The 60,948-nt window shown below is 39.3% G+C and overlaps 1 protein-coding gene across 1 annotated transcript; it reads left to right on the plus strand.

Annotated features, from left to right (window-relative positions):
* Window positions 1-13,627: 13,627 nt before the first annotated feature.
* On the plus strand, window positions 13,628-59,698 carry pdlim4 (PDZ and LIM domain 4). The gene is made up of 7 exons (XM_017705318.2): window positions 13,628-13,898; window positions 22,377-22,528; window positions 34,307-34,391; window positions 51,719-51,921; window positions 52,586-52,743; window positions 56,703-56,835; window positions 58,043-59,698. The coding sequence occupies exons 1-7, from the start codon at window positions 13,806-13,808 to the stop codon at window positions 58,245-58,247; spliced, it is 1,029 nt and encodes a 342-aa protein (XP_017560807.1). The 5' UTR covers window positions 13,628-13,805; the 3' UTR covers window positions 58,248-59,698.
* Window positions 59,699-60,948: the final 1,250 nt, after the last annotated feature.

Consider the following 60,948-nt stretch of genomic DNA (forward strand, 5'->3'; position numbering starts at 1 on the left):
TGTTGGCATCAAATTTAAAATGGGCATATATTTTTCAAAAACAATATCATTTCTCAATTTCAACATTGAAAAACTTATGTTTTTTAATGATTATTATTGCACTGTTTTTTTATTTACATTCTGCCCAGCATCCTATCTTTTTAGAAATGGGGTTATAGGACATGGGTGTCCTACCTTATCCACAAAGGGTCAACGTGCCTACAAGTTTTCATTCCAAATGAACTGGAGCACACCTGATACACTTGTTTACTCAGTTATTTTTTAGGGTTAATTTGGTGAAAGTCTAATCGTGTGGAGCGTTTTCCATTTACGGGGTAAATTTTGATTTTAGGCAGTTTAGTAATTATGCTGTCAAGTCCCACAAGCTACTCACACAGATTAGTTCTCAACTACAAGCACAAAAATATCTTTTCATTGAAACCACATGCTGATGAGAGCAGCTAAGAGACAACCAGATGTAACTTCACACACTCAGATGCAACTTTTTCTTATTAGGCCTAAGTGAGGGAGAGTTTTCATTTTCCTACCTAAATTGCTCATTATGTTTTATACACATTGTGGTCTGTGAGAGTTCCTTTGGCCCCCAGGGGTCCTGCTAACACATCTGCTACTAAAATGCTATTCAGCATGATACTAACCACATGAATTAAACAGTGTAATTTCAATAAATGTTTTTATTCCCTTGAGGGCTTTGGAAAGGTATTATGTAGTGCCAGCACTGTTTCCATCCATGTGCCACATTGTCATATTAGTAATGTGAAACCCCATCATTTACGCTGTAGTCACCAAAATGTCATCCATTGTGCATCTGTGGCTGATACATGATGCCATAAAGCACAGCGCCAAACAATTATTACTTGGTGACCCTTGCCAAATAAAGGTTTGCATGATGTTGTCAGCACTGACTAGAAGGCTATTAACATCTGCATTTGTGATATCGTCTTTGAACTACCAAAGGGGAATTTCACAGATTTTTCTAAATTTCTTATAATTCAGTTATTGAGAGTGAAGTCATACAAAGTGTTCTGATGAAAAATCATCTATTGTAGTGAAACTTTCCGACTTAGATATAGATTGGGGTAGCAATGACTACAGTGCAGACATAGCCATATTATTTACTATCCAAATTGATCAGTGAACCTACATATGTCTTCTGAGTTTTTATATGAAATACTGATAGATGTAAAATAAAGGCAAATCCAAAAAAGTAAGCTTTCATTGAGCACTTGGCTTCACATCACCAAGGGCTATATTTTGACAAAAAAAAATAGGTTTAAGTAAAAACCTTATCTCAGAACTATCATAAAACTATATGTCAGACAATAGACAGTGTGCCTGTTTCATGTAATAGCTTTGCGAGGCAGTAGCTTTGGCAGAGATATGTTTTTGGGCAGGCCTATAAAAGTGGTTGGCTTTGGTTGCAATGTCTTCAATGCAAATATAGCTAATTTATTTACTGTCCAAAATGATAAGTGGCCCTACACAAGTTTTTTTACTATGTTGATAATGGTAAAACACAACAACCTGGTAGATACAATTTCCAAGCGCACTCATGGGCCAATCGTGGATCTGGCTGCAGCAGATAATGAAAGTGATCTCTCTGACTAGACCTGCTGTCAGACCAAACACTTTTTAACCAGTAAAGAGGAAAGCGGTTCCAACACTGTATACAGTGGGGTTGGGGGGCTGCTGACTTTGACTGGGGATGTCATTGGATGGTGGAAGGAATACTTCAAAGATCTTCTCAATCCCACCAATGATCCTTCCCCAGAGGAGGCAGAGCTTGGAGATCCGAGCAAGGGTCTGTCCATCACTCGGGCTGAGGTGGCCAAGGTGGTTGGAAAACTCCTTAGTGTTAGAGCACCGGGGATGGATGAGATCTGCCTGGAATTCCTGAGGGCTCTGGATGTTGTAGGGCTGTCTTGACTGACACACCTCTGCAACATCGCGTGGACATCTGAGGTGGTCTCCCTGGAATGGCAGACTGGGTTGGTGGTCCCACTTTTTAAGAAAGGGGACCGGAGGATATGTTCCACCTACTGGGGGATCACACTTCTCAGCCTACCCGGTAAGGTCTATGCAGGGGTACTGGAGAAGAGAGTCCAACCAATAGTTGAATCTCAGCTACAAGAGGAACAATGCGGGTTTCGCCCAGGTCGTGGAAAACTGGATCAGCTTTTTATCCTCACCAGGGTCCTGGAGGGTGTGTGGGAGTTCGCCCAACCAGTCCACATGTGTTTCATGGATTTGGAGAAGGCATTCAACCACGTCCCTCAGGGGATCCTGTGGGGAGTGCTCCAGGAGTACGGGGTGGCTCGTTGTTACGGGCCATTCAATCCCTGTACCAATGGAGCAGGAGCTTGGTTCGTATAGCCGGCAGTAAGTCGGATTGGTTTCCAGTCAGGGTTGGACTCCGCCAGGGATGTCCATTGTCACCGATTCTGTTCATTACTTTCATGGACAGAATTTCTTGGAACAGCCAAACGGCGGAGGGTGTCCAGTATGGCGGCCTCAGGATTTCACGTCTGCTTGTTGCAGGTGATGTGGTCCTGTTAGCATCATCAGGCCGGGAACTCCAGCTTTCTCTGGACCAGTTTGCAGCCGAGTGTGAAGCGGCTGGGATGAAAATCAGCACCTCTAAATCTGTGACCATGGTCCTCAGTCGGAAAAGGGTGGAATGCTCTGTCCAGGTCGGGAGTGAATTCTTGCCCCAAGTGGAGGAGTTTAAATATCTTGGGATTTTGTTCATGAGTGAAGGAAGAATGGAGCGAGAGGTTGACAGGTGGATTGGTGCGGCGTCTGCAGTAATGAGGACCCTATACTGGTCCGTCATGGTGAAGAGAGAGCTGAGCCAGAAGGCGAAGCTGTCAATTTACCGGTCAATCTACGTTCCAACTCTCACCTATGGTCACGAGCTTTGGGTAATGACCAAAAGAATGAGATCATGGATACAAGCAGCTGAAATAAGCTTTCTCCGCAGGGTCGCCGGGCTCTCCCTTAGAAATAGGGTGAGAAGATCGGTGATTTGGGAGAGGCTCGGAGTAGAGCTGCTTCTCCTCCACGTTGAGAGAAGCCAGTTGAGGTGGTTCGGGCATCTGGCAAGGATGGCCTCTGGATGCCTCCCTAGGGAGGTGTTCCAGACATGTCTGATGGGGAGGAGACCCCGGGGAAGACACAGGACATGTTGGAGGGATTATATCTCTCGACTGTCCTGGGAACGCCTCGGTATCCCTCCGGAGGAGCTGGAGGAGGTGGTGGGGGAGAGAGAGGCCTGGGCCTCTTTGCTTAGGCTGCTACCCCCGCGACCCGGACCCGGATAAGCGGTTGAGGATGGATGGATGGATGGATGGATGGATATTCATATTGTGCCAGAGAAATTACATATCACACACAGTTTCTCACTGTAAGGAAAATCTTATTTTAGCCTGCTCCAAAATGATGATGTAGTGCAATAATGCACACACATGCTTAATAAAAAGCTTAAGTTCTACAGGAATGTTAAAGGCCTGATTTATGTCAGACCATGTCATAGAGAAATCAACAAGGGAGAACAGTTCCCCCTGTACAAAATATCAAACATCTCCAAAATTCTTTGCCCAATATATCCATTATTCCTCCTCAACACATGTCCAAACCATCTCAACCTGGCCTCTCTGGCTTTATCTCCAAACTGCTCCACCTTCACTGTCCCTCTGATCTGCTCATTTCTAATCTTGTCCAGCCTTGTCACACCCAACGAAAATCTCAGCATCTTCATCTCTGCCACCTTCAGCTCAGCCTCCTGTCTTTTAGACAGAGCCACAGTCTCCAAACCATACATCATAGCAGGACGCACTACTGTCTTGTAAACCTTCCCTTTCACTCTTGCTGCTATCCTTCTGTCACACATCAGCCCTGACATCTGTCTCCACCCACTCCATCCTGCCTGCACCCTCTTCTTCACCTCTTTTCTACACTGTCCATTGCTCTGGATGGTTGACCCAAGATATTTGAAGTCATCCACCTTTATGACCTCTACTCCTTGCATCTTCACCTTTCCACCTGCCTCCCTCTCATTCACACACATGTATTCCGTCTTATCTCTACTGACCTTCATTCCTCTCCTCTCCAGTGCAAACGTCCACCTCTCCAGATTCTCTTCCACCTGCTCTCTACTCTCACCACAGATTACAATGTCATCTGCAAACATCATGGTCCATGGAGCCTCCAGCCTGACCTCCTCTGTCAACCTGTCCATCACCATTGCAAACAAGAAGGGGCTCAAAGCTGATCCCTGATGTAACCCTACCTTCACCTAGAAACCATTTGTCACTCCAACTGCACACCTCACCACTGTTTCACTATCTTCATACATGTCCTGCACCACCCTAACATACTTTTCAGCTACACCTGACTTCCTCATACAGTACCACAGTTCCTGTCTTGGCACCCTATCATATGCCTTCTCTAGATCCACAAAGACATAATGTAGCTCCTTCTGACCTTCTCTGTACTTCTCCACCAGCACTCTCAACGCAAAAATTGCATCTGTGGTACTCTTTCTGGGCATGAAACCAAACTGCTGCTCACTGATCTGGACCTCTCGCCTTAGCCTTGCTTCAACAACTCTTTCCCATACTTTTATGGTGTGGCTCATCAACTTTATACCTCTGTAGTTACTGCAGCTCTGCACATCACCCTTGTTCTTAAAAATGGGGACCAGTACACTGCTTCTCTACTCATCAGGCATCCTCTCACTCTCCAGGATTTTGTTAAACAACCTGGTTAAAAAGTCCACTGCCTTCTCTCCTAAACATCTCCATACCTCCACAGGTGTGTCATCTGAACCAACTGCCTTTCTGTTCTTCATCCTTTTTAAAGCTGCCCTCACTTCCACCTTACTAATTCTCTGCCCTTCCTGATGCATTATCTCTCCCCCCATTGTCCTCCTCTCTCTCACATTTTCCTCATTCATTAGTTCCTCAAAGTACTCCTTCCATCTATTCAACACTCTCTGTTCACTCACTAGTACATTTCCCTCTCTATCCTTTATCAGCCTAACCTGCTGTACATCCTTTCCATCTCTATCTCTCTGTTTAACCAAACGATACAAGTCCTTTACTCCGTCTTTACTGTCCAGCCTCTCATACAGCTCATCATAGGCCTGAGCCTTTGCCTTTGCCACCATTCTTTTCGCTATGTGACTAGCCTCACAGTACTCCTGCCTACTTTCTTCATCTCTCTGGTTATCCCACTTTTTCTTAGCTGCCTTCTTCTTTCCTTGTCTTCAAGGATGAAACACCCAACACATTCTTGCCAGTTTCTCTCACCACCTTAGCTGTAGTTTCCCAGTCCTCAGGTAGTTCCTCACTGCCCCCAAGGGCCTGTTGCAATTTTTCCCAGAACTGCCTGCAACCATCCTCCTCCATCAGCTTCCACCATCTAATCTTTGGCTCTGTCTTCACTCTCTTCCTCTTCTTTGTTTCTAATCTCATTCTACAGACAACCACCCTATGCTGCCTTGCTACACTTTCCCCTGGCACCACTTTACAATCTCCAATCTCATTTAGGTGGCATCTCCTGCTAAGGATATAATCCACATGTGTGCACCTCCCTCCACTCTTGTATGTCACCCTGTGTTCTTCCCTCTTCTGAAAATACATGTTCACCACAGCCATTTCCATTGTCTTTGCAAAATCTACAACCATCTGACCTTCCGCATTTCTGTCTTTCACACCATACATACCCAGCACCTCTTCATCCCCTCTGTTCCCTTTACCAACATGTCCATTGAAGTCTGCACCAATCACTAATCTCTCCTCTCTAGGGACACCATCTACCACTTCATCCATCTTACTCCAAAATTCCTCTTTCTCCTTTAACTGACAACCAACCTGTGGTGCCATCTAACCCGCCTTCCTCCTCTCCTCTCTGATGGTCTTTGACCTACAGTAGTCCAATTTCCACCGGCACCCTGCTGGTCAACAGCACCAGAGGTATGGCAATCATATTTGTGATCCGCATGATAGTTTTGGCACAAGTTTTACGCCGGATGCCCTTCCTGACGCAACCCTCACCATTTATCCGGGCTTGGGACCGACACCAGAAGTACACAAAGTACACCCCTAATGGCTGGTTTTGTCACACTATCCCAGCATTGTGCACAAATCGTTGGGCATACCTAGTAAAAATCTAATAAAATATTCAAGCAACATAAACTTATAAGACAGTCACCACATTCACAGTTTTTTTTAATAAGCTTAACACTATTTTGTAGACCTCACAAAGAAGCAGGAACTTTTGACTAAATTATTTTGAGCATACAGCTGTGCAGAATTGTAACATGGAGCAAGGAGACAGACGCACGTGCTGAGATAAGCGAAATTTATTAAGGGCAAATCCAGGTTCAAATAGCCAATACGGAGAGCAGGAGAGACAGACATGACAAAATGAACACAGGCATAAACATCAAAACAACACAGACAGAGATTCAAGAAAAGACCAGTAACCAGACAGGGGAAAACACAGGGTTTAAATACATAAGGGTAATGAGGGACAGGTGCAAACACAGGTGGAGACAATCAGGGGTGGAGTCTTGAAACGAGGGGGCAGGACTAGAAAACCAAAACAAATGCACATGGAAGATCAAAATAAAGGGGCACATGGAGTAGTGGGAGGAGCCAACTGTGACAAGAATGTTGACTTACATTCTTACCTAAAAAGTTTACATAACCTTGAAATTTTTACAATACAGAGCATTTTACATTAGGAAAGTTATTTTATGTACTGTACTAATGTGGCTACCAGATGGACCTCCAGGGTGAAACAGACAACATAGTCTATTTAAAGTTACTTCCAGCTACCTGCAAGTTTTACTTGACAGAAATAAATGTAGACAGTTGTGATATGTTTTGGGAACTGCTATGAAAAAGAATACTGGTATGAATGCATGTGATCAACCTGAAAATGTCATAACCTCTCAATAACGTAAAAATATATAATAAGATATAATGTAAGATATAATATAAACATCATTCAATTATTGGTCAAGATAATTTATTATTAGAGAGTTCATACTGTGAGATGTACTGTATTTTTATTTACATTGTAAATTTAAATTACATTCTGAATTATTCTGAATCGCTGATGGCATTGTGTGACGAAGTTGAATCTGGGTTGCAAGATCAACCAGAGAAGGAGAATAAATTATGACCAAATAATCAACAAAATCTAGAGGAAATGTTTTCATTATTAGATGATACTTTCACAGCTTCACAAAGATTCATATTCACAGCTCTTTACTTAAAAAAGAAAGTTTGCTTACTCAAATGCACAAAGGCTGGCCTAACTGGATGGCGTTGGAGAATGTTCTTTGCACAACCAAAGGTGGTGCTTTCACTTCGCTATGCAGCTCTTCAGTGCCATCAAAAAAATGCCACTCGTCGTCTTAATGAAGACGATGAAAGCAAATAAAATGAATCTTATTGCTGAGATAGTACGTCATTTCTGCAGGCTGGTAACTTTATAAATTGAAAAGGAAATGTGAGCCAAAACTAATCATAAAGAACTCAACTTCATTTTAATTTTAAAATAAAATAAAACTGACCTCTCTCCTAGGACTGTAATTGATGATGGCAATGACATTGGATGAAGCTCAGATGGCAAAGGTCCTGATGTAGTTGTTGCCATGGTGATTACCAATAAACATGGCACACCATGAATGAAACATCTAGAATGTGTTGTTCTCACACCCTTACACTGCTCCTTCTTGTTGCTACAATAGATTAATAGATTTGTAATGACATATTAATTATTAATGTGATATAAATGACATTTATGAATTCAGTAAAAAATATATTAGAGCTACTGTTAGCATTAGAATTATCACGGTAATACATAACTGCAGCAATAGTACAAAAATCTCTCTTTTTCCGCCTATATACTGTTTGGGAATCTTCTGCCCAGGAATCAATTGAACACTGCAGTGCTGTGAAATCATTGCATCTATGGATAAAGAATGCTAAATGTTAATTTAATCAATAACATTGGAAACGTTTACACATTTTACACTATGGTTAATAATTCCACATACTTTTTTATGTGTTACAATAGTTGCATTTTAAAAGAGCCTTTACTGTACACACAAAAAAATTGTTTTAGTTTTTAGGAATGATTTATATGTAAAAATATTAAGCAATTACAGAATAAAATTCAGTATTCTTACGAAACTTCAAGTAGATTTGGCGTTCTTCTCAGTGATGGCAATGGACAGCTCTGAGAAGAGCAGGTTATCTCCCAGTGTGTTGCCTGGAGGTAATCGAGATGGCATGATATGAAATCTTCTTCTGAGCCAAAGTAATCCCAGTATTTCTTTCCTTGAAATCTTGGAAAGTTAGCCACAAAATCTTCCCCTCTGTCCACTGCCTGTTAGTGAAATGGCAATCCAGTGGTCTTTATTCTTTAGAGATTCTAGTTCTTCTATAATTTTGGGAAATTTCTTCATCGACAAGTGGATGGTATATAAGAGCTTATCCACAGTGCATGTATTGGTCAACTGAATTGTCTGATTCTCAAATCTACCTCTCTCTGAACAAGGAGGGCGATTTTTATTTGTCTCAAATGCAGTTTTTGACAGTGGAGCAGTAAAGTATTTTGGCTTTTTCTGGGCAATCTCTTTTGCCATTTTTCTTCTTGAATGAAAGGCTCTTGGTGGGAGTGATCTTCAGTCAATCTTGGTGTCCTTCAGTCCTTTCATTTCTGATCTGATTTTCTTTTGTCTTTTAAGACTCATCAGACCCAGGACACAACACCATTGACCTACCAGAGATCCAAATCAAACCTGAATACTGATTCCTGACAGCTGTGTAGTATGGTCATGTGATAGTTTTGGATAGATATAAGCCCAAGCTTTAGTTCAGATCTTTGCAAAGTATTGTTTTCTTTGGAGACTTACTGAGCATTCTTTCCTGTGTTTATTATCTTTGTGTATGACTTCCTGCCTGTTATTTCTCTTGACCCTGTTTTTGGACTCTCCTTTTTGGTACCTACACTTGGTTTGTTTGCTACATTGGTTTTTTGACTCTCTGCCTGTTTTGTGGATTTTCCCTTGCCTTGCCCTATCTTCATCTGTCATATTGCCATGAGATATTCTGTCTTCATCAGCATTTGTTATTTTCTTGGTGTGCAAATGCATTGGTGTAAATTGGTAAAAGTTGCGCTTTTAACATGTCCCTGTCCTGATTTTTGCAGTGTCTCCGATGGAATTCCTCTAGAGAGTGTTGAATACTTTCTGTTACCTCTACCCTTACAACTACTTCACTTTGGTTCTTCTGTGGCTTTTCAGTTATCAAAAGCTTGTAAGTAGTGCAGCCACTGAATTTGCACTCTGCTCTTCCTTGCCAGTATGGACAATTTTTCTTTCGGGTAAACATTCTTTCACACGGTTATACTTAAAAGCCAAAACACAAAATTTATTGACCTCTGAAAATTTTCTTGCCATAATGTCTGTCCATTGACCCTTCAGAACCTACCCTCCTCCTGGTTTTGTGTACCACTGTGATCTGGACAGGGCAGCCGTAAAAGTGAGGGACAGGTTGGTAAGGTCTTTCTCAAGCTCACTTGTTCAGTGACAATTTTTTCTTCATCCTCTTCCTCATCTTGACTTTCAGCAAATGCAACTTCTTTTTTATCTAACTGTGTCACGATTGGCCCCTCCCAGTCCTGTCCATATGTTCGTGTGTTTTGGTTTAGCCCATGTACGTTTGTTTTGGTTTCCTAGTCCAGCCCCCTCGTTTCATGACTCCACCCATGATTGTCTCCACCTGTCCCTCGTTTACCCTTATGTGTTTAAAGCCTGTGTTTTCCCCTGTCTGGTTGCTGGTCTTTGTGTTGGTCTTAGTACTGTTGTTTGTACTGTTCTGCTTGTTTGATTCTGGTTACTTTCATGTCTGTCCCCCAATTAATCCATGTTGGCTCTATGACCCTGGACCATTTGGACTGTGACCCTGGATTTGCCCATAATAAACGTTGCTTATCTCCGCATATGTGTCCTCGGGCAGTACATTCTGGGCAGTGCCATGGAGAAATCACATGGATGTCCTATATACATATATATATATATAGGGTGAAACCAATCTTTGCAGGCCTCACATTGCGCGTATGGCTCTTTCGGGTCATTTATTGTTTTAATTGTTGTAGTAGCTTGTTGAGTTTCACCTGAAATACTCTCCTTGGAATCAGCATTTTTAACTAGACAGACTGCTGCCTTTGCTCTGGACTTTAAACGTCGCCTGTCCTCCTGCCACATTTGATAGAGCCATTTCTAATGCGTAACTGGTTATTCCAAACATCAGTAGCAATTCTACCCCACACAGAGTCAGGGTCTCTGTGGCCTTCATGATCTAAAGCAATGAGATTTCTTTGAAACAGGCTGATAATTTTCTCCTCGGTTTCATTTTGATTTCTGAAAAATTTCCACACCATGCTAAAGAGAAAAAATATAGAACGTACTTGATAGCCGAGGCACCACAACCATCATCGAACTCCGTGCTCTGTTTGCGGTTTTTGCTGCAGTTTTAATGTGATTCTAATGTAACAAACTGTTAGTAATGACGAAGATAGATGGCTGTCATATATTCTCAAATCAACGTTTTGTCTGGGGGAAAACGAGGTTTAGTAACGCAAAGGAAAAAAAATGAACAGCAACACCCTTTGGTTTCGTGTTTTCACAACATAGTTGTCGCGCATAGTATAAGTGCACATATATAAGTCCCGGGAGGTTTTCAGTTGTACCATAGTTTATTGTTTGAAAGGTTGCATATGCTACAAGTTGTGTTGTTATGGTATGCATATCATCGAAAGGCCGTTTTTTTTTTCATGCTGGTGTAATTCACTTTGTATAAAAATTGTCTGCCAGATGATAAACTGTAGAATATGAGTAAAAATGAGTCATTTGTAGTTTATGGCTCTGAAACAACTGAAAAAGTAAAGAACTTGGTGCTAAATGGGTGCTAAAGCCTTTTGTGGCTTTTTAAAAAAAGGAAGAAAAGTAAATATTTTATGAGTAGAAAAGGAATACGAAAAAACAAAATTACTCTTATTAACAGCATTGGTTTAGGATGCTTTCTGTGATGTGGAGGAAGAATTTCTTGTGTGCTTGTATCGTTATGTTTCTATTTTAAGAGAAAAAGTCAATAAAGTGAAACGATCGCCAAAGACAGAGTTGGCTCTAGCTTATTATCATCAATCATCAAAGTCCATCTAGTTTTTTTCTTTTACTAATCTGCATAGACTGTAGCTCAAGATACTAGCATTTTCTGGCCCCATAGCCATTCAAACTAACAAAGCCTATATAGAATTTCAGCTTCCTATTTATTTTCCTGTGTGGAATATTACTCAGGAAACAAATTACCAGGTATTTTAATGTATTAAATCAGCTTGGGCCAGGGTAAAACCAGGTTTTCCTTACAGGAGGAGACTGGTTCTCTATATTCAATTCAATTCAACCTTATTGTCATTATACAATACAGGGTAGTACAGTATAACAAAACACTATCAGGCTACTTTTCCAGTGCAGTAATAAAAGATGCATAGTAAACAGTGCAAAGACAAAAGACAGTAAAAGACAGATAAAATGTGCACAGTCAGTAGGTACAGGTGTCGAACATAGACAAGATGTGCATAGGCAAGTGTTATAGATGTATTGGACATATAGACAATTAGTGCATAGTCAGATATTCAAGTTTATCAGGTATATAGACAGAAATGTGCATGGTGAATTGCAGTACAGTACAGTAAATGCAGAAGTACTATTGATAAAAAAGATGTAAACAGTGATCTGTATATAAAGTGTAAATAGTAATAAACAGTAACAGTATAAATATACTAGAAATAAGGCTTAGCCAGAGATGAAGTGCACAGCATACAGTCCTGAGCTAGTGGAGCTCAGTGTGTAGTGTGCTGGGTGATCAGGCTGATCAGTAACAGACTGTAATGTTGTTAAGCTCAGGTCGATGCTGCTGGTGTGACCAGTTTGACAGCATGGGGATAGAAACTGTTCTTGAACCTGGTGGTTCTGGCTCGGATGTTCCGGTACCTCTTTCCAGATGGCAGAGGATGGAACACACTCCTCTGAAATGTCTTGCTTCTTGTCTATTTCCTTTTATGGACATTTACTGACTGTGACATGTTGCCAGGTACATCTGTGATTGAAGAAGAACAAAAAACCTATCCAATTTGATCACATTAAATTTAGATTTGGACTAGCTTTCAATCTAATTCATGAACTCACCCTTATGTTCTCTTCAGTCTCATTCTTTAAACTTGCAATGAAAAAAACATTGGAAATGAATTGAAGGAACATCGTATATTTACAGAATTAAATATGTTATTTCTTTCTAGTCATAATCTTCATGTTCACAATGGGAAGATAAACACAGCACACAGCACACAATAATTCCTTCATTAGCATGTCTCCATCATTAGTCTCTCCGAGTCTGTTAAAATAGGGGAACTGCGCAGCACATCGCATTTGTGAACAGTCACTTTGTTCTGCCGTCATTTGCTAAAAGAGAAACCGCGAATAAGCAACTACCTTCAGCCTCCTATTATTGCCTGACTCATGTAAAAAGTTTCCCATTATCTGATTATTCAAGTACATGTAAACGTGTTGATTGGATTACTTACAAAATCTGATTTTCTGCAGTTATCTTATTATTGCATGTGCATGTAAATACACTCACTGTCACTGCGGTGCTGAGAATGATGCGCCACCCAAATAGTTCCTGCTCCATGGTGGTCCTGTGAAGGTCCTGACCACTGAAGAACAGGGTGAAAGGGGGCTAACAAATAATGCAGCAAAACAGATGGATTACAGTCTGTATTTGTAGAATTTCAAGTGTTCCTATAAGGTAAGTAGAGCTGATAAAATGAACAATGAGTGTAGATGATGTTCCCAATAAAATGCTTGGTTGTTTGTACCGCAGCTGTGCTGTATGTTAGTCTCTCTGCATAATGTTTGCTTAGTGTCACATACAGAGATAAAAACTGTGGACAGTTAATTGTGGCCAGACCTCAGCTGTTCTGAGAGTCACTGGGACTGATTCTAGGTGCCTGTGATGGTTTCCTAACAACGTCTAATGGTGTCCTACGGGAAACTGATGGTCTCTAATGGTATTGCCAATTCCCATTAGAAAGTAAAACCATCAGGTTTTAATCCTAATGGTTCTAATGGTTTCAGTAGAGTTGCATCTCGAAAAACCCTCAGAAACCAAAGAGGACTTTGGAGTGCTCACGGGACTTATGAACATAAAGGGCACTGATAAGTGAACGCAGATATTAATGCTACACAGCCATTGGAGGGCATTAGAAATTAAGGCGGAGCTTGGCAGTGTGTCAAAATTGGATTGCCCATAATACAAGCTAGCACACAAATTTACTCCAGCATGGTCAATGTAAATGACTTTAATATGAATGAATGATTTAATTATGAAGAAATTTTGAAATCGGTAAAAAAAAAACAAAAAAAAAACAACAACAACAACAACTAGCTAACTTGTTTACGCGGGCCATTTATTTTGCTGAGGCTTTCTCTGCTGTTTATGGTTGTCCTGGCTTCGCGCACGCGCCCTCCTGGACACCGAGGAGGCGGCAGCAAAAACTCAAACTCCTCCTCAGGCGTCAGGCTAAGGCTTTTTTATTTAAACCCCGAACTAAACGACAACCTAGTTCCTTTTTCAAGCGAGCTTCTAATATATTTTCATTAGCTCGTGTTGGGCAAGTCTGCATTCTCACAGAACGGACAACTGTGTCGGATATTTCTCTTAGTTATGCCACATACAATCACTTTGAACGGTCCCTCGCCGTGGGGTTTTCGGCTTGTAGGCGGACGGGATTTTAGCACGCCGTTGACGATTTCAAGAGTAAGTCTGAAATATTTTTCACTCATTTCCTCACTAAACGGTTAACATCTGTATCCAAGTGTTAAATAGTTGGCTACATGTATAAACCAGCGAGTTTTATTTACATTCGCTGACATTCCCTGTAGAATTTGATTAACGTTACACCACAGGGTGAAAATCTGCCCCTTTATTTGAAAAGCTACTAAAAGAATCTACGTTTGTACGTCACTTGGCAGCAAGTAGTATTTCCCCCCAAAGAATCTATATCTGAACGGTGCGTCGTGGAAAGCTGCTTCCAGATTCGAGTGAATGAAATAATGTGGTGTGAAACATGAGCTCCGCGAACCCTACCATTTTCTGCGTATTTGTGGTTGGCGAAATAATTCCAGTTTCGGAGACAATGTTGCTTGCTGTGGTGCCCACAGTCTTAACTTTTGAGGTGCTTTATTTTGAGCTATTTTTGCAAGAGCTATCCTACCGTCATCTGCTACAGCAAAATCAAACCGTAGCTTTTCAGTGCCGTTTGCTCCAATAAACGTATTCCCAGATGGACGGCAGGCTAGTCTGGAACGCCATAAATGTTGCCACTGGTATTTTAACAGAGCTCGCGGAGCTGCTGAAAAATTCCAGGTGTTGTGTCAGCTGCTGACTGGTTTTCCGAGACTTGGCAGTGAGTTGAATATAGGGTGTCGCTCAAGTGCCTGACATTGACCAGCCATTACATGCATCACTCCTTCTCAGAACTGTTGTCTGCGGTCCCCCATAGAGAGCAACACATCCAGACTCCCTGTGCGACGCATCACTTCACATTTGCTGATATATTTGATGATGAACTGCAGCTCTGTTGTAGACCACCGAAAGTTCAGGCAGCTAAAACAAAGCTTTTGCCTTGTATTTGTGAGCCATACAGTTCACCAGCGAGGTCCCTGGAATTAAAAAAAAAAAGATTGACATGACAATTAGCCAGTCACTGTTTTGCAAGCGTTTTGAAGCACTTCTCCTCAGCAGGGCTTTGTTAACCCAGCAGCCTTTAGGAACGGATTGCGAATGGAATAACTGTAAAATAGATCAATTTGGGTTATGTTAGTTCTGAGGTTTGTCTAGTTCAGGGGCGGCAAACTGGTCCTGTAGGGCTGATGTCCAGCACAGTTTTGTGATTTTCCTGCTCTTAATACTCTCTTGAAGTTTAGCAACTAGTTGCTGAGTTGAATAAGATGTGTTTGAGTAGGAAAACCACCAACCTGTGTAAGATTCCAGCCCTGACCTAGATCATCTATAGTTTTGCAGGAAGATTATCTTACAGTGCAGTGCAGGTGTTAAATTGGGGCAGAGCACACAGAGCAGAGCCGCAGCACGTTGTTAATGTGAATGGCAAACCGAGCTGAGCTCTGTTACTTTAATTGAAGGAAATGTAAATCATTTCTCGTACTCTTCTTTGTGAAACAAATTACACTGTTCAGCCACTGCTAGACAGTTATTCTAACCCATGTGGCAACTTTGCTTTGAGTGCTATCATTTGTTTGTTTTTTATTTGTTTATTTATTTTATTTTTGTTTTGGCGCTGAATGTTTAAGATTTTGTGGCGTCTCCTACTGCCTCCTGCCGATTTTCAGAATCGTTCAAGTATCTTCAATCACTTCTGCAGGTTCCTGAAGTAGTTATGTTGCATTATTTACATTGTCTTTGTCCTGCTGAAAAGATACATCCCCGGTATTCCTGAAGCATTCGATCACATGGATACATAGCTTAGCATGGACACAAAGTCTGTCACCACAGGCAGTTCGATTACTGAAGTCAATCATGTCTTCATACAATAGGCCTATTTCATGAGAATGTATTATTTAATACATTTGATAGCCAGCTTGTGTGATAGTTTTGGCTAAACAGTTAACAGTTAAACAATTGAGAGAGAAAATCTAAGGCCTGACCTCCCAAATAATCATTTCCAAAATCATTTTTGACATGCCTCTCAGCCAGCTAAAGTCTCTAAGCACTACTTCCTCCATTAAGTGAAATGTCCAACAAAACTCCTCAGAATAAACATGAACATGTTAACTGCAGTTGGCAAAAGTCTGACTGATGTTGACAGATTAGGGGAGGTATTCAGTATAATGGGAAGGAACTGAAAAGGAAATGAGTAGAGTTTAAGGATGCACGGATCCAATGCTCTGGGTCGAATCGGCACCAATAGTGTCTTTATTAAACAAATCATATATCAGCCACGTGTGTCTGATACACATTCAATTCAGATTCAGATTCAGATTCCTTTATTGATCCCAGGGGGAAATTGCAGTTGTTACAGTTGCAGCCATTTATGTAAAAATAAACACTTTAGTAATAATTTAAGACAATATAGAGAATTTACAGTATGTACACCAGATTTAAGTACTCAAGAATATTATAAGGTGGCGGTGATTTTGATAGTAATATGAAACATCAGGTATAGAGCAATTACAATTATTTAAATTATTTAAATTAAGTTAGTGTCCCTCTTGAGTTATTACACACACAATTGTTGTTATTGCACATATGAACAGTAAATAATATAAGTAAACAATCTGTCAAGAGTTTAACTTTCCCAAATTTTGCCACCGTCCACTGCAGTGGTGGAATGAATATATACACACACACACACACACACACATACACACACACACAACCCCAGTTCCAAAAAAGTTGGGATGCTGTGTAAAATGTAAATAAATGTAAAAAAAAAACTGCAGTAATTTGCAAATCTTATAAACCCATATGTTATTCACAGTAGAACACATCAGATGTTGATGTGATCGTTTCATGAAAAACATGAAGCCTTTTAGAAAATGATGGAAGCCACTCCATTTGGGACAGGGTCATGTTTACCATTGTGTAAGCATCCCCTCTTCTTTTAACAACTGTCTGTAAACATCTGGGAAGTGAGGAGACCAGTTGCTGCAGTTTTGGGAGAGGAATGTTGTCCCATTCTTGACTGATGTAGGATTCGAGCTGCTCAACAGTCCTGGCTCTTCTTTGATGGATTTTTTTGTTTCATGATGTGCCAAACGTTTTCTATTGGTGAAAGGTCTGGACTGCAGGCAGGCCAGTTCAGCACCCAGACTCTTCTTCTGCGAAGCCATGCTGTAGTGGTGGACGCAGTATGTGGTTTAGCATTGTCTTGCTGAAATATGCAAGGCCTTCCCTGAAAGAGATGCTGTCTGGATGGAAGTATATGTTTCCAAAAGCTGTATATTTTGTTCAGCATTAATGGAACCTTCACAGACGTGCTGGACATCTATGCCATGTGCATTTATACTCCCTCATACCATCATGGATGCTGGCTTTTGAACTGTGTATTTTTCTCCAAAATGCTTTTTATACCCAGTCATTTGAGTTAGTTGTTTTTTTATTAGTACCACTTACTTTTACAGCCTTTTGTTCCCCCTGTCACAACATTTTTGAGGTGTTGCTGCCATCAAGTTCTAAATGAGTTCATATTTTTCATGAAATGGTAAAATGTCTCACTTTAAACATCTGATATGTGTCCTATGTTCTACTGTGAATAAAATATGGGTCTATGAGATTAGCAAATCATTGCATTCAGTTTTTATTTACATTTTTTTACACTTTACACAGTGTTCCAACTGTTTAGCAATTGGGGTTATATATTATTCATACATTCCTCAGAATTGTTTAGTTTTTAGAACTTTTATGGTTCAACTGAGAAGTTTACACCAGAATTTTAAATACTGTTTATTTTGCTGTTGCATTATCCAGTAACATATTAATAACAATGTTTTTCGTAATACTTCATTTTGATACTTAATTTACTGTTGCTTAAACACTGAGTTGTTCAGTCATACTGTGATCTCTTGTACAGTTGACATACTAAATCTGGCCTTCTTTGATGAGCAGTGTGCTGTACAGAAGCCCAAAACATTCTTGGTTCATCAAAGCTGTTGAAAGGTGCTTGGCTCCATTATGGAGACTCAGATAACCTTTTTGCAGGGAAAGGGAATAAAGCAGTGAACATGTAAGGCTGTAAAAATTCCAGATTTCATGCAGTTTTGGCTCTCCTGCTGAATTGTATGAATATACTGATTATAGAATATGAGGTCTATACATGTATGCATTACATTAACAAAAGTATTCGCTCACCTACCTTCACATGCATATAAAATTGAGTGAGATCTCATTCTTAATCCATAGGGTTTAATATGATGTCAACCCAACCTTTGCAGCTATAACAGCTTCAACTCTTCTGGGAAGGAGTGTGTTTATGGGAATTTTTGACCATTCTTCCAGAAGCACATTTGTGAGGTCAGACACTGATGTTGGACGAGAAGGCCTGGCTCACAGTCTCCACTCTAATGCATCCCAAAGGTGTCCTATCAGGTTGAGTTCAGAACTCTGTGCAGGCCAGTCAAGTTCTTACACACCAAACTCGCTCATCCATGTCTTTATGGACCTTGCTTTGTGCGCTCAGGTTGGAACAGGAAGGGGCCGTCCCCAAACTGTTCCCACAAAGTTGGGAGCATGAACTTGTCTGAAAGCTCTTGGTCTGCTGAAGCATTAAGGGTTCCTTTCATTGGTACTAAGTGGCCGCGCCCAACTCCTGAAAAACAACCCCATGCCGTAATCCCCCTCTCCACCAAACTTTACACTTGGCACAATGCAGTCAGACAAGTACTGTTCTCCTGGCAACCACCAAGCCCAGAGTCATCCATCAGATTGCCAGATGGAGAAACGTGATTCGTCACTCCAGAGAAGTGCTCCACTGCTCCAGTCCAGTGGTGGGTTGAATTTCACAGGAGTTATAACATATTAATGTCACACATCAGCTTCATGTTGAGGCCTGAGGTGTAAAATCAACATGATACTGATGAAACTATCATGACCGTTGTAGATAAATCATTTATGTCCTTGAAAGACATGTCCTTCACCAAGTTTTGAGTTCTGTTTCTGTACTTTTTCAGTGCTTGCAGTCATTAGAGTTTTATACTCATGGGGCTCTGAAGCACAGTCGATGTCCTTTCAGTTTCAGATCATGCAGAATGTAAGTTTATATACATAATACTGTCCCAAAATGATGGGCAGCCCAAAATAGGCAACTTAAGGACTAAAATGGTATTCCAACTGACTGAATGATGTGGTATATAAGGGGGAAAGCCCCAAATTAGTCAATTTAATGTAAGTAAACATATTTTAATATGGATGTTGCAAATTTTTTCACAAAAAAAAAGAATGAAAGAATAGAATCTATGAAAATTTGGCACTTAGCTTAAATGGCCCTGGTACCATTTAGGCTCAGTTATTTTACAAAAGCCTAAATGTGTGTTACAGCACAAGTTGAATCATTTAGGTCTGTCACTGAAAAATGTAACTATGTGAAGTATAGTCATGCTGAATTGTAGCCAGCAATGTTTATGAGGTGTATGGAAAATGTTAAACAATTATTAAATTATTTAGCTACAGTAAAAACAACTATTAAAAGAACAATTAAATATTTCAAAGGATTATGTTATGTTCTAAAGCATTAATTGAGATAGATGTAGTATCTGTAATTTATTTTCACCTGCTGCAACCCTGTGTTTATAGACATTAAGCTTCCATTCAAATCTGTTGAAAAATATAGAAATTAGGAATAGTGGGCTTCCTGGGGCTGGCAGTGTCAAATAGGAAGTTAGCATTTTCTGTAATTATTTTCAAAACAGCAAGCAATAACATTAATAAAAGATAATAATACAAATAATACAATTTTGGTTGCCTATATTACGGACAAAATAATACAGATTTGCATTGTTTTAAGTAATTTAATTATTAACCACTGTCTCCTATGTAGAGTTATTATGTCAGTAAGTAGCCATGACAGTAAACCCACCATTTAAATAGATACTAATTAGGGCTAGCCCAAACAGCATTTTACATGCTTTGAGTACTATATATATATATATATTACACACACACACACACACACATATATATATATATATATATATATATATATATATATATATATTACACACATGCACACACGGATATATATAGTTTTTTAACTAGTTTCCTGTAGAGGATAAAAAAAGATATGTAATGTGGCCAGGGGTGCTCAAAGTTTTGTATACAACTGCAGCTTCCTAAATGCTCCCATCCCCACCTGCTTTCCATTCAGCTTCCCTTGAGGAGTTCAGAAGGGCAATTTATTGCATGTGAGGTTTTCCCCTCTTCTTGCGCTGTAATGGCATGTGCTAACACTAGCACTCAGTCTATTGTCCTTTGACCCTTTATGCTCTGCACATTTGACACAGCCACATTCCAAACAAGCCATGTGACTTTGTGAATAATGAGATTTAGTGGCTGTCTTTTCACCAAGTAGTTTCTTTGTTGATTATGTTCCGCCAGATATACTTAAGAAAACAATGTTTCCAGTCATTGCCTTTTGTAAATAATATCTAAGCACAAGCCAAGTGTTTTAACAGTGGATTTGTGATATCTGAGTGCAAAGTACAAAGATAATTATTAATTTTGTTTTAGCTACCTGTGTCAAAGATAGAGCTCAGTGAAGTTAACAATTTAAAGTGATTCAGTTTTTGGATTTACAAGAATTGCTTCAGATTGAAGTCCATTTATAGTATTATGTCATTGTAACTTGGAAACATTCCCCCTCCTCCCTCCACCATTGCTATGGTTTCAGGCTTCCAAACAAAAACACAAGGGCCAGTATAAAAGACTGTTGTCTGTTGATCTGCATTGAATTCTGTAGTGTGCTAAGTTCAGCTTGTATAGAGCAATCTCCAAATACTATTAAACCCCATCATGTTTGCATATGACAAGTTGAAGTGATGACAAATAAATTGTGGTGAATTAAAAATAAATTTATTTGGATCACTATGAGCAAAGCTTGGTTCAGGAGACCTAATTATAGTATGCACTTATGTATGCTAAAACATCTGCATATGCATAGTGCAGAGATAAGATTAGTTCATAGCCTATACATAAGAGGTTGATCTAGTGGATGGAAGTTTAATAACTGCAACAACATCACAACAACTCTTTGTTATGCTTTATAATGCATTATGAATGCTTGTGAAAGACATTTATATTCATTATTTCATTCACTGTGTTTATTTAAATGCAAATGTTACTCTAAGTGTGAACCTTCTATTTAGACTGAACTGTAAACAACAGTTTTTGTTTGCTACCAGAAAAACTTTACTTTATTCAATTTTTAGGGGGGTGATTGTGTACAGTATGTATGTCATTAAAGGCTGTTAGTGGGTGTAATGTATTGAATGTGTCATATGAAGTGCCCTGCTCAAAGGTGGGCCATGCTTGACATAACACATGCATCAGTTTACCATGCTGACATTAAATGGGACAAAAGCCACAGTGTGTCCTTATGTAAAACAGGCCCCTTAACTAATATTTTTAGGAGAACACGGTCACTTACTAATACACAAAATTGAACCGCTCTGTCTGGTCCTTCGCCCATTTACAAGTTCAATCTTTGAAATTATTTATTTTCTATCAAGTGGAATAGCCGGTTAAACCTGGAGTTTGAAAGTAGTGTAATATTTGATTGTAATATATGCATTTTCCCGTGTGATAAAACATGTTTTCTTCATAAGCACCATATTTCAGGTTTAAAGTCACCATTATGATTAATACCCAAAGTTGTTCACAGCTGTGGAGTCAGCAGAAATCTATTTATGTCATGCTGCGTCAAAATGTTAACAACCAATTTCACTGCCCATGAACAATATTCATTGCAAATTCAAAGAAACACTTGAAACTTCATAAAACACTTGAAAAACTGGTGGACATGAGTAGTGGAGGCTTTCAGAAAAAAGCCAGTGCTTTATCAGTCCAGTCTTTTACAGCCATGTAGTTGTGACAGCATGAGGGATCTGATACAATCACTGCTGTAGCTAATATGTTATGTAAATAGGCTGTAACTAAGGTACCACCATACTCAAATATTATCAATAAATGAAGGCTACAGTCAAAATCCAGATATCAAATTAATTTCATGAACGAATCCTAGATTTCTAAAACCTGTCCTGATTTCAAACATATTGCTGTATACATTGGGAGAAAAACACACTATTTTCTGTTCCAGCACAAAAAGCAACACTAAGCTGCTGTTTATCTCCTTCAGTTCCTAGAAAGTATTAAATGTACATTTAAATGTGCTATAACTTTCAATAACAAGACATCTGTCATGGCCAAGACCTGTTTCTGCAGAGAGAATATCCCTCTCTAAGTTTAGAAACAACATCATTTGCTGGTGTCCACAGCATTACATAATTACAACATTTCACAAATGTGTCACTTTAGTTAACTTATGTCTAAGTCAAAGGCCTGTTGAAAGTCATCAATTATCCCACTGCCACTGATTATTCATCTCCGTCTTGCATAGCCTCAGATCTGAGTAAATGGTTTGTTGAGTGCCATACTCTTGGTTCCAGGCACGGCTGTATTTGGCTTGGGTGTGGCACTACCCTCTAACCTTCTCTTGTTGTTTGTCAGATAACGCCTGGGAGTAAGGCTGCTTTGGGGGACCTGTGTCCAGGAGACACCATCTTGGCCATCAATGGGGACAGCACAGAGACTATGACACATATGGAGGCCCAGAACAGGATTAAAGCCTGCACAGAGGAGCTTGTGTTAGACATCAGCAGGTACTGCCCTAAGGCAACGTTTAGCTAAAATCCACCCCCTAAAATTTTGGGATTTTTTTTTTTTTTGGGTTCAATTACAATTATAAAGTATTCACATGAGACACACATGCCATATGTTGTTATTTTCAGGAGACCCTGCGCTAGAGATAGATATACCATTGTTTGACATGTAAATGCTAACAGAAATTTTCTATCTTTATGATTTTGGGTCATTTTTGATCAAAAATTTACCTAGTAATTTTTTGTTTGTGTTTTTTTTGTTTGTTTGTTTGTTTGTTTTTTTGCATATAGAGATATTGAAAAGAAGTGGTACCTCATACCTTTTCAGAAATTGTTAGTCTAGAGTGTCTGTGAGCTGAACGTGCAATAGTTTTGATTCCTTCTGTTGGCTATTAAGTAAAAAATAAACAATTAGCATAAGGCAGACAAGTTTTTACATTTATTTTATGTCCTCTTGGATTCATGCTGAGTACTAAAATATTTTTAATATTCAAAACTGTAAACTGAAAGACTGCGCTAAATATTATTCATTGTATAGTCATATTTGTCATATTTATTGTAATTTATCTATTAAAATGTGTTGAGGGCCTGTCTGTGTAATTTTGAGGGAAAGTGCTCTCATTGTGTTGAATGGGCCATTTTTTGCCTATTTCCACAGCCCCATTCCTTCATCTCACCTCAGCAGCATGTACACATGGCACAACTAATCAAGCTCAGTGTGACTGCATTTGAGTCGTTTTTTAAATCGTAAATTTCTGATCATCAGCACTAAGCTCAGAGTCTGAGTCAGTCTTAGGACTGTTTGAGACACGATGGAAACTTTTATACAGAACATGTTGCTCTGTTATTTATGGTGATTTAACTGGACATTTGAAATGGGGGTAAACACAGGATCTGAACGGTGGTTTCTGAACTTGATTACTGACTGGATCATGGCTGACATCTCAACAGAGTCACTCTGGACACACGGTGTAAGTCAACGTGATGGTCAACATGATGCGTCATTGGCCTCGCTGTTTTCAACCGTTTTGTTGCCAACTGAAGGCTAAAGCATAGAACTAATAGCAGCTTTTGCAGCGATGCAGGTTGTGTTGTGAGCTCTCTTCCTGGGTTGTGTGATGTTAGAGCTGGTTTTTCTCACTCTGATAGGTTTCTCTGTTCTCGTGTGTGAATCATGTCGCTATTTTTAACCCTTTGTTTATGATATGAAGGCTAAAAGCAGAGATGGGGTATGACAGTAGCGAGTGGGGTTTGGGTGATTTGGGAGCTGGATTTCTGGCTGACGGGTGGTCCCAGGTGGATTAAATCACTCTGGATTGTATGAGCAGACTCTGCAGAGTGATCTGATGCATCTGATGATTAGCGATCTGCCAAACAGCATTATTCTTACAGTTTCATGGCAGTTTCTGAAGCAGTACTTCGGGGAGCATCCACATTTCACTGCTCAATCAAAAACGCGACTATAGCTAGCTTAATATAAAGCCTATCAAATTCATACTACACATAACGTTACAAGTTCTTTCTTTTGAAAACAGAATATGAGAGAAATCGCTGGCATGTTGTATAAAGACACAGAGACTGCTTGATGTGAACAGCTGCAGCAGACTGCAGTAAATACAAGGCTAACCCACACATACAGCATTTTAACCCTGTTTAAAGTTAAATCAGGGCTTCCATCCACTTCTTATTCTCGTTGTTTGTCAACAGTGCAGGAAAACTAAAATATAACTTTTGTAGCTCAACGATTCAGCATTATAGTTCACTACTAAAACATGGTCATTGCTTCTGCCCTAGTTATATGGAGAGGAAGTTTTGTATTGCAAAGCTCTTAGACTGATGCTTAATAAGTACTCCCACCAAGTCTGTCCTTCAATTGAAGATTATGATTTAGAATCTAAACCCTAGCTCTCTGTTATGTTTTTCTTTTTTCCTTTCTTCTGTATTGTATTTATTAATTTTCTTCTTTGGTTGCAGCCATTCTTTTTCTTTTCCTTTACTTTCAGCACTCTTTTAAATTGTGCGTTTTTGTATGTATGCACGTTCTTTGTACAATGAAGTTTAAAAATTTTTTTTTTTTTTTTTTAAGAGTTTTACCCTGATCATGCTTAAACCGGAAGTAATCTTGTGAAAAGGGCCCATTACTCACTGCTTTTGACAATGACATCCTGATATGTAGATCATGTCTGTAGCTTAAACTTCTCTGAAGTTAGGAAGACTAGAAGTGACCTGTCATTTTGCAATAGGTCCTAAGCGATAAAGATATAACCCTTTCTTTTTAGAATACTTTTTAGAAGAGCTAATCCAATCCATGTCAAGCTTGAAAGAAGTTGAATATAATATTCAGATTTGAGATTGATACAGTAATGACCGATCTTACAAGCATTATCAAAAGTTACTACAGTTAGCAAGGGTGTAACTGTACACTGACATCTTGGTTTGGTTCATGCGACGGTTTAGTACAGTATGAGTTTGGCACAGCAGATATAAGCAACAAAATAACTCAGTGTCAAAGGCTAGTTTGCTTTTCAGTAATTTTGTAAAGACAGTAGTGCCAGTTACAGTTTGTTCCACATAGCATCATATAGTTCCTCTGGAGAAAACTTTTGTTGGCATAGCCTGTAGTGTGGGTCATTTGCTTTCAAAGGGGAACACTACTAATGTTCACTAATGTGTACAGTATTGATTCAACTTCAGCTGTGATTTTGTAGTAAGGGGCAGGGAAAGCAAAAAAATTTAAAGGGTTTGTGCTGAATGCCTGAATGCTTTTTTTCTTTAATCGCCCCCCGCTTTGTATTTACCTTGATACCTGCCTTTCTCAACTTTCACTCACTTTTAAAATACCTTTTTATGGTTTTAACTTGCTAATTGCTTACAGCTTTAGGGTTTCAGGTGGACCTAGTGCTTGTGAAATTGGTTCCTCCTTAATTTTTGCACATACCGGGTCATTGGGATGAATACATGAATACCCCTAACAGCTAGTGTTGTAATGGCTCATAAAATAAATGTGCTTCTTTTAGTCCTAACTCATCTGTATTCAAAAATACTTTCGAGAACTTTTCCTTTTTTCATCATATTGCCCTTTGGGAACATTGCAAATGATGCATGTTTCAAATAAGTATCTTGTGAGCAGTTGGGTTTCTTCTGAGTCTTGTATTGATAAAAATTGTCAACAGGCTATTATACTTTGGAGCTTAGAAGCATGGAGTGCATCATTGTAAGATAAACTTTAACAAAATCTGCTTGCCAGCATCCTGTTTCTAAACAACATCATAGAAATAACATGTTTCCCTTAAATAGGGTTGTGAATTCAGCAAAAGTCCATGAGTTGATTGTTGTGCCATTGAGTGGAAGTGGAGATGACCTATAATCCTTTTTCCCAAAAACTCTTCTCGTCCATAAAATTGATCCTCAGCACTGGCAGGAGTCTAAGCGAGTATACTTGTCCTTGTCTCTGGATGGAATGATGACTCTCCCTCTCCCCCATCACTTACCATGATGTTAGCCAGCATGGTCATCTGTTAGCAGAATTGGCAGTTGGAATTTTCCTCCATGCATGTTGAGTTATCCAAAGACAGAAGCACACAACAAAATTGGGTTAAAAAATGTATTTAAAAAAAGAATTAAACTATTTTGAGCTTATGTTCATATTCTTTAAATGTTTTGAACTAGTTGGGGCCTACTTAGAGAGAAAGCAGGTCAACCACCATTTAATACATAATCAGAAGGACCAAAGTGGGATTTTTAAAGAATGACTTGAAAACAGCTAACTTCAAAAATATAAGGACATGGCCCAGACTGAGTGACAACTGTGTGATATTTAGTAAATATAATTCATCTCTGGTAATAGCCTATGTAATAGCCTATAGGGTACTGAGTCAAGTATACTAGAGGACAATATCAAACTATAAAGGTGGTAAAGGCCACTGGAAATTACAAAATGTTTTTGGTGCATATGACTTCTGTCATCAGATGTGGTAGTTTCATAAACTGGATTTGTGATATCCTGCTCCTGAATGTTTCCACTTTTTTTAAACTAAGAAATATTGAGAAATGATTGCTACTAAGGGCTGGGGGAAGATGAGAATTGCAAATGCCCTATTAGTTGTTGTTTTCGATGAAATTACAAAAATATGGTCCTCTGGTAGCAATAACACCCTGCTTAGTGTGATGTAGACACTTGGCATGTTACTCTGAAAACCTCCAGCTTGCTTATTCTCCATCTTAACAGTGTCTATGAGCAAAGGCCATAAACTCCTGTCAAGCATCTTTTGTAGATGGTTGCTTAATGTTTGCATTTGAGCTCAGCTGTCATCATATCTCTTCCTTGTGGGTCAACGTGATCGCATTTAGAAATTTTGACATTATGATACTGGAAATGCAAAACAGAGTCATCAATATCTATTAGCATGTGACCCTTTGCACTGACTGGGTTATTTCTTTGGCCATATTGCTGGACTGAATAGTGTTCTATGAAAATAACTTTTAGTCTGAGCTCATTGTATGAGAGAGAGAGCGAGAGAGAGAGAGAGTTTAGAGCATTGGAATGGCTTGTTACTCTTCTGTGCGAACATCTGGGAATTCAGTTATACAGTCCTTGCTGCCCAGTGTAGTGTCAAATTCCCCTTTAACCTAAGGAATGTAAAGATCTGTTTTATTTATGAAATTCTTTCATTTACTCATTCATACACATAAAGCGTGTTAGAGGTCAAGCTAACAGCAAGTATTGTAATAACAATTACAGTAACAAGTAGTAATTACAATAACAAGTAGCCTTGAAAATGTTATTGAAAAAGAGTTGTTCGGGTGCATACTCATACCACATATGTGTAGATTTGCTTGATGATAAACAATAAATCTAACTTAACTTTGAAGAAGCTTCAAAGCAGCTTGCTGAGTCTAAGGATTATGTTTATTACAGATTGAAGAATGTGACCACAGTCTAAAGTGGAATCTTTGATGTTAGGGGACCTGTGAAACTGCTCACAATCCATGTGGAATATATGAAGTGCTTAATGCAGTCCTATGGGTATACATGAATAAAAGACTGTACTGATAATACAGATGCACTGGACAGAAAAGACTGGAGCAGGCTAGGGCAGTCTCAGTCCCCTGATCTAGAACAGACTAAGGTGGGTCTGTAGGAGAACTGCAGGAAAGCCAGCACCTTCAGCCGCTGGCTCATTCCACCAAGGTGCTCCAGGAAGCATTATTGGGATCATTTTTGCCAACTGCTATCAGGCTCCAGAATGTCACTGGGTATTGTTTTAGCATTGTACCCATGGAGTGAAATAAAGGAGGTCTTGAGGGCTAATGTGAGGTCTGGGACTCCCTCATCAACCTTTTGAACCCCCTGAAGGTCTCAAATCGTGAAACTGTCTGTTAGGGTAAAATAGAGACTCAAATACAAATTCATTGAACGGTCATTGTTTAGCTGCTTCGCCCATAATCAGCGGGCTTATGTCTTTGATGTTCTTAAATATTTAACTAGAACCTGCCTCAGGGTGGTGCTATAGCAAATTAGTTCTTCCAGTTGGTCCTTCATAGCCTAGCAACTGTAACTGTGCCCGGGACACCTCTGAAAAAGTGTACAGTATTCCATAACATTCGTAAATTTGAAAAATCCCAGTTTCGCAAGAGTGTCGTTCAAAGAGTGAATTGTTACTCAGTTCTCAAACCAAACATGAAAGAAGAGAAATGTGTGGAGGAGCACATTACCAAACTGTGCTAAACCAAACATTATGTTGTTACTGAAGCTTGCATCAGTGCCGCTATGATCAGCATGTTAGCAGCCTGCCTGCGCTGGAGTTGCCAGCCGACATGGACGCTCAACTCCGCCTCCCCACGGGGGAGTATTATGCATACCTAATTTCAATTAATTTTTTGGAAGTTCCATATAGGACTCTTCCATATAAGGCTGCTGCACATCATGTACATAAGGTGGATGATCCACAGCAAAACATTTTTTTAAATCTAGGTGCCATGGCCAAAATTCTCAATAATTGAACATTGCACTGTTTGCTCTCTAAAAGTTCATCATCTCTACACTGCATTAAATTAAATTCAGAACCAGACCACAGAAAGCCATATAAGGTGACATGTGGCTTGAAATTTACATTGACAAAGGCAGTCAATCTGCGTAACAGTCCAACATTCAACTAACACTACTAGCCTAGTCATATTGTATGACTCATACATGTGAAGGTTGAAGGTTTTATTTAAATAAATGTGTGCGAGTAGTGTAAAATGATCTAGAGATTGATGCTTAAGTGCTCTCTTTCTAAGTGATATAGCACATCACTTTTAGCCTCTAGGCAGCTGCAGTATGTATTCACTGGTCTAAACAAATTAGAACAGTGGTCACCAGCCCTCTTCTTGGAGATCTACTTTCCTGCAGATCTTGGATACAATCTGCACCTAACATGCTGCCCCTACCCTCACATAACACTCATGCATCTGAACTAGCCAATCAAGGACATATGTAGAAGTAAATTAGCTGGGAGAGTTGTGAATTGCTGTCAGATCCCCACTTGTTCTTCCCTTGGGTTTCTCGTTGAAAAGTGGTTATTGCGAAAGGACACTAAAGGACTGTAGATCTCCTGGAACTGGGTTGTTGACCACTGAATTAGACCCTCCGACCAAAGCATAAGGCACAGACTTTATACTGCCCTCTGTGTGTAGCGATGTGACCGATCATGGTTCTTAAATACAATAACGTGTAACATGTCGTTCATGCTGAATTTTCCCTGTTATGCTATTTTAAAACTCTTTAATGCGGAGTTGTTCAGCCCTTACTGTGAATCATGTTTGCAGTTGTGTAGTTTACATAAAGTTATTTGTTTTTTGTTTTGATGCCTAGCCTATTATCAATAAGCACCTTTTTCAGGCACAAATCTGTTTAAAATGAGAAAAGGGAGCCTTTGCAACTAACCAGAGAAAGTGACTTGACATTTCTCTACTGATGAGACACGACTGGTAGGAGTTGTTCGGAAATCACCCTGCCTCAGAATCAAGGAATGTGTTATTGATACATGTTGTCACATAGTGCTGAGAGGAGAGAGTGAAATAGCAGTTAGTTGGTTTTTTTCACAGGGATGAGGTCATTCTTTAAGCTTGGTTTTTCCTCTTATAGAGAAGCTGTGATATGGCCTTCTTTGTGGAGCAGTTAGGCCTCTTATTTCTCTGCCTTTGATGCATGATGCATCTTGGGATGTGTGTGTGTGTGTGTGTGTGTGTGTGTGTGTGTGTGTGTGTGTGTGTGTAATGTTCTGACTTCCCATCCCCCACCCCTTCCATGCAACCCAACCCCCATCCCCTGGCCACCACCCACTCCCATCCCCCACCCCCCTGCCCGCCAAGTATGTCCTCAGCGTCTTCAGCTTTTGGTAACGATGTGAAGCAGCTGCTGGAAACAGTTGTTCCCTCTCTCTAACCACCTTCTCACTCCTGAACTCCCGTCCTCATTCTTTCCTTTATAATTTCTTGTTGAAGAAATGGGTCATTGCAAAGACGCAATAGCAGGTGACAGTGATTTGTTTCCACAAGTCACAAGAGCTGTTGGAAAGTGCCCTGCTGAGCTGGCGGGTCCAGTCTGAATGAGTCATGAGACCTGGGCCCCGAGAGTGGAGGAGTGCAAGGAAAAGACAAAAGAGGAGGACAGGACTCTTCGTCCTCATCCCAAGATGATGGTGACTCATGGATGTGGAATCAAAAGTGTGAATTTTTTAAAACAGTAAGAGACTATACAATAATGGATGGATAGAGAGGTTGTTCTTCTGTGGTTGTTGTAAAGGACCCAAGAATGAGAGTCCTTTACAAAAGGATGAAAGGGGTTTGTGCAATTGATCTTGATCAGATGATTCATCACTCTAAGTTCTCCAGATGAGAGAATTCAAGTGAAATGAGAGAATTTAGTGAATTCAAAACAAATCACTTGTAACTTGACACTTTTGCGTAGTGATTAACAGATTGCAACATTACAGGTGCTTCTCATAATTGTTACTTGCTAATTTTAAGTGCATCACAATACGTTTTTAACGTTTTTCTGCTACTATGCTATATTAAACTGTATTATAATTGCAATAATAAATGCATAAAAATACAGTTGTGTTGTTTCTAACAGGACATTTGTATTTTTTCTTCAGAAAAGGCTTTTTTTCCCACTGGCATTATTGTTTGCAATTAGTGTGATTATTTTTTATATCAATATTAATTAGGTTTAGTCTATACCCAGACAACACTGATAAATTCAAGATAGTGGGAATTGAGACTACACAGAATCAAAATAAAGAATGGGTGCTTTCCAGTATTATATCCTGCTTTCTGTACTATTCTCATTTTAAATATCATTGTCTGTAACATTTGAAGTCTGAGGATTTTCATTATCATCAGCTGTTATCATTCTATAACATTGTCTTTAGTAGGCTCCTCCACAAACATCTGCAACTTTCCAACATCAACAATTGTAATCAAACCATCCCATCAGAAAGCTCCAGACTCCACTGTCCCATAAAACAGCAAGAAAAAAATGAGACTGAAACATTTTAAAAGTTAATATAGAGCTGGTAGCTGGTAGCTAGCTAGTGGTAGGCAAGGTGAGCCAACAACCGTAAAGATGTACAAGATTTTCAAATCCTAGGCCTGACTGGTTATACCTGGTTTTTCCCTTGGGCAAAGCACTGTAGCCAATGCCGTGGGTGGCGCTGCAGAGCTGCTCCGAAACTAGCCATAGTTAGGCAGCAAAATGACTCATATCCATTTTAAAATTCATTAAGCTATTATAAGTTGATGTCACAAGTCTAGACAACGTGTTCAAAAACCATATGTGCTGTGATTCATTTGACAGCTTTGTGTGTGGCAGGCAGGCATTGGCTTAATGAGGGAGGCAGAGGAAGAGATAAAAATGTCAATACATGAGAAGGTCCCCCGCGACCTTATCTGGACTAAGCGGTTAAGGATGATAATGATGAGGAGAAGGTCCCGCCCCTTTTATTTTTCACTATGTGTGAACTTGTATGTTGCTAAATCCTTGGCAGAGATTAAGACACTAAGGCTACGTTTACATAGCAGGTAATCCAAAAAAAATCCAGTCTTTTTCCTCAAATGTGACGCAGATGAGTTATCTGTGTGTCAGTGTAAACAGCAAAAATCGCATTGAATCTGACATTTTCAATTCTGATTTGAGACGCTTTCATATGTGGTACGGAAATCTGATCCGTATCCAATCGGCGGCAGTGCGACTCAGTGTGAACAGCCAGATCGGAATTCATGTGACTTTTACGTCATTTCAACTCGACATTCGTTGTAATTTCATGCTGCTGGGTATCATAAACATTTAGGCTGATGGTTATGTACCAAAAATTGAGGAGACTCATCGCAGCTGCTTTGAGTTTGAAGAGGTTTCGAACGAAGCGGCCGAGCTCGACTGGAGAAGCCCGAGGCTGCAGTGCCAGAGAACAGTTTAAACAGCCTGAGGACACGAACCAAAGAACAGGCCGTGGCCGAATAACACACCCTTTTCATGCTAAACTCAAACACACTGTGGGTGATGAGTCCAGCTGTCAACCACTGGAACTTCATAATCGCTCCTGTAATGCTGGCGAAGACGAAACCGGGAGCGACTAGTGTTCGCTAGTCGTCATGATTGTTTACCTCTGGACGAACTGCTTAGAAACTGAAAGCTTTAGGAGCGACGGGCCTTCACTGGCCGTCATGATTGTTTACCTCTGGACAAGCCACGTGAAGCATTGTTCTTTCGCGCGTGCGGGTCAGTTTAAGAGCTGATCTGTTCAGACTGATGTCGCATACCGATCACATTTAAAAGAACAGCCAAACAAAAAAAATCGGATTTGGTGAGAAAATCAGATTTGGGACACTTTTACGTAAACATAGCCTAATGGTGAAATTGGAGCTAGATGTCTTCCATTGCCCTGTAATTCCCTGTATGACTTAATACTTGGCTTAATATTGGATGACGGATTAAAATGGAAAAAGAAAGAACAGTATGCTCCATTGTACACTGTCACTCAGCACACGTGAAAGCATATCTAATGATTCTGTTTTCCTCTTTTTCATCAAGATTTAGTACATGATGTTGTCAGTGACCTGAGAAGTATTATGCTTTATCTTCAAATGTTCCACTACTGTGTCCCTTTTCTGACTGCAGAAAAGTGTTGGAGTTATCTTGCAACATGGCGCAACCCTCAGCCTTTATGTTACTGCGACTCATGTTTGATCCAGATGTGGATCTCTTTTGACTGTTGGTCTGCCACAACCAAAAATACCACATCAACCCCCAGCTTACAGTTCTAGTCTTCATGGAGTAGGTCCAGACCCACTTTTACAACCCACACCTCTGCACTTATTTCTGAGACATGGCTTTTACCTAGTCAGCAATGCTGGCTGACATGGGTGTGAGTTCATTACTAGTAGATTAACAGTAGCTTCTTTGCTGCATAGGGCTCCACATACCCATTTGGATGTAGGTGTTAATGTAGGAGCAGTGGCAAATAGACGTAGAGGACTGATTGTTCTCAACAGATGCTGTCTATTCTAAAGGCTGTCTGTTTGGCTAAAGGATGATGTCGTGCTGTTGACCTGCAGAAAAGTGTAGGAGTTATCTCACAACATGGCACAACTCTTAGCCTTTATTTTACTGCAACTCATGTTTGATCCAGATGTGGATCTCTTTTGACTGTTGGTCTGCCACAACCGAAAATACCACATCAACCCCCAGCTTACAATTCTGCACTCTGTCATGGAGTAGGTCCAGACCCACTTTTACAACCCACACCTTTGCACTTATTTCTGAGACAGGGCTTTTACTTACTAGCAATGCCAGCTGACATGGGTGTAAGTTCATTACTAGTAGATTAACAGTAGCTTCTTTGCTGCATAGGGCTCCACATGCCCATTTGGATGGAGGTGTTAATGCATAAGCAGTGGCAGATAGATGAAGAGGACTGTTTGTTCTCAACAGATGCCCTCTATTCTGAAGGCTGTTTGGCTAAAAGATGATGTCATGCTATTGACCTTTGCAGAAGCTGGACACTGGCCCAGAGAATGGCAAATGAAGGATTTGACTGACCTTTCAGCGCATGTTCATGAGTTCAGAGTAGTTGAAAACAGCATTTTCAGACAAATAGGTTTGTCAGTTTTGTTGATGTTTTCTGTATTTAATGCGATTACATTATTGACTGAAAATCACATCACTGTTAATTTGGCTTCGTGACATGTTGCATTACTGGTACTGCCATACATGGTACATAAGTTTTCAGTTTCAGATTCTATCTCACAGGAAATCGGTTGATTTATTTTGAGATATCCTTGGCGATTGAAAATTTTGTGTGAAGGTAACCAACACACAAAAATAAATATCTGTACTAACAGATTTTTTTTTCTGAAATGCTTGATCAGTATAACTTAATATTCCATGAACAGAAGAGCTATACAATTCAGAATATGACATGGTAGCTAAGCGCAAGATCACAGTTGTCAAAATGGGATCATAAATACATCCTCTGTTCTCCTGATATTGGTAATCTGAGACATAATTGAAATAAGTGTGTGTGTGTGTGTGTGTGTGTGTGTGTGTGTACTTACTGTTTTCATAGTAACCACTTTCAATGTCATTTTATTGAAGGTAGTACAGTAATCATGGTATCTAAGAGTAGAACTGAATAGCCTGTAAGCAAAAATTGCATATTCCCAAATGTCAAAAGATAAAGTTACTAGTAATATAAAATGAGCAGCTGACATTCAAACCCGTATTTTTTTTTTCAGGTCTGAAAACAAAAGATTGTCTCCAACTGTAATAGACGACTACAGGACCAATCTATACATCGGAGCCCCAGAAGCTGAGTCTCAGGTATATATTGTGCTTGACTGCATTTAAATGACTGCACCTCAGCTTCAGATGGACCATATTCAGTATTGTTCTCGTGAGTTGTCACAATTGTTAAAATGATACTGTATTCATGTATTTGGCTATAACAGTGCAAACAGTTCTACTGCAGTGAAATATCTATATTATTGTTCTCTACCTAAGGCTGTTGAGGTTTTTGTTATTTTAACAAAATTATCGTTATGTTAAGAAGTAAAAACAAAATTGCTGTCTTTTGACTATCAGACAATTTTACTTGGTATTTAAGCCAGCTGAAATCAAATGTTAGAGAGAGTAAACATGTAATAGACATGTTCCGAGAATGTATAGTCAACAGATGCTAATCTTGGCTAATTCTATTGACCAATAAACAACTGTCATTAGTCAGCAATTAACCGCTAATAGGCAAGCACAAAATCAAAGACACAACCTATCCACATATCAGTAGACCCTTTTCACAAGAAACAGAACTGTGTAATTTAGGTAAAACAAGTTCCACTTTTGCCTTTCAGACAATTATTAACCTTAGAAATACAGGCATTCGTATCACTTCAGCTCATCATAGAAAGGTGTGTCTCTTTTGTCATAGTTGCCAAGCTTGAAATTTGAGGATGTGTCCAGAATTGTTGGAGAACACACAGCAATGAGGGAATCCCAACTAAATGAAGGATATTATGCATGGAAAACTCCTTTACAGCCTTGAGAGTACAACAATGTCAGTTAACATACACTTAATTGCCATACATTTTTGCTTGTCTGCCTTCACACGCATGTGAGATCCCATTAATCCATTAATTCATAGGGTTTAATATGATATTGGCCCACCCTTTGCAGCTATAACAGCCTCAACACTGCTGGGAAGGCTTTCCACATAGGTTAGGAGTGTGTTTATGGAAATTTTGACCATTCTTCCAGAAGCGCATTTGTGAGGTCAGACACTAATGTTGGACGAGATGAGAAGGCCTGGCTCGCAGTCTCTGCTCTAATTCATCCTAAAGGTGTTCTGTTGGGTTGAGGTCAGAACTCTTTGCAGGCCAGTGAAGTTCTTCTACACCAAATTCGCTCATCCATGTCTTTATGGACCTTGCTTTGTGTACTGGTGCGTAGTCATGTTGGAACAGGAGAGGACTGTTCCCAAACTGTTCCATCAAAGTTAGCAGTGTGAAATTGTCCAAAATCTCTTGGTCTGCTGAAGCATTAAGAGTTCCCTTCACTGGATCTAAGGGGCCTAGCCCAACTCCTGAAAAACAGCCCCACACCATAATCCCCCCTCCACCAAACTTTACACTTGGCACAATGCAGTCAGACAAGTACCGATCTGTTGGCAACCGGCAAACCCAGACTTGTCCATCGGATTGCCAGATGGAGAAGTCTGATTCATCACTTCAGAGAACACGTCTCGAGTGGCGGGGCTTTACACCACTGCATTTGACGCTTTGCATTGCGCTTAGTGATGTAAGGCTTGGATGCAGCTGCTCGGCCACTTTCAAACATAACACTACTATATCTGACCCAGAAGGAAGGTATGTCATAATCAACATTAGCATCTCCAATATCTCCTTAACTATTGCAAATATATATGGCCCAAATACAGATGACCCACCCTTTTTTCAGGAGATTGCACTCATCTTTATACTATCTCAGACTCCACAATTATAATTGGAGGTGACTTCAATACCATCATGCACCCATATCTTGACAGAAAAACCAGTGCACACTCCACCCGTAATTGGCAATCAACAGATACTATTAAATACTTTATGACTGATGAGCGATGGTTGGAGCCTCAAACATCCAATGACCAAAAAATTCTGTTTTTATTCACCAGTTCAAGGCTCACATTCTTGCACTGATTTCTTTCTAACCAGGAACTATTACATCTAACAAGAAAACCGTACTAAGAGGCAAAATAATATCCCACTCCTCCTATAAGAAAAAGAAAGATACAGAAAATTAATCTAATCTGCAACAAAAAATTAAGGAATTATTAAATAAGATGTTAAACAACCCCACAGATAAAACTGAAAATGAGCTAAGAAAATGTAACACACAATACAATGAATTCATAAATAAGAAGATTCAACATTTGCACTTTTCTTGATAACATAAACCTCCCAAGACTGACCGGAGAACAAACACAAATGCTGGAAAATCCAATAATGTCAGAAGAACTTTATAATGCCCTTCACCACATGTCTAATAATAAAGCACCTGGTCCTGATGGCTTTCCCACTGAATTACGCTGAACACTTCTGGACAATACTTGCCCCACTGTCCAATAGAATGACTGCTGAAATAAAGCATAACAAGATTTTACCATCTGAAATGAACACCGCTATAATTTCACTTCATCTCAAACCTAACAAAGACCCCACCCTACCCTGCAGCTACAGTCCACTGTCACTCATTAACACAGACATAAAAATTATAAGCAAGACCTTGGCAACTAGATTGGAAACAGTTATCCCATCACTTATACATCCCGATCAGACCGGCTTCATCAAAGGAAGACATTCAACCACTAACATCCTCCTTAACCTAATACACCACACATTGATTCACAAATCAAACCGCAATAGTCATATTAGATGCAGAGAAGTCAACTGGAAATTTCTGTTCACCACTTTGCACAAAATAGGGTTTGAAGAACCATTTATTAACTGGAAAAAAATTCTTTACACTGCACCCAAGGCCACTGCACCCAAGGCCACAGTTAATACTAATGGACTAATATCACCAAATTTCACACTGCACAGATGTACTAGGCAAGGATGCCCCATCTCACCCCTCCTATTCTCAATTTTTATAGAACTGTTGGCAACAGCTATATGACAAAACACAAACATAAAAGGTATCCAAACCCAAACTGTACACAAAATCAGTTCATATGCAGAGGACATACTACTGTTTTTGCAGAATCCCCACACATCAATTCCTCAAACCATACAAATTATTTAAAAATTACTCACAAATCTCCAGTTACTCTATTAACTGGACAAAATTTACTATACTACCAGTTAACATGAACTTATTAGATACAGCAGCACAGTCTCTTCTTATCCCCTTGAGCACCCAATACATCACATATCTGGGCATCAAAATTTCCTCCCAGCTGTCAGAGTTGCCTAAATTAAATTTAACCCATTACTCTCAACTGTGGTGACCCCTAAAGGGAGCAGCCGAAAGAAGAAGAAGAAGACTCTCAACTATAAACAATGACCTCAAACGCTGGATGAACTTTCCACTATCCCTTATTGCCAGAACATCTACAATCAAAATGATCATATTAACAAAAGTGAACTATTTTTTTCTCAATGATTCCAATTCAACTTCACTACCCGGTTCAAAACCTTAGACTCTTATCTCCAAATTTTACTGGAAAAATAAACCACCTAGGATCAAATTAGTTACATTCCAGAAGCACAGAACCCAAGGAGGCCTCGAAGCCTCCAATTTCCAACAATATTTCCTAGCAAATCAATTACAGTACATAAAACGGATAAAAAAAATTGATAAAACAATCAAACAGATGAATTATGTAGAGCAGCAGAACAATCTTCAAGTAATGAAATACAACTCTCAGACTTACCATTCATTAGTACAACACTCAAACACCACTCCTGTTTCAAAAACCCAATGATAGTATCAACACTGACAGCTTGGTGGAAACTGCACAAGATCACTGACACTTTAATTTCACTCTCCAAACACTCACCCATATGGCACAACCCTGACCTTCCTGCCACCAAAAACACAACAACTTAGAAAGATAAAGGTATTACACATTTACATCACATTGTACAGAATAAAAACTTTGTAACCATTTCACATCAATCCAGGTATACAGCACTGAGTGTAACCAGTTTCTGGAATATCAATAACTTGGATCCATATTAAAATCAAAAATGTAAAACAAAAGATATACTAGAACCAAATCCACTAATTTCAGAATTCCTAAACATCTCCTCCTCAAAAAAATATCTAAAATGTATAAATTCCTTTCAGAGTTAGAACAATTTATGTACCAAGGAACAAGTGGGAAAAAGATCTCTTGGTTACTCCCTCTACCAACCAATTTAGCATGACTAACAATACTAACCTCCACCTCATATAATATAAGGTAATTCACAGAGTACACTACACTGGGCAAAGGCTCTATAAAATGGGAATAATAGACTCTGAAATGTGTATACACTGTTCACTAAACACTCCTGACAATTACATACATGCTTTGTGGTATTGCACACCAGTCAACTCCAATAATCAACTAAATAATCAACTAGCTCCATTTTTAAAACAACCCATCTCCCCATCTCCATCACTCTGTCTGTTAGGTGACACATCAGTGCAGCTAAACAAGGAAGCAAACAGCACTTTTGGTGGCACTAACCATCATTAAAAAGACTATTCTGACAAACTGGAAAACAAGAAAAAAGATCACCATCAATCAATGGAAAAACCTTCTAACAGAACACATAGCAATGGAAAAAATCTCAGCATCTCTCAAACAAATCTCACGAATACGAAAAAAAACATGGTCAACACTCAACATTCTACAACCACCTTAACTTCCATCGGCTTTTAGACCTACCTGTGGTGCCTCTACTCGAATGTTCCTGGTCTCACACATGCGCGCGCACACACACACACACACACACACACACACACACACACACACACACACACACGCATACACAAAAATAAATTTATATGGCAGGTATAACAAATATCTAAAGCTCAGTTCATTCTCTGGAGGGTACAAATATAATTGTTTTTTCTTTTTTTCTCTCTCTTTTCCTTGTTTTCTATTTTTTTTGTTATTTTACATGTTCTGTATGTTTCTTTTATTTATTTATTTATTTTTCTCCCAACTTCTACCATTTTTTTCCCCTCCTTTCCCCCTTGTCGTTTTTGTCTGCTTGTATATTTGCAATTTGTCCTCCTGCTACACGATGGCAGCATATACTAAAAGAAATTTGCTATACCAGTAATAAAGGAAAATTAGTCCTCCGAAGAAGGGGGGAGGTGGTGGCGGGTTAAAAAAGTTTTTTTAAATTAAATTAAAAACACGATCATGACAAACAGCACACGAATGCACTTCACTTTTGTCTTATTTGAAGCAGACACATCCAATCTTGCTGAGAGGCATATAATTGTTTGTGTTTTAATGCTATCTCAGGGTAGCAATTAAGAAATAGTCACTGATCTTTAGAAATATCTAAATATTTGCTTTAGTTTGGAAGTAAGATACCAACATACTGCCATTCGTCAGGGGTGGTCACAGAACTTGACTGCTACTGCCACAATCTTCTCATTGTCAGCCTGGCCTTGCTGTTCTTTGTCTTCTCTGTGAATCTAAGAATTCTAGGCAGCAAGCCCTTTTTGTTTTTGATATGTGGTGCAAAGCATAATATAAAAGGCCAAATGCTTTGAGTTGGGATATTGGACGTTTGGAGAATGGGTGTGACTAAAATAGGGTAAATTAGGGTGTGAAACCACACATTTTTCTGTCCAGTAGCAGTGACCAGGGGATTTTAATCTCCCATTCTCACTGCTGTAAATTTTATCACTCTTCATTGTACATAGTGTAATACAGTACAAAACACTAGAGGACACATGATTGTAATTGAGTCCACAATTACAGCACCCAGCCTAACTGTAGTGAATAGGCCCTATCTGATAGCAACCAACAGTGTCAGAAATAAACACTATTAGACACTACTAGAAATTGATAGAACACATCTGTATTTTTAAACACCAGAACACTTGGGTGCATCATGAAGTTAGCATTTAACATTGTAAAGCCAAACTATGTTGGTGAGCTGTGTAAGTTGAGCTGGAGTAAAATCAGTGTCACCAGAACCTCAACCTAAAACCATGATGAAGAACCTGAATTTGTGATGCTGAACCTGTATTCATGAAGCTTTGTCAGGTTAAGGAATTGGGGTTGTAAAAATTCAAGTTGTAAAAATCAGGTCTGGAAATTCAGTGAAACATCCAGGGTACTCAGGAAGAGCAAACAAGCATAGATCCAAACAAACTCTTGGCCAATCACAAAATGTCTGTGAAGTCACTGGGAGCTTGGGATAGACCATTGGAAGGGGCTTAGGAGGGACCACTGGGAGGGACCAAGTACATGCTGATGAAGGACTGTGGCAGAAGAGCATGCCTCTGGAACATTAAGTTACTTATTCTTCCTCCTCTGTATATAAGCCAAAATCTGATAGTAGTATTTATTGTTTTATTGGTTGTTTGTGCAGATATAAGCTGATGCTTGATTTCTTTACACAAGGTGAAGCACCAGGTAGTGGGCTAGCCTATCTGCATTCGCATTACAATCGCTGCACTCAAATAGCACAACAGTCTTACCATACAACTAAAAACTTGTGTGCAAGTAAACAAAATTTGTGAGGAAGAGTGTTTGCGCACGTCGGCTGACCTGCAGCACGATAGAAAACTGAAAGAACAGCGCAAATTCTACCAGATATTTTATTTTTTATGCAACGATTTTTTTGAGCTGTTCTTTATGCTGAAAGTTAGAGTGAATTTAATGGAATGGGAGGAAAGAGGTTGTCAGTAGCAGGTCATTTAACTGATGTAGCTGAGATTAGAGCTGGGCAATATGACTGTATACATTCAATATTGTGATCAATCTCATCACAATGCCACAAAATGCTTTTATGAATATGTTGCTGATATAATTAGTACTTAAAAAAAATCCCAACTGCATGTTTGATTACAAAGAGAGTATAAGTAGTCCTGTTTCATCTGATTTAATGCTGTTCTGTACGTGATATGTTGTGTAAAAAATAATTTGGATTCAGTTTTTTAGAGTCATTTTTAAATATTCCACTATCTTCTGTTCCAACATGTGTGTTGACACGTTTCGTGAAAACTTCTTGTTAATGCCAAATGTAGGAGTGCAACAATTATTTGACTTAGCTGACTAAAATGGACAACCAAATTAGTTGGCAACTAATTTAACAGTCAGTTAGTTAGTGATGTCATCATGCATGTTTCTTGCACTAACTAGGAATGTTTTGACATTAGTGCTTTAGTCAACAAAAGTGCGATGGCAGCCTCAAGAACAAAGTTATCAAAAGTGAGGGAGCATTTCATGATAAACTCAAAAAGTCAGTTGTGCTATTCAGCATGGGAGCACATCTTCCATATTGGAGCATCTGAAGAGGAAACACATTGGTTCACTGGATGAAGAAGATTCATTAAGTTAATATAGCTGGTTAGCTAATGTTAAAGAAGCTGTCTTATTTCATGTTATGAGCTGTAAGATCATCTAATTCAACATGCATGTTCTCCTGAATCATTAATGGAAATGGAACAAAAAAGCACATAACTATAATTCTCAGTGACCCTGTTTACTTATTTTCCAAATAATATTTACAGTTTTAAACATGGCATTGTTCTTAACACCGAGGTCACTGGTGCAAGTCTCCAGGAGTAATATGTTAAGGTAGAGCTAATTCGGCAGATAGAATTCATTTTCACAGTTGACCCTCAACACAGCTAATATTCTTGAACATAATGTAATCGTGTGGATGGAATATTCTGATCATTTCAGGAATCATGATTTTGTTTACACAGACAGGTGGATACATTGATAAAACATATGCAAGCAATGTTTAATGTGAAAATCTTTCATGAGAAGCCTTTGTTTTAGCATTTTAAACAACTTTCCACTATCATCCTTATGGGATGTTAAGAGCAGATCCTATTTTATATATTATTGCCTTCCTAGTTTAAGCAAAAATTCTGCAACCAACAGTCTGATTACATTTTTTTACTTTGTAAATTTCAGTTTTACAATGACTTCATAAAACGCTTAGCCTGACCAGGTCATCTTACTCATAATCTCATATTCTATTTAAATTATATTCATGTGTTTATTATTAACAAGACGTTTTCATGAAATGTCACAAGACAATTTAGAACAGAAAGTAGTGCCATGTTTAAAGATTACTCTGAACTGAATCCAATGATTTTTACAAAACATTTCATATACTGAAGCACATTAAATCTGGTCAAACAGGACTACTCATACTCTCTTTGCAATCAAACATGCAATTGGGAAATTATTTTTTAAGTACTAATGATACCAACAGCATATTCAGAAAAGCATTTTGTTGCATTGTGACAAAATTGATCAAAATATTGTTGAATCCAATCATATTGCCCAGCTCTAATTTCAGCTATATCTGTTAATTAACCTGCTGCTGACAACCTCCTTTCTTCCATTTCTCTCCACATAAATTCAGTCTTTCACATTTAGTTTAAAGAACAGCTGAAAAGAATCACTTTGCATCAAAACTTTTGTAATGACTCACATGAGGTATTTTAGTACATTTATGAGCATTGTTCATGTTAAACATGGGGCTCTGCAAATATCTGGTGGAATTTGCACTGTTCTGCAAGTTTTCTATGCGAGACAGGCCAGCCAACGTGCTCAAACACTCTTTCTTACAAATTGACTTTAAAGTTTTTTGGCACACTAATTTATTTGAATGATAAGACAGTCATGCTACATCAGTGTAGGAAAAGCGGTTGTAATGCAGATGCCAACAGGCCCACTACCCAGTGCTTCGCCTCATATATGTCGTAAGAAAGAAATCAAGCATTAGCTTTTATCTGCACAAACAACCAACAAAACAATAAATACTAGTATCAGATGTGAGCTTATATTAAGAGGTGAAAGAATAACGCTGCTGTTGGAAGAAAATCTCGTATCTCCATTTTTTATATTTTTCAGTTTTTGACATAATTTGAAAATGCCTGTCATCCTTCACATTGTTTGTAAATTTCATTAAGAGTGAACCAAAAGAAACGGCCCAGAAATACTTGGAAAAAAGTCTGGTTTCCTTTTTCTGTAAAAGTTATCATTTTCGAGATACAAGTTTTTCTTCCGACAAGCAGCTTACAATGTTCCATCTCTTCTGCCATGGTGCTTCAGTGGCATGTACTTTGTGAAAAAGAAGCCCCTTCCAGTGACCTTACAATGTTTTGTGATTGGCCAGATGTGAGTTCAATTAGATCTTCGCTTGTTTGCTTTTCCTGAGTACGGCAGATGTTTCCCTGAATTTCCAGATCTGAATTTCATAACCTGAATTTAACTACTTAAATTTCACAAACTGAATTTCCCAGCCTATTTTAAAAAAGACTTCATGCCAATCAGTATTCGCTGCAGTATTCGCCCTGCTCATGTTCTGGTTGTAGCATGTGGTTGTGGTTCACAATCCAGTTATAAGCAGCACTTGATCTAGCATGATTTGTTTTTCTTTACTGCCTCAGAGAATAAACACCAAACAGGAAATCATGTTCAAATTAATTGGTAAAATGTAAATATTCTAAATGTTGCTCAGGCTTGTTTATTTTAACAAACAGGGCTGCCACAGCAGTTTCTCATTCACTTATTGCCAATTGTAGATTTAAATGTAGACAAGCTAAAGTAAAATGAAAAATTGTTGATACGTGATTCTTGCAGGGTAAACATCACATGTAGAACTGTACATTTTTAAAAGTTGGCTCTAAAGAAAGTTGAAACCTAACATACATCTCTATATTTAGCCTGAAAACTTGGTATTCAAGAGTTGTAATAGATGTACTGGAGTCAAAGAGAAGTGTCCTATTGAATATTGTCTTACTTTGCTAAGCTTTCTACAAAAAATGAGTACATTTATGTGCCACAGATACAACAGAGAAGTCTGAAGTAACTTAGTGCAGCTAGGCTGCCTAGTTAGAAAAGAAATTTTTCTGTTCTCACCTTGACTTTGCCAAGGACTGTACCAGTGGGACGAAGGAGCTTTGCTGCTGCTGCTGTGTGCTCCTTGAGGACTCGGTCGAGGATGACGACAGTGTGGAGTGGGTCCTCCCAACCCTCAAGGACCTGCCATTTCTCCTGCTGGAGGACAAGCGGCACAGCACAGTGGAATCCCCTCCCCCCGTCCACCCGAACCTTCTGGCTCCCTCTCCCTCCCGCCGTACTTTGGCTTCTCCCCTTCTCTCTCCCCACTGTGTTCTGCTGGATGAGCCGGGGTGGTTGGAGGCCCATGCCGGGGCATGTCCATGGCACACACTTGTTCCCGAGCCCCGTCGTTTCTCTCCTGGCCATGGGCCAAGTTCACAGGGGTGGGGAGGTGGGCCTGGAGAGGGCAGGCCCATGGAGGGGGAGAGGACTTCCCTTGGCTAGAGTGGCTGCTACGGCCCAATGCCTGGGCACCCCCTGGTGCTCCAGAGAGCACCCCAGAGCCGCCCACCTTGACAGCACCAGCTGGTGCTCCGGAGAGCACCCCAGAGTTGGCCACGTCAACAGCGCCGCCTGGTGTCCTGGAGGGCACCCCAGGGTCGATAGTGCCACCAGGTACTCCGGAGAGCGCCCCAGAGCCGCCCACATCGACAGTGCCACCTGGTGTCCTGGAGAGCACCTCAGAGTGGACAGTGCCGGCAGGTGTTCTGGAGGGGACCCCAGCATCAACTGCACCGCCAGGTGCTACGGAGAGCACCCCAGAGTCCATGTCAACAGCATCGGCAGGTGTCCCGGAGGACACTCCAGAGCTGTCTGCGTCACCAGCGCCGCCTCGTGTCCTGAGGGGCACCCTGGTGCTGACAACGCCTCCTGGTGCCCCGTCAGGTACCAGGGCTCCTATTATGTTGAGCGCACCACCTGGCGTCCTGGAGGAAATATAGCACCCTGGAGTGTTCGGGAGAGTTCCATGGAGCCACCACCAGGACTTCCCACTTGCTCCATGGGGTCTCTGCCTCTCTTCCACTGCCTCTCCTGCTTGGGCCCAGCCACCAGACCTCGCCATACCTTTGACCTTGGTGGCTGTGCTCTAAGGGGGAGGAATGTGGTGGTAGAGAGATGGAGCCGCCAAAACCACTGATCACACAGGTGTGAGCTGCTCCTTTCCTTTGATTTAGTGCAGCTGTGCGTAATGAGGAGAGGAGCATGGACACCTTTAAAATGAGCTCTCTGGTGGGTAAGAGAGGTCGCTGACCTCCAGGCCAAGGCTCCGCCAGAGAGAGTGAGAAGAGAAGGGACTCTTTGCAACCCAACGCTAAGTAAGCCATCGGATTCAAGTTTCAGTTTTGTTTACATTTTTTTTTTAACTTTATTGCCATTAACACACATTGACTGGCTATTAACATATAACAAGTTCACCTTGAGATTGGGGCTTCACTTAACATATATGTTCTAGGGACAATACATGAGCACATATACATATCCACACAATCTATAGCTCCAGACACATGTTCACATATACTGAGGGTGAAGGAGGGAGAGGGGGGTAAATAAATAAATAAAACAATAAAAAAAATAAAAGAAAAATATTAAAAATAAAAAAGGGCCCACCCCTAGCTAAGGTAGACAATAACATGTTCCTATCTTCTTATAAAAACAGGTACTTTTAGTTGTAGCTGGGCTGTCATGTGTTCCATCATATAAACATGCTAGAGTTTTTGTGACCACTGTACAACTGTTGGAGGATTAGGCATCTTCCAATTAACCGTAATCAATTTTCTTGCAATCATCAACAGAACATGCAGTATGTAGCACTGGTCACTGGTAAACATGTGTTCAGGTAACACCTCCAACAAGAACAGTAATGGGTCCATGGGAATATGAACTTCTAGAATTTTCTCCAACTACTCTTTAATATTCTTCCAGAATATCTTTAGTTTTGGACAGTCCCAGGACACATGAGTATAATCTCCAACCATACTACAGTTTCTCCAACATTTATTGGTAGAGTTTTTTTAAAAACACATGCAACCAGTGGAGTCCTGAAATACCTAATTTTAACCTTCCAATTGAATTCTTTCCATAGCTGGCTTCCAATCCCCCCTGTGACAACTGGAACATACATTTTCCCAAACTTCATCCTCCACTACTATATTCATTTCCAATTCCCATTGTCCTTTGAGATGTAAAGTATTGTCTTGACAGTCAATCATTAGTTTTTTATAGATATGGGAGATTTGTTTTTTTGTTTTTTTTTTGTTGAGGCACAGTGTTCTTTCTTACGACATATATGAGGCGAAGCACTGGGTAGTGGGCCTGTTGGCATCTGCATTACAACCGCTTTTCCTACACTGAAGTAGCATGACTGTCTTATCATTCAAATAAATTATTGTGCCAAAAAACTTTACGTTGGCTGGCCTGTCTCGCATAGAAAACTTGCAGAACAGTGCAAATTCCACCAGATATTTGCAGAGCCCCATGTTTAACATGAACAATGCTCATAAATGTACTAAAATACCTCATGTGAGTCATTACAAAAGTTTTGATGCAAAGTGATTCTTTTCAGCTGTTCTTTAAACTAAATGTGAAAGACTGAATTTATGTGGAGAGAAATGGAAGAAAGGAGGTTGTCAGCAGCAGGTTAATTAACAGATATAGCTGAAATTAGAGCTGGGCAATATGATTGGATTCAACAATATTTTGATCAATTTTGTCACAATGCCACAAAATGCTTTTCTGAATATGCTGTTGGTATCATTAGTACTTAAAAAATAATTTCCCAATTGCATGTTTGATTGCAAAGAGAGTATGAGTAGTCCTGTTTGACCAGATTTAATGTGCTTCAGTATATGAAATGTTTTGTAAAAATCATTGGATTCAGTTCAGAGTAATTTTTAAACATGCCACTACTTTCTGTTCTAAATTGTCTTGTGACATTTCATGAAAACTTCTTGTTAATAATAAACACATGAATATAATTTAAATAGAATATGAGATTATGAGTAAGATGACCTGGTCAGGCTAAGCGTTTTATGAAGTCATTGTAAAACTGAAATATACAAAGAAAAAAATGTAATCAGACTGTTGGTTGCAGAATTTTTGTTTAAACTAGGAATGCAATAATATATAAAATAGGATCTGCTCTTAACATCCCATAAGGATGATAGTGGAAAGTTGTTTAAAATGCTAAAACAAAGGCTTCTCATGAAAGATTTTCACATTAAACATTGCTTGCATATGTTTTATCAATGTATCCACCTGTCTGTGTAAACAAAATCATGATTCCTGAAATGATCAGAATATTCCATCCACACGATTACATTATGTTCAAGAATATTAGCTGTGTTGAGGGTCAACTGTGAAAATGAATTCTATCTGCCGAATTAGCTCTACCTTAACATATTACTCCTGGAGACTTGCACCAGTGACCTCGGTGTTAAGAACAATGCCATGTTTAAAACTGTAAATATTATTTGGAAAGTAAGTAAACAGGGTCACTGAGAATTATAGTTATGTGCTTTTTTGTTCCATTTCCATTAATGATTCAGGAGAACGTGCATGTTGAATTAGATGAACTTACAGCTCATAACATGAAATAAGACAGCTTCTTTAACATTAGCTAACCAGCTATATTAACAAAATGAATCTTCTTCATCCAGTGAACCAATGTGTTTCCTCTTCAGATGCTCCAATATGGAAGATGTGCTCCCATGCTGAATAACACAACTGACTTTTTGAGTTTATCATGAAATGCTCCCTCACTTTTGATAACTTTGTTCTTGAGGCTGCCATCGCACTTTTGTTGACTAAAGCACTAATGTCAAAACATTCCTAGTTAGTGCAAGAAACATGCATGATGACATCACTAACTAATTGACTGTTAAATTAGTTGCCAACTAATTTGGTTGTCCATTTTAGTCAACTAAGTCAAATAATTGTTGCACTCCTACATTTGGCATTAACAAGAAGTTTTCACGAAACGTGTCAACACACACGTTGGAACAGAAGATAGTGGAATATTTAAAAATGACTCTAAAAAACTGAATCCAAATTATTTTTTACACAACATATCACGTACAGAACAGCATTAAATCTGCTGAAACAGGACTACTTATACTCTCTTTGTAATCAAACATGCAGTTGGGATTTTTTTTAAGTACTAATTATATCAGCAACATATTCATGAAAGCATTTTGTGGCATTGTGATGAGATTGATCACAATATTGAATGTATACAGTCATATTGCCCAGCTCTAATCTCAGCTACATCAGTTAAATGACCTGCTACTGACAACCTCTTTTCTCCCATTCCATTAAATTCACTCTAACTTTCAGCATAAAGAACAGGTGAAAAAAAACGTTGCATAAAAAAAAAATATCTGGTAGAATTTGCGCTGTTCTTTCAGTTTTCTATCGTGCTGCAGGTCAGCCAACGTGCACAAACACTCTTGTTCTAGTTGTATGGTAAGACTGTTGTGCTATTTGAGTGCAGTGATTGTAAAGCGAATGCAGATAGGCTAGCCCACTACCTGGTGCTTCACCTTGTGTAAAGAAATCAAGCATCAGCTTATATCTGCACAAACAATGTTCCAGAGGCATGCTCTTCTGCCACGGTCCTTCATCAGCATGTACTTGGTCCCTCCCAGTGGTCCCTCCTAAGCCCCTTCCAATGGTCTATCCCAAGCTGCCCAATTTACAGCAGTGAGAATGGGAGATTAAAATCCCCTGGTCACTGCTATTGGACAGAAAAATGTGTGGTCTCACACCCTAATTTACCCTATTTTAGTCACACCCATTCTCCCAACTCAAAGCATTTGGCCTTTTACATTATGCTTCGCACCATAGAGCAACGGATTGAACGTAGACAACAATGGATCTCATCACGCTATTATCCATCCAATACCAGCATTGGAATCGATAGTATTGATTTTTGGGTCGATCCGCCCACCCCTAGTCACCACAATACTTCTCCACCAGGGTTCCGGTGGCTATGGCAACTAAATTCTACGCAGTCACAAGTCTTTATTGAAACGAAGTCAGCTCTGAGAGCCACCGTTTTCTGTTGCAGAGAAGATGCACTCTGATGAAGTGAATGGGCAAACTTGCTTTATATGAACAGTTAAATGAAAAATTTTGTATAAACATTTTATTTCAATGGTAACCCCTCATCCAGCTGCCCTGTACGTTTGTGGAGAACTACCTCCTGAAACTGAACATGACATGAAGTAAGACGGCAACAAAATAGAATGCATACAGAAATTTTTCTGGAGTCTCTGAATCTTTTATTGATATATTCAGTAAACAATGAAATCCATAAGGTCTTTGCTGTTTTACGTTTTACGGAAATGTTGTTCTGGACTATTTGTCCATGCAGTCTTTCATAGAGTGGTGAACCGCCTACAGGTGCTACGCTATGGGCATATATTTTTCAAACAACAATAACGTTTCTCAGTTTCAACATTTGATATATTGCCTATGTACTATTTTCAATGAAATATAGATGGTTTGCATTGTTTTTATTTACAATTTGGAAAGCATCCTAACTTTTTGAAAATGGGATTGTAGTTGACATTTAATTTTAACACATGTCAATTTAATTCCTGAGATCAAGAAAAATAGAAAAAAAAGCTGAAATACATTGACTTTGCCACAGTAATTAGATTTTCAGCAGGTCACTTAAATTTGAACAAAAGAAAATAATGTTAAACTTTAATTCATATTATTAAAAATTCTTACTGTAAAAATCCTTACTTTTTCATATTTTGTTCCTAGTACACAACATTTTCTAATAAATAAACTTTGTGATTAAAAATCAAAAAAATCTTTACCATCTTTTATCTTTTACTGTTATTTGTCAGCACTTCCTCCCTCAAAATGTATAGCTATGTTTCTGAGAATTATTATTTTCTTTGTTTATTTCTTATCCACTTTTGCTGCCAAGCAGAGCGCCACTTGGCTAATGTATTTAATGTGCATTTGGTTTAGGCTAAACAAAAACAATTAAATGTCTAGCTAACTTGGAAGTTTAAGTCCTATAAACAAAGTCCTATAAAATATTGTGTTAAATAAGCTAGAAGTACACAGTGTTTATCATTGCAGTAGTTATGTACTTTATAACACATCCTAGACCTTGACATCAGAGGGGACGAGCACAGCAGGTAGAACCATGACGGTCATCGTTATCATTATCACTTTTACTAATATAGCGTCTTTCCCATGCTCAAGGACGCTTTACAATAATAGAATATGAGAAAATTAAACAGGATGTACACAGTTAACAACAACAAAAAAAAACATCATAGACATTACATTTACATGTAAGAAGAACACTGATAGTGTAGTGTCTTTAACAGAGGTTTGAATGAAGATATAGAGAGGAGGCTTCCCAGATCGACTTAGAGAATTTGGGAGCTACTGCTTTAAATGATCCACCACCCATAGAGGTCTGTTTAAACCTTGGAGCATGAAGAAGGCCTAAATACCTTGACCATAAGGTACAGGATGGGACATATAAATGAAGAACTCAACCAGATATTGGGGACCCAGGCAGTACAGAGCTTTATATATAATAAGAAGAACCTCTTACTAAACAAGAAGGTAAACAGTGAACTCTCTGAAAGGCAGGGGAGATATGGTCAGTCTGCATCAAACAGTTGAAGATTCTAGCAGCAGTATTCTATACATATTGTACCCTACTAAGGGCTTTTTTAGGGAGACCAGATAAGAGAATGTCACACCGGCAACCTGTGCAAGTTTCTTTGGAGAATATGTATTTGAATTTCATATGTTGAAAATTTAAAATGACCAGCACTACACATTTTAATAGTGTACATGCAGTATTCACTACAGTTTGTGTCTACATGGTGGTCTGTGGAGCTTCAAGTCAGTGAGGACTTAGCTATGCCATCATCAAATAGTTTCTTGGAAAAAAGACATGTTGGTGCAAATGAGACCGTTCAGATTTGTAGAACAGTTGTGGATTTTTGTTACTTTTTTGCACTTTTTTCAGACATGGGGTACCCATAGGACAGCTTTGTTTTTGTCCACAAAGTTCTAAAACTCCAATATTATAGAGTAAATTATGCAATCATAGGACAAGCCAAATAGTCTGTGCATTTGCAAAGTAACCAGCCCAAGTGATCTTGTAACATGAATGAGAGGATCACGAAAAGATGACTGCAGTATGTTACTTAAAGCATTCAGCAACATTACTGCCTGTGTGATTTGGGAATTTGTGATTAGCATAGCATTAGAGGCAGTGCAAGTGATGGCAAATCTTTAAAGGCATCCCCCTCCCCTCCAAACCAAGGTTAACTCAAAGCCAGCAGTCTACGATGTACAAGCTAAATCTGTAAGCCCAGCAAATATAAAGTTGTTTTTTGACCTCATTATTAAACATTTATATATGTTTTTGGTAAGCATGTTTTATAACATTTGTCTGCTTAGTTAAATACATTTCAGAGGACATGTTTACAAGTGCTTATATAATTGAGGAATTATTTGCTGCATACAGTATGAGGAACTTTGTTTCTTAATGACCTTGTCCTTTTCCTTGCAGAATTTCAGACCAATCAGCAGTGGCTTCAGCCCTGTTCCCAAAACCCTGGCCCCCAAAAGTACCACCTCTTTTGTGCCCATCAACAATGGCAATTCAAGGCCTGTGCCACAGTACAACAACCCTGTTGGCCTTTTCACAAATAACAATGGCAGCAGTGCCTTACCCAAACAAATGGCCAGTCTCAGCCTCAGTTCTTCAAACAGGTATGTCATGACATCTTATTTGTGAAGAGTATTCTTCTGGCTCTACCTTTTGCCTAAACTACACAAAGAATCACCTGCAAATATTAGCAGGCAATAAAGGTGTATGCATGCACTTTCCAGCTAAAAGACAAACAATACTGTACTTGCTCTGTTGTGAGCCAGTGGAGTGCAGTGGAAAAAATGATGAATAGGAGAAGCAAATTTGAGTGTTTTTAGTCAATAATGTTAGTGTCAAGTGTCCATATGTCTTTGTGGTTTATGTGCTTAGGCTCTCTATTTGGTAACTGTAGCAATGGTATTTATGTCATTTAGTATACTTATTTGATTATAGTGTAGTGTTTTATACCCTAAAGATTCCCAAACTTTGGTATTAAAAATGGTCTTAAAAGCAATACCACTATTAAGATCTCAGTTTATGTTAAAAAAACAGTGCTTTATTATTTGAAAATGGGGTTTTTGTTTCTTAGGGGCAATTGTGAAGTTAATTACAGCATAAAATAATTTGATCCAGTGCAGCATCTGTAATGCTCAATGTTGTTTACAAAAGGAACATAATTTTAAGTTGGATTACATTTGACTTGATAGAGGAAGTTGCCATCCTTATGATAGGTAATTGCTTCATTTAAATTGTACCACCTCAAAGACTTGACCTCTTTTTCCTAAGCCCAGAGCCAGCCGTGAAGCACCCTGGTTTTCACAATGGTTTTGACACAGAGTCTGATGTCTACAAGATGCTGCAGGACCATGAAAACCCAGTGTCTGTACCCAAACAGTCTGGCTCCTTTAAGTATTTACAGGGAATACTGGAGGCTGAAAATGGAGGTGAGCACAACCGATTCAGACCGTAATTTCAGACTTCTAATTTAATTGAAAAGAAAATGCAGTTCAATCATGTAGAATTTCCCATGTGAGTGTGGATAATTTTACATACAATTTGTGTGTCTGAGTGTGTGTGTGTGTGTGTGTGTGTGTGTATACACTGCTCAAAAAAATAAAGGGAACACTTAAACAACACAATATAACTCCAAGTAAATCAAACTTCTGTGAAATCAAACTGTCCACTTAGGAAGCAACACTGATTGACAATCAATTTCACAGCTGTTGTGCAAATGGAATAGACAACAGGTGGAAATCATTGGCAATTAGCAAGACACACTCAATAAAGGAGTGGTTCTGCAGGTGGGGACCACAGACCACTTCTCAGTACCTTTCTGCTTTCTGGCTGATGTTTTGGTCACTTTTGAATGTTGGTGGTGCTTTCACACTCGTGGTAGCATGAGACGGACTCTACAACCTACACAAGTGGCTCAGGTAGTGCAGCTCATCCAGGATGGCACATTAATGTGAGCTGTGGCAAGAAGGTTTGCTGAGTCTGTCAGCGTAGTGTCCAGAGGCTGGAGGCGCTACCAGGAGACAGGCCAGTACACCAGGAGACGTGGAGGAGGCCGTAGGAGGGCAACAACCCAGCAGCAGGACCGCTACCTCCGCCTTTGTGCAAGGAGGAACAGGAGGAGCACTGCCAGAGCCCTGCAAAATGACCTCCAGCAGGCCACAAATGTGCATGTGTCTGCACAAACGGTTAGAAGCCGACTCCATGAGGATGGTATGAGGGCCCGATGTCCACAGATGGGGGTTCTGCTCATAGCCCAACACCGTGCAGGACGCTTGGCATTTGCCAGAAAACACCAGGATTGGCAAATTCGCCACTGGCGCCCTGTGCTCTTCACAGATGAAAGCAGGTTCACACTGAGCACATGTGACAGACGTGACAGAGTCTGGAGACGCCGTGGAGAGCGATCTGCTGCCTGCAACATCCTTCAGCATAACCGGTTTGGCAGTGGTGTGGGGTGGCATTTCTTTGGAGGGCCGCACAGCCCTCCATGTGCTCGCCAGAGGTAGCCTGACTGCCATTAGGTACCGAGATGAGATCCTCAGACTCCTTGTGAGACCATATGCTGGTACGGTTGGCCCTGGGTTCCTCCTAATGCCTCCTAAAGCTATGGACTGGCCCGCCCATTTCCCAGACCTGAATCTGATTGAGCACATCTGGGACATCATGTCTCGCTCCATCCACCAACGCCACGTTGCACCACAGACTGTCCAGGAGTTGGCAGATGCTTTAGTCCAGGTCTGGTAGGAGATCCCTCAGGAGACCATCCGCCACCTCATCAGGAGCATGCCCAGACGTGGAGGCCACACGCAATACTGAGCCTCATTTTGACTTGTTTTAAGGACATCACATCAAAGTTGGATCAGCCTGTAGTGTGTTTTTCCACTTTAATTTTGTGTGTGACTCCAAATCCAGGCCTCCATTGGTTAATACATTTGATTTCCATTGATGATTTTTGTGTGATTTTGTTGTCAGCACATTCAACTTTGTACAGAACAAAGTATTCAATGAGAATATTTCATTCATTCAGATCTAGGATGTGTTATTTGAGTGTTCCCTTTATTTTTTGAGCAGTGTATATGTATATATATACACAAACAAAACATATACATTTTCAACATAGCCCAGTATTGAATAGTACATGCTAATGTAAAGTTTCAAAATCCTGAATCTGTCATGTTTGCAATAGTGCTCATGTCATAGGTATATAGAAAAAAGGTATTGCAATGTTGTGCTTTCTGATTGATGTGTACATATTCTTGCTATTGTTTTGTAATAGCAACACGCAGGTCTGTAAAATGTATTTTGAAAAAAATTACACCACATCACTGTCCAAATTCGATCTCCACTTTTTTAAACTTGTCCATTCAGGCCTACATTTACAGAAACTGAGTACCAGGATAAGGGTTTTTGTCAGGCACAATGTGAGGAGGAGTACAGTTACTGTAACACACTGGCTTGTTGCCTTATTCTTTTGCTTTCTCTATGTGGATTTGCCTCTGGTCTTTCATAAATTGCATAAATGAGCGAAACCAGAATACTTAGTTACATCACTTATTGCAGTGTCATAAGCCTAGTATGTTTACTTTTTATACTTTCAAGTTGTAATACTTTATTGCAATATCAGTCAGACTAGTAGAAATTTCTTTAATTGCTGTTCAAACACACAAACAATATATATTCATTCACAATATAAAAATGGTTAAGATTTTGGAGTGGAGTTCGAAAGCCCGATAGTGGAAGGGTAGGTACTATTTGAGATGTTTTGCGTAAGATACTTTGAAACTTTGAAATACCAGACACTTACGGAAAAGATCAACACACTTTCCACAATAGCTCTATTAAACCATATCATACAGTCTATAGACACATCAAATTTCTTTAGTTGACTCATAATGAAAAGACTGAGCTTTCCCCAATAATATAACAGTGTTGCTCTCCCACTTAAGAGATGAACTGATAGCTGTCCCCGGGAAGCTAAAAAAGGCAGCACCCACCAACTCCTTTGTCTTTTCAATATTTAGGCTTTAGTTATTCACCCTACTCCACTCCACTCCACTAAGTTTCTAACCATGTTCCTGTATGCGGTTTCATCTTTCATTTGACATCAATCCCAACAATGTTGTACCTTCTGCGAATTTGTAAAATTTTACAGAATGAGAGTCTGATATACAGTCACTATTATACAAGCAGTATAAAAGATGAGTCAACATGCCAAAAACATTTGCAGTCTCAGTCTATGCCTGGATCAATGCCACAACCCCAGCTGCAGTCTTGGGGACTAACAGGCACGTGGGATTTCAAGCCACATCTGGATGGTGCATGGCAATTGACCTGGGAGTGAAGTGTGAAGAACATTAATTCAGCCTAAGCTACCATTCTCCCACTGTCATGTTTAGCTACAATTTTAGAATGTTTGTTAAACAGCACACCATTTTCATAAAGAAATTATTTGAGTTGACTATTCAAACACTCACACTGGCTTCAGATGATCTCTACATAGTCTTTAGAAAAACCCACAAGAAAAAGCACTGTGCTCCCAAAAAAAAAAAAAAAAACGTAACCAAAGCTTTTGACACCGTTAACCAGTCTTCTTTTAGGATACTTACAAAGGTTTGGATTTAACAATAATGTAATGCATTGGGCCCTGTGTTACCTTTGTTTTATTTTATATTTCCCACATTTCTCCTAATTCTTTTGCCATTTATCTTGTATGTTTTTTTTTCTGTTTGTTTATGTAGTTTTGTTCAATTTGGTTTAACCTGATTAAAGTCCATTTTAATTTTCCAATACCTTTTAATGTTGTAAATGCTCAGCTACATTGAAAATGAGGATGCCCTCAATGTATTTGAGCAAAAATAAAGGTTGATTGATTCAAGCTCTAGCTGTCCTAGTTGTGCTACTTCAGTCCCCAACACTGAGGGATGGCTCATTTTATGACCAAAAGGGTTTGCCTTGAAAGTGTCAGATGTCCTGTTTGGCTGAGGGCATATGTGTGGAATGTGCTCTCTGTCTCATGTAACTAGGAACCCCTGGAATCATTTTTATTGAGAAAAGAAAGAGGGCGGAATGATTTTTCTTGTTCAATTGGTCTGAACCTAATACCTAATAATTTGGCCATAATTTGGCCATTTCATGGTGTGGCATTGTGGTTGGCTTCATAAGTATCTGAGAAGACATTTGACTTTGCTGTCCTAGATTTAGTTCCCAATAGAGTTAAACATTCAGAGAAAAAAGGAAAGGGAAAAAAAACATTTGAAGATATTAACAATGAAATGTTCAAATTAAAAGTAGAAACAACATTAATGCAAAATGTTTGTAGCGATTTCCAACTGAAGGCATAAATGGTTATACTCTAGTTTTGCCGAGATATCTCTGTTCATATCTTCAGGTACTTCCCAAGTGGACAGACCTGGAGCAAGAGGTGTGCGATCACCAATCCGATCCCCTATTCTCAGCCCCATTACCCCTCTTGCTGGCTTACAAAAGCTGCCTCAATGCACACGCTGTGGTAACGGAATTGTGTGAGTATTACTCTTTCAGAAGTGTGTTTCTATGTAAATGTGTAAGCGTTTAATAGAAGTGTTGGTCTTCTCCAAATATCTGATTAAACGTCTTATTTGTCTGGTTAGTTGTCTTTACTCTATGGGTGTTAAATTCAGGTCATGGGAGGGAGTGTGTCAAGGAAGTCAGCTCTGCAGTGCCACAGTGTTTGTCTCTGTAATGTTGTGATCCTTTAGGACTGGAGTTTTATTTGTCTGTTTACAGCATGCCTTGTTCTGTATATTGTACTGTAAATATACAGTACACTATAGTATAGGAATATTGTCTGTGTTAAACCTAAGCAAGGCAAGTTTATTTATATAGCACCTGTCAAACACTGCAGGTCAGTCAAAGAGCTTTACATTGAAATAAAGATACCTCAAATTAGTAAAAAAAGTAACAAAGAAGAATAGATAAAACATGATTAAATATAAATAAAACATGATAAAACAATACCTTGTTTTCTTTTACAATCACGAAAATAAAAAAATCTAATTAATAATGAAAATGACTCTCAAAGCTTCCTGCCACATACAAATTTCATAGATCTATGATATGCAGTTTTGATTTAATAGCTATGTAATATATAAAATACTGATACCTCTGAGAAAACAGGCTATGCCTTATGAATAATGAAGCAAGGCAGGCAAACACCAACAAGCTGGGACACCTCTGCCACAATACAGTAGTAGTGAAGGAAAGTAATAGAGATATGACTTTTAAAAATATCATCCTCCTGTCCATGCTTGCCCGGAGTTATAGATTATAGGTAGCTCTCACTCACAATAAGCAACAGTTGATGTAATTTGAGAAGGAACTACAAGGGAAGTGCAACACATTGTGGCCATTGTTGCAGGCAGAGAGGTGGATTATGTTAGCAATAGCATAGTGGAAATAAAAAAGCCACCTTAAATCAAACGGCACCCATCATAAATAATGACAAAGATGTTTTCTATCTATTTCAAATACGAGTTTTAAATAAACCTCTATAAAACAGAGAACTAACTGAAAGGAATACAGTTCAGTGTATCAGTCTATTACACGTCTTAATATATTGCAGGTTTTAATGAAATGTTCATTAACAGATAAAGCCAACTGCTGACTTAGCATTCATTATCTTTCAGAAACAAAATATAGAACTGATTTTCCATTACATTATATGCTAGTGATGTTTTTGTCATTTCACAGTGGTACCATCGTAAAGGCCAGAGACAAGCTTTACCACCCAGAGTGCTTCATGTGTGATGATTGTGGTCTGAACCTCAAGCAGCGGGGATATTTCTTCATCGAGGACAACCTGTATTGCGAGACCCATGCCAAAGCCAGAGTGCAGCCCCCTGAGGGCTATGATGTAGTGGCTGTCTACCCCAACTCTAAAGTGGAAATGTTCTGATTGTCTTGTCACATAAAGAAGAGGTCCTCAAGCCCATGATGATCTGATGCCATGCAGTTTCTAGAACTCATTAGCATATTATCAGGGTGTTCATGAACTAGATTAGGGTTAGGTTTGCTAGAGCAGTAGCATGGACTGGGCTTGGGAACCACTCATATAAATACACATACGCACTTACACACTTTATACACACACACACACACACACACACACACACACACACACTTACATGTCCGTACAACCTTCCAATTCGCTTGTCTTAAGCAATCCATTCCTGAGAACTGTCTGAGACAAAAAAGAAACAGTTCCACTTTCTCTGAAAATTGCACCATAATTTGTTGTCATAACATGTCATTCGCCTGCTTTGTTTTTCTTATCTGCTTCATTCTGAGTATATTCAACCAAGAAGATTTTTTTCTGTAATAAGACAGTGTACGTCATGTCAAAAAAACTAATTGCAGAAGGAACTTTGGCTGTGAGTAAAATGGAAAAAACAACCCAGATATGCCATAAGATTTTCAGGTAGTTATGCTGGTACGTGGAATCCTGTATGTGTGGAAAGGCAAGAAAACATCTGTGCTCCAGCTTTTTTCAAAAGTAGCAGAGGACTGAAAGTTGAAAGATATGTTGGCTCATTTTGTTTGTGCTGTTTTTATTGGCAGGCCGACCAGAGATCAGATAAAAAATCAGATGTAAAAGGCTTTTCAGAATTAATGTTTGTTTGTTTGCTCTTTAAATCATCTGATTTATTGTAAACTCACTTACTTTTACTTTGAGTGCTTTACAAATGAAATTGTATGTTTAGCAGTTGAGTTGGTCCTGACAGGAGATAAAAAACAAGATATTTTTTCTTTAGATGAAAAGCTAAAGACTAAGACTAATATACATGACCGATGTAGTGGTTTTCTACTGTTTAATGAAAATTGTGTGTGCGCATGTGTCCATATATATATATATATATATATATATATATATATAAAATAATGCACACAGACACACTTCTCATTTTGAACTCCTAACACAGTATAACTTGGCCTTTTCCTGTTAATAATGATGAACTGCTAATTGATAGATGAGTTATTGCAAATATTTAATTTATTGTTGTGCCATCACTGTTTGTTCTGTTTTTTAGTTACTGTGTTTTTAGTATGAATAAATTAGCAGAATGCCAAAAAAGTATTTTTATACAGTATCATTTTATAGCAACCATCTGTGGAGCGGGAAGCTGGTCCTGGCAGAGCAGCAGGTTGATAGGTTATGATGCCTACCTGTGCACAGTTCTCATCCTGCCTACTAATACGTGTCTCTTGCACTCCATAGGTGTTGAGAGAGGAGCCCCAAGGCGTAAAAGATAAGCCTGACAGTTAACAGGCTTTATTTTTGTGTTGGAGAGCTAGAAGCTCTCAAGTGTCATTTGTTGTTTTAATAAAGTACAAAACTCTTTGGCTCTACTCTTGCCTCTCATTCTCCCTCACCATGCCAGGGTGTCATATAACACAAGGGGCATTTTTATGGTATTTGGTCCTAAATAATGTGGCTCACTGTGCAAAAATACTTGATAGGCATGATAAGTTGTATTTTACATCAGGACCCCAGCCAAGGTGCCCCCGTTATTCCAGAAAGTGGTGTTAAGTTTGACTGACCCTGACCCTGAGAACACTTTCCTTTCCTAGGCCCTAATGCTGCATTCAGTTTTTCTGTAGTGGAAGTCTGTGCATTTAAATGAATATCATTTAGGTCATTTGTGGTTTATGGGAACTGGACTATATAGCTTTGTTTAAAAACCTGAACTTGCATATTTTGTACCAAACTGAAGTTACTGTACTGCATGCGATTTCATTTTCGTGAACAATAGTATTGTCTACGTGAGATGGGACCCTTGCCTTTATGGAAAGCATCTGCAGTATTTCAACTAATCTTAGTTTCCTTAGTAAACAACTTATGCTTTGGTTGGAGGCAAACTTCTTCATAACACTCTGCCCTTTGTCATGCAGCCAATATCAGACTTTAATGCTGGCTGGCAGCCTCTCCTGTTAAAAACACTTGTTGGGCTCTGACTCTCTTGGGTAAAGCAAATAAATATGTGCTGCAGAATTTACAGGCAGCTCCCATTGCACATTCAATTTGTGAATTGAAAACAAAAGTTCAGTTTATTTAGAAGTTATGAGTGGAGCTGCCTCCTCCTCTGTCTGTATTTCAAACACTTCGGTCAAGATAAAAGCCTCATGCCTGGAAGTGGTTGGATTCTTGTGACTCATCTTTACTCATTGCATGGTCTCCTGTCATTTATCAAGTTGAATAGACTGGTCTCTCTCACGCTCTCTCTCTCTCTCTCTCTCTCTCTCTCTCTCTTTCTCACCACCTCCACTGAGCTGCTGGTTATTCTTAGATGAATAGATCTTTACATAGATCTTTTTCTTTACCGCTTTAAACATTTTTTCCCATTCACACATACGGTACCAACCTGATACTTCTGACATAGACTATATTGCCTAAACTATTCACTCGTCCATTCAGATCATTGAATTCAGGTGTTCCAATCACTTCCATGGCCACAGGCATGTAAAACCAAGCACCTAGGCATGCAGACTGCTTCTACAAGCATTTGTGAAAGAATGGGTCACTCAGGAGTTCAGTGAATTCCAGCATGGTACTGTGATAGGATGCCACCTGTGCAACAAGTGCAGTCATGAAATTTCCT

Source organism: Pygocentrus nattereri, chromosome 16 (genome assembly GCF_015220715.1).
Source record: "Pygocentrus nattereri isolate fPygNat1 chromosome 16, fPygNat1.pri, whole genome shotgun sequence".
Lineage (NCBI taxonomy): Eukaryota > Metazoa > Chordata > Actinopteri > Characiformes > Serrasalmidae > Pygocentrus > Pygocentrus nattereri.

Excerpts from the sequence above, each read along its gene's own strand:
- pdlim4 (XM_017705318.2), top strand. The coding sequence starts at position 13,806 with ATGCCACATACAATCACTTTGAACGGTCCCTCGCCGTGGGGTTTTCGG. Across the intron at positions 22,529-34,306 it reads CTTGTGTTAGACATCAGCAG|GTCTGAAAACAAAAGATTGT; the intron begins GTACTGCCCTAA and ends TTTTTTTTTCAG. Across the intron at positions 52,744-56,702 it reads ACTGGAGGCTGAAAATGGAG|GTACTTCCCAAGTGGACAGA; the intron begins GTGAGCACAACC and ends TCATATCTTCAG.